This window comes from Polypterus senegalus, chromosome 6, assembly GCF_016835505.1.
Source record: "Polypterus senegalus isolate Bchr_013 chromosome 6, ASM1683550v1, whole genome shotgun sequence".
In the NCBI taxonomy this organism is placed as follows: Eukaryota; Metazoa; Chordata; class Cladistia; order Polypteriformes; family Polypteridae; genus Polypterus; species Polypterus senegalus.
Genome location: NC_053159.1, coordinates 172,965,926 through 173,025,728, shown reverse-complemented (window position 1 = coordinate 173,025,728; position 59,803 = coordinate 172,965,926). Strand labels below are relative to the sequence as shown.

The window sequence follows — 59,803 nt, the reverse complement described above, 5'->3', positions numbered from 1 at the left end:
GATGGGCCTCCTCAATGTTGTCTCTGTCCATTGACAGCAATGAAGGGAGTGAGACTTGCCCACTGAACACAGAAATGTTCTCAGCACACCACTTCTCTGCCTCAGTAAAATGCTGAAGGATTCCATGTTGCTGTAATACGTTTTAAAAAAAAAAAAAGAAAATTCTTTAAATGGTCATCATAAAGCTTATAGGCTTCTCCTCCACATTTACAAGGAATGTAAGGAAAGTAAAAAAAATAATGTACAGTATATTTAATTTGTTATACATTATTAACATTACTGCTTTCAATCACAGATTCTACAAGTCTTCAATGTTTCTTACAATACACTATTATTAATATAACACACAATGCATTTCAAATGTCTTAAGGCCTTTAAGAGTTGTACTAGTATTCCAGTTTGTCAGAAGATGTAAAACAGGCTTTTAGTCTTTTGGGCTTTGACTCCTACTGGTTAACGATTAACAGTCGGCATCTGAGACAAGCATTAAATCTTTTTATACATTTTATTCACTATACCATAGGCATTGTAAGCCAGCATCAACAAAATGTAATTCATCTTTCTTAAGGAAGTTTATAAAATGATGTGTCTGTACCTGCTCATCGGTGCCCTGTGCTGGATGTTGGAGAAGGGTGGCTGACGTTTCTTCTAAAAGAAAAGATCTGAAACCTGCAGAACGCAGTGCTATGGAACAGAATAGCAAGACATTTTTTTTTCATTTCAGATGTAGTGCCAAGTCTTTACTCTGTCTTCTCATTAATGGCTCAATAAAGTCTAAACCTGAAAACAGAGAAAATAATATTTACCTAAGGAAATGTTAAAAAAGAACCAAAAGAATAAAGACAATAAATGACCCTTTCCTGGCTGGCCATTATTTCTGTACCTTCTAATTTTTTCTTTGGTTCTTGGCCTTCATTTAGAAGGGCGTTTGCTCGCTCAGTCCGATGTGAGCAGTTACTTCAGTGATTTCAAAACGAAGCACTAAGTTTATAATGGTAAACATTTGGACTATTTGTCTTTGATTTATAATATGGCTAAGTATATTTGCCACATTACCGCAGAAGTGAATAAAAGTTATTAAAGGAAATTTAAATTTCATTTACCCCTTGGAGTTCTCAAGTAACATTCTACACCAGCACTTCCTCAAAGCTGGCATGTCATTCTAAAGAGGACTGAGCAGAGTCATGTTGTTAAAAGGAATTTAATGTTACAAAAATAATTATGCAAACCATTATAAACATATATTTAAAATATCTTGATTTTGAAAGGTAGGCGTTTCTGGAGCTTCAAAACCACTATGGACAGTATGCTGAAATTAAAGAAAAATATATAATAAAATAAATTAAACATAACACCAATATCCAACACAAATTGTAGAAGGTGACAAAAATTGGAATCCAGCAACAAGATATAATCCTCCTTCTACAAATACTACAATGAAAGAAGAGAGGACAAAATTTGAGACACACCTCATTAAAACTGAAGGGGGCCTCGAGGATGAAATACAGAGACACCATAAAATGGTCCTTTGGAAACCTGGACACAACATTAAATACAGACATACAAAAAAAAAAAGATAGTTACAATATGAAATGGTCATACCATCAACATGGAAATTCCACAGTCACGGCTATTCATCTGACTTGGAAGTCCCTAATACAGCCATCCATTATCCAACCTGCTATATCCTAACTACGTCTGCTGGAGCCAATCCCAGCCAACACAGGGCACAAGGCAGGAAACAAACCCCGGGCAGGGTGCCAGCCCACCGCAGGGCACACAAACACACACACCCGCACAGCAAGCACACACTAGGGAGGCCCTAATACAAGGAGTAAAAAAAATTAATCAAAGAAAAATATTAAATACTGACATACAGTAAAATGTTGACAATGACTTTTAAACAAAAACAGCAGTTCAGAAATCTAAACGTCAGTATTGTTTGCAAGCACACACTCCTGGCATACATACACTACCTACATACTTAACAATGTGGTCTTCATGACTCTGAGGGCAGGCAGCAGGATGCTGTAGTCTCTTTGCTTTTTACAAAGAGGGCACTTGGATTCATTTGGATATTTAATCGATGTAATCAAAGTTGTTTTTATATTCTCTGCCTTTATGGAGAAACGTGACTGTGGAAATCAAGACAATAATAATATGTAATACTAATTTGGCAGAAAGCGCTAACGTGCTTTTATAAATAGCTAACTTAACTACAAAAAAATTAAGTTAAATAAGATATTTAACATACATTAATGACGACGATAAAGATAAATACTTTTCATATTGTACACTAACATTGCAGATTCTCTACATAACATCTCATACATAAGTGAAAAAGTTAATATAGATGAAATAATATGGCAAATATTAAAAAGAAATAATACAAGAGGTAAAAAATAATTAAAACAATATGCTTAAAAATAGGATATGTCAGTAATGACGATAAGCAGAGAACACTTGGATTCGCTATACAGTACATACTCGTACATCTCATTAGTTTTGTTTAATGGATATAAAGTTTCTTTGAATATACTGAGCTTTTTAGTCTGTGAGTCCATACCTGGTTCTGTTGTGCCATTGTTCCGTGTCGGAAAACGTTTTCAGCTTCTTTTCTTTTTCGAATTGGAAAAACTGTACAGCAGCTCTTCTCCTTCTCTTTCTACAGATGCGGTCGGGGGGCGGACTGTGGAAGACAGGAGGCGTGGACGGCGGGGCGTGGTTTTGATGTCACTACACTGGTTACCTGTGTCATTCAGGATTGACTTTAAAATTCTGCTTATGGTTTATAAAGCCTTAAATAATCTCGCCCCATCTTATATATCGGAATGTCTGACACCTTATATTCCAAATCGTAACCTCAGATTCTCAAATGAGTGTCTCCTTAGAATTCCAAGAACAAAACTTAAAAGAAGTGGTGAGGCAGGCGGCCTTCTGCTGTTATGCACCTAAAATCTGGAATAGCCTGCCAATAGGAATTCACCAGGCTGATACAGTAGAGCACTTTAAAACACTGCTGAAAACACATTACTTTAACATGGCCTTTCTATAACTTCAATTTAATTTAATTTAACTTAATCCTGATACTCTGTATGTTCAATTTCCTCATAATAACTACTCATGGTGGCTCTAAAATCCGTACTGACCCCTACTCTCTCTTCTGTTTCTTTTTCCGGCCTGCGCCACCTCCACCTACTCAAAGCTTCATGATGCTCCAACAACGATGGATGGATTTAAAGGCAGAAGTCTACGTGACCATCATCATCATCAAGTCCTTCCGTGAGAACCCTAAATCCAAAGAGGACTGTTTCATTTATGTTAGGTAGAATGACCAGAGGGGACTGGGCAGTCTAATGGTCTGGAATCCCTACAGATTTTATTTTTTTCTCCAGCCGTCTGGAGTTTTTTTTGTTTTTTCTGTCCCCCCTGGCCATTGAACCTTACTCTTATTTCGATGTTAATTAATGTTGATTTATTTTGTTTTTCTTATTGTGTCTTTTATTTTTCTATTCTTTATTATGTAAAGCACTTTGGGCTACATTTTGTATGAAAATGTGCTATATAAATAAATGTTGTTGTTGGAAGGCCGAGTCTACGACCTGCAGCCGGACCTTCTCACAGATTCAGCGATCCAAGACTCGTAAGATTACGCCCCTTGTTAGCGACATCTCTTTGACTCCTCCCACTTTCTAGGAGACACTCCCCTGTTTCGCCGGTGTACTGATGTCTTACATTACATACCCTGCATGTCGATTTAAATTCCTCTTGGTTTCTGCTCTCAGACCTGTGGACTCGGCAGTTGTGAGCCCCGTGATTTAAGAATGTATTAAACGTGTAAACGATCGAGCTCTCCCAGTTCTGCATCCGAAGCAAAACCACAGAATGGATGTGTCTTTTCTTATTGGTTACCCAGCAATGCAAGGCAAGCCTCCGGCTCGTGTGAGCACGACTCTGTTCCGTGACACTTTTTATCTCGTTTTTAGTATTCCGTGGAGTGTGCAGGCACATCAGTATTCTGTAATGAAAGCCGCGCGAGCCTCTGTTCCGTGCCACTGTCCCCAGCATTCGTGCCACTGACCAGTAAAACATAACAGTCCAGTACACTCAATGCTCTAACGCCCTCTTCTCTCTCTTTTTCAACCTTCTCGATTCAAACATGCATCCTATGGTACATTACTCCTAAAATACCATACAATTGTGGAAAGATGCCATTTAAAATAAAGTCTTGTTCTATACAAGGTCATTAGTTTAAGACTGCGGATTCAAATTTCTCATTAATAATTAATTTGATGAAAACCTTAAAAATGCTGTAAAGCCCATGCTTGCCACTAGATGGCAGTATATTTCAAGGTTTTGTTTTGGCCTTCAGGTTTATGTTTTTTGTACGAAAATGTTTTACGAAGTAACAGGCGTTTAGCTCTGTGGCCATTATTTTCTGTTCGTCATTCATTCTTTTTCTGAGCTAGGGTGGGCAGCAAAGGAAACAAAGCAGAAACAAGACCTTCATCGAGTTTACAAAGTTTTTTTTTTACAAATTACAAGGTCTCTACTGAAGACTGAAACAAGCCTTGGACAGGACGCTGATTCATTCCATGGCCATCATACACAACCTCATAGTCACTTTTTACAGGGTCTTCAAAGGCCAGGTTCTGGCCAGCTTTTGAACCCAGTTCCTCAGAGTTGTTAGACTGATGATAAGAATGATCATAATCTTAAGTATGTTCACAAGGTGGAAGTACATCTATAATTAGTACAGTATATACAATATAATACAATACAATTGTATTAACAAAGTGAAGGTATTAAGTGTTTTACATATAGATTTATATATATTGTAAAATAAACAGCTCAAAGACACACTTTGAAAACACATCAAATCTCAAAATAAAAAAAATCCTGCTGGCTATCTTTACCGATCTGGACTGGGTAATGTGTGAGGAATGAAAGGATGGCACATCGTCTGATGGAAATGAAAATTATCATCCTACAGAGGGCTGAATCCAAAGTGAAAAAATGATGCAGCAGGCAGGCTAGTCCATTTTGACAAAATTTCATGGCAGCAACTCCAAATCGCACTACGTAGTTTGTATGTCACCCACTTGCTTGTATTCATGCCTGACAAAATCAGGGTGGGGGCATGCTCCTAATGAGATGATGGATGGTGACCTGGGAGATCATCTCCCAGATCTGCACCAGGGCATCACTGAGATCCAGGACTATCTGAGGTGCAACTTGGTGGTGTTGGATGGACCCGAAACATAATGTCCCACCCAGAGGTGTTCTATTGGATTGAGGTCAGGTGAGTGAGCATGGGGACCAGTCAATGGTATCAATTCCTTCATCCTCCAGGAACTGCCTGCATACTCTTGCCACATAAGGCAGGGCATTGTCGTGCACCAGGAGGAACCGAGGACCCACAGCACCAGCATAAGGTCTGACAGTGGGTCCAAGGATTTCATCTCGATACCTAATTGCGGTCAAGGTGCTGTTGTCTAGCCTGTAGAGGTCTGTGCATCCCTCCAAGGATATGCCTCCTCAGACTGACCCCCCACCAAACCACTCATGCTGAACGATATTACAGGCAGCATAACGTTCTCCACGGCATCTTCAAACCCTTTCACGTCTGTCACATGTGCTCAGGGTGAACCTGCTCTCATCTGTGAAAAGCACAGGGCGCCAGTGGTGGGCCTGCCAATTCTGGTATTCTATGGCAAATGCCAATCAAGCTCTACGGTGCCGGGCAGAGGGCACAGGGCCCATTAAAGGACATCAGGCCCTCAGGCCACCCTCATGAAGTCTGTTTCTGATTGTTTGGTCAGAGACATTCACACCAGTGTCCTGCTGCAGGTCATTTTGTAGGGCTCTGGCCATGCTCTTCCTGTTCCTTGTTGCTCAAAGGAGCAGATACTGGTGGGTCCTGCTGATGGGTTAAGGACATTCTATGAGGGGCCCTGTCCAGCTCTCCTAGAGTAACTATCTGTCTCCTGGAATCTCCTCCATGTCCTTGAGAATGTGCTGGAAGACACAGCAAACCTTCTGCAATGGCACGTATTGATGTGCCATCCTGGAGGAGTTGAACTACCAGTGCCACCAAACTCTGTAGGGTCCAGGTATGGCCTCATGCTACCAGTAGTGACACTGACCATAGCCAAATGCAAAACTAGTGAAAAAACAGATGAGAAAGGAAAAATGTCAGTGGCCTTCACCTGTTATGCCATTCCTGTTTTGGGGGTCGTTTCATTGTTGCCCCTCTAGTGTCCCTGTTGTTATTTTCATGAACACCAAAGAAGCTGAAACTGATTAACAACCCCCTCTGCCACTTAACCGACCAGATCAATAGCCCAGATGCCTCATTGACTTGATGCTTTACTCTCATTAAAAAGTGTTCCTTTAACTTTTTTGAGCATTATATATACTGTGTTATATATTGTTGTGGTAGAATAAACGTCACAAATACAAAAATAAAGTTTTTGGGGACCGTCCCCATATATTGTCGTACAGACAATATGAGAAAAATGCAGTGATTCAAAGTCTTGAAAGTACAATGAATGAATTTACTAATACAAAATGGTGGTTATATAGCACAACAAAACATGTGACAGGAAATGGTTGGCATTGCAGCAGGAACAGGAAACAGTGTCATTCTGATGAGTCAGAAGTGAGGTGGTTTGTGGGTGCCGGAAGTGATGTCATAAAGGTTGGCCCGAAGTGGCGTCATTGCGGCTATTTTGGGACCCAGAAATTGCTGGATTATTTCTCTTCTTGTTTTCTGTTGATGAAAGAGTTCAGGTAAGCACCACGTGACAACCCCTTATCTTGCGATGTTTTACTCACCTTTAGGCTCTTTGACTGCCTCCTAATCACACGTGTGACACTGTATGTGTATATATATATATATATATATATATATATATATATATATATTGTGTGGGCAGCTGGGGGTGGTACCCAGCTGGAACACCCAGGAGGACAGGAGGAGGGCTTGCGCCTCCTCCAGACCACGAGGGGGCGACCGCCCTGGTTGTGTTGGGGGCACGGATAGAGGGCTTGGAAGCCCAACCCTGTAGGGACCCGTGGTCACTGCCAGAGGGCGCCCCGGTGCCTGAAGAGCCCTGATCCTCAGTACTTCCGCCACACCAGGAAGTGCAGGGAGGAAGAAGACTGGGGACACTTGGAGGGCTTCCGGGAGTGCAGCCAGCACTTCTGCCAAACAGGGGCTTGTTCGCGGAGGAGTGTCGGGGAGCAGCTGGAGCCCATCCAGGCTTCTATAAAAGTCAAGAGTCGGATGGAAGAGGACGAGAGACGAGAGAGAGAGAGGAGTGGAGGCGGCCAAAGGGAAGGCACTGGGAAGAGAGGCCTGGACTTTGGGGGATCGGTGCTGGAGGCACTGGGTTTGTGCACGGACTTATAAACTATTGTAAATATTGTACAGAATAAACATGTGTGTGTTGGGTGATAAACCGTTGTCTGTCTGTCTGTCTGTGTCCGGGCCACGTTCCACAGTGGCGTACCCGGCAGGATGCTCTGCCTGGTTCTAGGCAGGGACCTGCAGTTCAAAATCAGTCTGTGGACAGCCCTACGCAGCAGCGGAACCCACACACACCCCGCGAGAGAGGTTCTCCCCATGGACCGCCGCCGGTCCACAGAAAGGCCATGTTCCCCATGTTCCAGCGTTGCTGGAGTGCAGCGGGCTCCGAGTGTCGCACTGTCGTAACAGACGGCCAGGCTAGCATTGCAACAAAGAAGGCCACACCGAGGCAGGCGGCTCGGAGTGACGGGATCCGAGAGGTAAGTGCCCTGCCCCACGGCGGTTGGCCCATTGGGGTCGGACTAACCTTTTGTTCTTCAGGCAGGGACTGCCCGGTTCCGCGTCTGTGGCAGGAGCATGCCGGTCCACGCTCCGTCGGCAGTGCAGAGGCGGCAGCAGGAGACACTGTGGAAACGGATCCGCTGCAGCCCGAGAGACCGCAGCAGGAGGAGACAAGATGTACACGGACCGTAGGTCCCGCCTTGCGACAGGCACGCGATTGGATGGTGTGTCTTGCAGGCCCGCTGATGATTGGATGGAGGCGGGACGAAGGAATGTCCATCGCGTGCCAAAGAGAGACCCTATTGGGCCAGAGGGAAAGGCCCACAGGAGGCAGTCGATGTTTGTGGCTGATGGACAGGTAAGCCCACCGTCGGCTGTCTTCCTGTCCTTGCTGGTGGCTCTGCACAAGCTGGAGGAGTGCCTTCGACCTGTAGAGCCGCCTTTGTCACAGGTGCTGAGTGCTCTCCGTGCGGAGCTGCAGAAGCTGAAGGGGAAGGCGGTCACGTTATCAGCGACACCGTGTGCTGCAGAGGAACGGCACGACGCTGGAGCCTTTGGCCGGAGGAGTACGGCGGGGAAGTTGAATATAGCCGTCCTCGTACAGCATAAAGGAGAATCCGCCGAAATTGCCCGTGATGTAAACGATCGGTATCGAGTAAGCGGTTCCCCGACAACAAACGCGGCGGTGCAGGCTGTGCGCGTGGTGAGGAGAGCGAGATCGCAGGGGCTGGCAGGACAAGGGCTGATGAGTGCCCTGGGTCCTAGTGCCCTGCAATCTAAGCCCGCGGCAGTCTCATGTCACTCTGTAGGGACGCAGACAGGATTGGATTTGAGCATTCGCCATGCTCAGACCCAGACCATCAATGCATCCAAGAGGAAAAGGAAAGCTGCTAGGTGCATACGTCCAGTGAAGGGCCACCCTCTGCGGGCGCAGAGGGAAACCCAACAACCGGCTGAGGTGACGGGGGCATGTGCGGCCCCGTCCAGGGTCCCAGCACGGGGGGGCACGGATGTCTTGGAGGGAAGGCCGAGGTTGCAGGCACCGGGGTGCCAGTCAGAGGGGGGAGCGTTGCCCCTATTCAAGGCAGAGTGGCGGCGTCAGGGCAATGTCTCCGGCCCTTGTTCTGTTTTTTATTCTGCAGGACAGGGCCCTGGACTGAAGCGTGTCGGCTTTTCGCCGAGGAGGACATGCCCTCGTGGGACAGGCTGTTAGCCCCTAGGGGTCTTAACTTGTGGTGGGGAACTGTGGCGGGCGGCTGGGGGTGGTCCCCAGCCGTGACGCCCAGGAGGACCGGAGGAGGGCTTGCGCCTCCTCCAGACCACGAGGGGGTCGACCGCTCTGGTTGTTTTGGGAACCACGGATAGTGGGCTTGGAAGCCCAACCCTGTAGGGGCCCGTGGCCACTGCCAGGGGGCGCCCCGGTGCCTGAAGAGCCCTGGACCTCAGCGCTTCCACCACACCAGGAAGTACTAGGGGGAAAAAACTGGGGACACCTGGAGGGCTTCCGGGTGCGCAGCCGGCACTTCCGCCACACAGGGGAGTGTCCGCAGATGAGTGTTGGGGAGCAGCTGGATCCCATCAAGGTTGCTATAAAAGGGGCCGCCTCCCTTCATTTGGAGTCAAGAGTCGGGTGGAAGTGGACGAGAGACGAGAGAGAGAGGAGCGGAGGCAGCTGGAAGGAAGGCACTGGGAAGAGAGGCCTGGACTTTGGGGGATCGTTGCTGGAGGCACTGGGTTTGTGCACGGACTTATAAACTTTTGTAAATATTATACAGAATAAACATGTGTGTGTTGGGTGATAAACCGTTGTCCGTCTGTCTGTGTCCGAGCCACGTTCCACAATATATATATATATATATATATATATATATATATATTGTGGAACGTGGCCGACACAGACAGACGGACAACGGTATATATATATATATATATATATATATATATACACACACAGAGACATAATTTCAAAACTCAGGGAGGTCTAAAACTCTCGAAATCGAATTTTTAGATGATTATAATACTTTCCCTACGAGAAAGTAAATAGGACTCAGGGATGTCTAAAATGTCCAGATTCATCAAAATCTCAAGGTCGAATTCCTGGACATTACAATAAAGGGTAAATAACAGAGTATTAGAAGAACAAATACGAAAAATCTACTTCTACAGAAGAGCAAAGAAGGAGTGCATTGTCTCCTCAAACTGCAAAGTATCTGTTCGGATGCATTGTGCAGGAGTTATAACCTTAATATTTAATTGTGCCTGCAAACTTTACAAAGTCTGAGGAAGTTACCAAGAAGTGTGAAAAATGGTATTTATTGCATAACAATTTATCAGAACTACGTCTCTGTTTTCAGCTGTTACACATTTGCAGAAAACTTAGCAGATCATCAGTCCCAGTGGAGAGGCCCAGGTCCCAGAATGCTGCTGTAGCCTGAATTCAATACACAGACTTGGCTGGTCTGACCATGGTCTGGCTGAATACGTAGTCGATAATGACAGTTGGCATGTAGGAAAGTGGAATCCAAAAAAATTTGGCATCCCATCCAGGTGCATAGCGAGTCCAAGGATGTTCAGCTGAAACAGCATGCTCCATGCAGCTCACCACTTTCATCAGGTCCGGGTCTGCATAACTGTTTATCTGCTTTCCCACATTTTTCACAACTGTGGGTATGATAAAAAAATGTAAGAATTACAAGCAAAGAAAGACATGCAAAACATTGTTAACAAATTGATAGGTTTCAGATTTAGAGGCAGAATTCAAGATGTGTCATGACATAGCATACAATGGTGAGTGGTTGACAACAGAACCAGAGGTCTAATTTCATCCATCCATCCCCTTACTGACTGATGTCTGTTCTGACTGCAGCAAAGTAAGCCAATCTGGAGGTGACACCAGTCTATCACAGGGGACGCTCCTGACAGTGCACAGACACACACACACATTCACTCCAAACCTATGTGAACACTGCATATCCATCACCTGATTTCACCTATGATTCTCCAGGGCTTTTTAGGGTCTAAAGTAGCCCTCACGGAGCAGTAGCACTTGGAGTCATGTCACCCAGACTAAGGATGATGAAGAATTAAGTAGAATCGGGTAGGGGTTGAATTCTGTTTCGTTAGATTTTGGCCCCTTTTTTTGTTCCTGATTTCTATTTTCGAAAAATTCGACTTGATTGTAAGCTAATGTTATTTTCTTCAAATAAAATAAGGGGAAAAAAGAATTAAGAATTAACTGATTTTATACGGTTAATCTTAACTTTTTGTAGACTTTTTTATGGCATTGCAGTCATGTTTCTCAATGTGATTTATCCTTGGGGTCACAAAAATGAAATACTATCTCTTGGAAAAGACTTCATTTCTGTAGTTTTGTCTCCCCATTACTATATCAAGACTTCTCGGGTGAAATCCCTTTTGTTTGTAGGAATTTTCTGTTACTCTTGCAGAAACATTTTAAATTCATATCTCTCCTTAATTTTGTTGAAAATGGAGTCACTAATTAACTATTAGAAGTGAACTATAACAAGAAAGTTGATATTCAGTTTGAAACAATTGAATTTAGTAGAGTCTCTACATCAAGGGCAGATTGGGGCACTGCCACCCCCCTCCCCATTCCCAGCAGAGGGCACTATTTTGTAAGTGGTTTACAGGTAAGGTTTCTGTAATTGCAGGGGTTACGCGCCAACACCACACGTGAAAATGGACATCCGTGAATGTTATGGCTCTCACTAAAATGTGTAACTTTTAATGAGATATACAAGATCATATAATGTAAAAGAGATTTAGATCCATAATTACCATATATACTCATGTATAAGTTGAGTATTGAAACCCGAAAAATCAATCATAAAAATCAGACCCCAACTTATACGCCTATTCAAAAATACGACACAAATTTTTTTTTTTTTACATCTTCTTGTTTCCTCCAATCTCATACCAGTTTCTCAGACACATCGAATTTTGGTGCAGGAGCGCAGTTACCAATTTCTATCGTTACTTCAATGACATTTAATTTAAAACCAGCTTCATATTTTCTCCTGATCAAACGTTCCATCTTAGATAAGGGATGCTCTTACGATAAAGGTGTATGAGGGTGTGAGATATAAAAAACAATAAAACAGTGCAAACGTCACTTCGGAATAGTTCAGGTTTTACCATGTGGTCACGTAGGCACAATACGTAGAAAAGAAGGCAGTGTGGTTACTCTCTCAGGTGGGCGTTAGCATATCATAATCTCTTGGACCAATAGCGTGAGTTTTCTGCATTCGACTTTTACGACCGACATTATAAAATGCTGGAAATTATACAGTAAAATCAAGCCCCGACTTATCCAGTGGAGAACATAAACGCGGGTATATATGGTAATAATTTAAAAATAATTTTAATAGTTTTATTACTTTACATACTTGTATTCATTTCACTAAGGAAAAAAATGCAACTTAACGCTCCTAATATTTATACATACAGAACTGAAATGATATACCACATGAGCGTAATTGCTGCTGTATCAGTTTCTTTTCCTGTATATGAGGAAGGATCAGTCAAGGCTGACATTTTTGGGTGTAGGATGGGCGTATTTTTACGTTGCAGAAACATCATGAGAGGAAGTTGACTTCTGTTTTTTTATTCACTGTTTTCGAGTGACTGTTGTTTGAATTTTCCTAGCCACAATCTAAGGGTTTCATGAACTTGTGCATTTCATTGAATTGGAAACAGAGGGAGAAACTTTGTCTGAGCCACCATAACAAGAAGAAACATCTTCACCTTGATGATTCAGTAAGTGAAACCCGGTTCTTGGGAAGAAGGAAAAAAAGTTGCTAATGTGTTTAGAAAGTGGCCAGTAGGGAGAATAGTTTCCTCATTGTTTTTTTTAGTTTATGCTGAAAAAAGTTATATCTAATGCTTCATTTCAAATGAAATATTATTCTGCAGCTTGGTGTGTGCACCCTGCGGTGGGCTGGCACCCTGCCCTGAGTTTGTTTCCTGCCTTGTGCCCTGTGTTGGCTGGGATTGGCTCCAGCGGATCCCCGTGACCCTGTAGTTGGGATATAGTGGGTTGGATAATGGATGGATGGATATTATTTTGCAGTTTAAGAAGAGATGTACTTTTCTACAGGTCTCATCAAGCTTGAATCACAGTGTTAGCTGCATGAGACACAGTAAGGTGAGCCCAGGTTTCCAAGGAAATCACAGGTACAGGTACTTTATTACTTTACTAGCAAATCGTGCTTATGAAAATTACTCAAGAATAAAAGCGTTAATGAAATGAGGATGACGGAGAGAAGAACATCACACGTTACAGTAAGAAAGGAGATTATTTTAATAAGTAGTGAATTTGTAAGAGGACACAATATTAGAATAGTCACATGACTAGTATGGAATGTTATTATAGTCACTTAAAACAGCATGAATATTTAAAATATTTAATATTTAATAAATATTTTTTTATTTTTCAATGTGTAACATGAACAGGTTAATAGAACATATTCGATAAGAAGGGAAATGCAGGCACATGAAAGTCAGTATGTGTGAAGGGTGGCCGTCAGGTAATGTAGCATACCAGGGGTGTCGAACTCCGGTCCTGGAGGGCTGCAGGTTTTCATTCTATCTTCTTCATTACTGGCCACTTTTTTGCTGCTAATAAACTTCTTTTGCCTTAATTTTAACTAACTTGACTCAGGCCCCCTAGTTGTCTTAACCTTCACCTATTCGGTTTCTGTTCTCGATACTCAAATGTGGCACTTGGTGCCACGGCCCACCTGCCAAGTTGTTTTGCCTGCCTAACATAAAGTCATCACTGATGGAGGATCGCAGGAATCGTGGTAAATAGGGGTCCTTTCATCGGATTGGCTGGCCCAGTACTGATTCAGCCTTGGAATGGCCAAACGTGAGAGGCAGCTTGATGGATGAGGTCTCCAGGACTCTAAACAAATCCAAATCATATTATGTGATATCATCTACTGTTAAATTCTGCTCCGTACTTCTAAAATCTTTATTATTATGCTGTATTAAAGATTTGTTCTGTTCTGTGTATTGTATTGTATTGACCCCCTTCTTTTTGACACCCACTGCACGCCCAACCTACCTGGAAAGGGGTCTCTCTTTGAACTGCCTTTCCCGACATTTCTTCCATTTTCCCTACTGGGTTTTTTTTGGGAGTGTTTTCTTGTCTTCTTAGAGAGTCAAGGCTGGGGGGCTGTCAAGAGGCAGGGCCTGTTAAAGCCCATTGCGGCACTCCTTGTGTGATTTTGGGCTATACAAAAATAAATTGTATAGTATTATATTGTATCTTTTTCGTTAATTAGCAGCCAAACAATAATGAGACACAAAACAAGCCGCCAAATAACCAGCTCACCTGTGCCCATCACACAACATCTGAAAATAAAGAAAGGTGAAGGTCTTGGTAAGGTTGATTTCTCAGGTCATCAAAACATTTAGATGGTGTTCTTAGAAAAAACAGAAAAATCAACAGTTTTGGAAATGTCTGCTGTGGCAAAATGAGACAAGCCATGGAATTAAATAATGAGGTAAATTATCAGCCAGAATCAACCCCTCATTAAGAGATTGGTTAGAGTGAAATTGGCTGGAGTTTGAAGCCCCAATTTAGCTGGTTATCCGTTGTCTCGTTTCACATCTAATTTCTGTTTGGCTATCATTTAATGAAGAAAAGAATCAATTCAGAAGACTGAATCCTTAAAAACAGGGCTATGAAAATGAAGGGAAAAGGAGTTAATTATGAGTGAAAACTGGGCACTGATTAGGAAAAGGGTTAGAATAAAAACCTACAGCCACAGCAGCACTCCAGGCCTGGAGTTCAACACCGCTGTTATACCAACGTCTATAATAATTGTCGAAAATGCAATTTGTTGCATAAATGTTATTGTCATTGAAAATATTCCCGTGTGTAACCTGCAAGTACCTGTATTTTTAACCTGGGTTTCGATGCAACTCTGGAAAATGGAGTGTACAACTGGCCATGGGTAAAAACAGGGCCTGGCAAATAAACTCAAGACGTTATTAAACGTTTGTCAATGTGACTTGGTGATAGTCATACAATACGCTAAACGAACGGGGAATTGCCTACGCCGTAATATAATGGGAATATCTTATTTTGAGTTGTCAGTGTTATGGAATCCCTGTAGTTTTTCTGTCGTAATGTTTTTTGTTGTATGGCAGTTTGTGGATTGTCTTCATTTTTCGTTCACAGTCTAGGTGCAAGACTTGCTGCCACCGATCTTTAGATAATGTCGCTCTGTGGTTTGTCATACATTATCTTTGTTGTTCTTAAGGCATCTTGCCTGTGCTGGTTGGTCTGGCGTGATGTTGATGTCTCTGCTTCTGTGCATTGGAGTCAATATGTAGGCGGCAAGACAGTTTCTGTTGGTTGCAGCTAGGCTGTATGTGCCTTTTTATTTTATCGGGAGGCTTACATTGAAGTGAAAGAAAAAGGAGGTGTAAAATGGTAGTGTGATAATGCAGTTTCAGTGAGTAAGAAAGGCAGGAGGCTTACCTTGAAGTGAAGGAAATTGGAGTTGTAAAATGGTAGCTTCAGTTTCGGTTAGTAACAAAGTATGCACCGAATAAACAGTCAAATACCACAGTCGATAATTCGTCACTTTGAGGAATTAAAGACTTGAAGATAAGCCTGACCAAAACACTGCCAGGAACATGCATTGCTCACTATTGTTGTGGAGGGATATAGTGGTGGCAACCATTGTTTATATCAAGCACGGACAGACACAATCAAAATAATATAAGGATAGAGAAGGCAGGTCCAGTCTCAAGACTTCTTTCAAAATAGGAGCTGGAACATCAGCAGGCTTCCTGGTGATTTTCAGTCATGTAAATTGACACGACGAGATCAGCAACTGCCATCCACAAATCTGACATACCTAACAACTAGAAGTTGCGTAATGGTACACACGCATTCCCACATTTCTCATCCCATACACAGAAGGGTCCATAGATCTGATCCTCAATCAAATTAAAAAAGTTGGCCCTTCCAAGTTTTTAACACCATTCCATACATTGTTGCCATTCTCTTCAAGATGTGAACTACAGTTAACAATTATCACAGTGCCTACCTTTTTCTAAATAATCTCTCCCATATTCTTCCTTCAGTTCTTCGGTTTGTCTCTCCCAAAGCTGCTCAGAGGTACTTTTGAACAACTCTGAAGTTATAATGCTTGTTTTGAAGAACCCAGGCTCAATGCATGAAACTTTAACGCCAAAATAGGCCATGTTCTTCCTGAAAAAGAGAGAAAAAAACATTTATGCATTTCCTCTAGTTTTGGAAAATAATGCCAATAAGAAATAAACAATTCATTTTTACCAGTGGCCCTGGGTCATTCTTTGGATAAATAAAAACACGCGAAGACAGTATGACGGAATTCTCATAAAAACAACGTACTCGTGGTGTGTATCATTTCTGTGATTAAAAATAATGTGCCTGGGTCATTCTTTAGAAATGGTGAGGCGGTGGCTGTGTCCTGTATTTGAATCCCACACTCAGTTGCCATCAATGTTGATTTTCCACATTCTCCCTGACAGGGGCATAAATGAGGGGTGTGCAGAGTATGCATTACATAGGGGTCCTCGACCACTAGGGTGCCCCTAAGAGATCTGTACGCATAGGTTTCATCTATGTGGGATCAAAGGGGCAGCCTCCCATGCTGACTGCTGATATGATGACTTCAAATTGTTTGCAGTGCTGAATGTCTGCGACTTTGCCAGCTCACAAGTGCACAAGGATGCTTTGAGTAGGATCACCATTGCCATGCATGTACTTTGAAACCTGAGGACACAAGAAATGAGCCAGAACTGGTGGTAACAAGATGTGGTTTAAAACAAAACAGCAATATAGCAATTTCCTGTACTTATGGGGTGTATTGATAAAGGGGATGAGACAGAGGAGAGGAGTCAGGTGGAAAGTTTCATTTCTTGGTGCAAAGAGAATTGTCTACCACTTTCCTCAGCAAAACCAAAGAACTGGTTATTGACTTTCACCACACCAAACAGCCTCAATATCCTGTCACTAATCAGGGAGTGGATGTAGAGGCGGTGTACTGCTTCAAGTACTTTTGAGTTCCCATTAATTACAGTTTGGACTGGTCTCAGAACACATAGGAACAATATAAGGAAGGAGAGAGCAGACTCTTTTTTCCTTAGGAGACTGTGCTTCTTTAACATGTGAATTGACATCCTGCATATCTTCTACAACATTGTGATGGTCAGTGAGATTTTATTCCCTGTGGTGTGCTGGGTTGGTAACAACAATTCAAGAGAGGCCCACCGATTCAACAAGCTAATTAAAATAGCAGGCTCAGTTATAGGATGCACATTTGACCCCATGGGTATCATAGAGAAGAAGAGAACTAAAAAAAACTGAGTGGCATTATGAACAATGCTGCACATCCTCTCTCTGATGCGCTAACACTGAGGACATTCGGCCAATGAATCATTCAGCAGAAGTGGGTCAAGAAATGCTATGGGGGCTCCTTTATACCAATGGCAATACACCTGCATAATGCCTCACTGTGACTGTGACGGCCAAGTCAGAACTTTTCAATTATTTGAATTTTCTTGCTTTATAGTCATTCTGGTGTGTATTCAGACCAAAGTGTATGTGTATAATTATTCATTGAGCTTCTGTTAAAAGCCAAATGTCCTTCTGATGATAGAACTTTATTTATCTATCTAATTTTAGAATGTTGAGAGGGACGTTTAATTATGGCGTCTGACTGCAAGACTCACTTAGAAATATACACACTTGAGGATATACGTTTCTGTGCACTGGGCTGTACGGCAGGCTCTATTTCATTTTATCTGTTTTTTTTTTTGCATGGATTGTTCAGTGACTATTACTGCTGCCTGCTCTTTCCAAGTGTTATTTAATATTTTTATGTATTTGCAAAAGTCTGCAGCCTCTCAGTCTGCCAAGAAGAAAAGATACGAGATTTCAAACATATATTGTTTTCAAAAAGCATATCGTAGCTGGTGTCATGGAATATTGCCACTGGTTCCGGCTGTAACACATTATACAGCTTAATTAGAATAAAAAAGCAAGCACCAGTAAGCCGGTGCATTTGACAGTTCTGTTGTGCTCCCCAATCACCTCTGCATCAGGCTCCCACAAGTACGGCGGTGCATTTGACGCCTCACATATCCCTGTCACTTCCCCAAAAAGAATTCGAGATGGATCATTACAACCAGGCCCGGTTCTAGAGGTAAAGCCACCATCGTGCCATTTAATTTCAGCCACCCCCTCACCCTATAATACCTTCACTCGTTTTCTAAACCTGTGTATTTAAAATTAAAAATTTTCACAATTTCCTTAATGTCAAAAAATATTAAAGAAAATTTCTTCATAGGTAAAAGAAAACTTGACTTACACCTTTAATGAATCGGCGACAAGTTTAATTAATTCATCAGTAAAATTCCGATTAACACTACAAAAACTTTTGATTGATGTGCTGCGTACTTGAGCTCACACAATTCACGTGTTGTGACATGCCCGTTTTTCTTTGAAGCAAGTTACCGACGTTCAACGGGAAAAGACGAGCCCTGTGCCAAGTCAATGTTTGCGGCCACCATCTACTGTATGTTCGGCCGCCTTCGTGCATGCACCCTTTGCACGACCGGCAGAACCGGGCCTGATTACAACCGCAAGGGATGCTCCTGCTTAATTGAACTCCAGGCTAATTTTCTGCATAGTGTGCCATTTTGCAAAGGTTGAAAGCCGACATATGTGCCATAGTGAGAAAAATACGTATTATGAAGAGCAAATGTAATTCATTCACATAATTAATGTAAAACAGCTGTAGCACCATTGTGTCCATCTTGCTCTGCCCTGCTTGTATTTTGAACTTTTTCTCAATTCAGAAGCACCAATAAATAACAGCAGGTGAGATTTGCAACTGCGTTGTCTGCTGCATGCTGTATGTGTAAGTGAGTATGTTGTGGATCTTTCACAATATAAACCTTCCTGCTTACTTTGGTTAATCTGACTGATTTCCTCTGAAGACAAAGTGTTATCAGATTGGCTGATTTCTTCTTAGCCAATCATTTGCTCATCTGTGTTTTGCCGTTTTAAACGAGGATATTGTCATACTTTGTCACAACGCAAAGCAATTAACAGTGAGGACACCCTGTGGCCAAATTGAAAACTATAGGAACTTCAATAAAAGCAAGTTTGGCCTTTTTCTGTTAAAATGGTGGTTCAGTCTCAAAACCGACAGGTCCCCTAACCTCAAAACACTGTACAACAATATCTATAAATGATGTTTAAAGGGGATGATGATGATTGCACTATGGGTACCCTAGCTAGTTGCCTGGAGTTATAGAATACTAAAATTATGGGGGAAGCGTTAAACTACAGTAGCACTCAGTCCTGACAGTGTGGTAAAAGTATGAGATTTCGGGCATTCTGTTAAGGTCTACATAATAAAGGAAAAACTGGGTCACCCTAGGACCCCACCACAACAAAACACACAACCCATAAAACGAAGCAGGAAATCTGGTGTGAAGTCAGAGATCGGTAAAGTCTGAACATAAACGTTTGGTTGATTTTGGCTAAGTTCCCACTATCTTTCAGTGTTTCATGTATTCTCTGCCACCTTTCTGATCACTTCCACAATAAAACGGATTGCAGAATTAGCTCCGTTAGCCCGAGTAATTCTGCTCAAACAAGTGCAGGTCTCACCTAAGGCTGTCGGTGAAACTTTCCACAGCACTTTTGGTTGCACAGTATGGTGCCGCAGGAAGGCTTATTCTTGCTATCACACTTGACACATTCACGATTCTTCCTTTGGCCATCTTTATGAGGGGAACAAAGCCCAGGGTGACGTCGACCAATCCAAAGAAGTTGACATCAAACATGCTTCTGAATTCCTGCACATTGAGCCAGTCACAGGGACCAAAGGGGGTTCCAACTGCAGCATTATTGACCAGTCCCCAAAGACCTGATACAGAGACATTAAAAGAATGGAAAACACAAATCATTAAACATGAAATACAAAACGACAGAGACAAAAACGGACTTTCACCCAAACTGCAGTGATTGATATCTTACAGGTTAGACTTTGAACTTGTTTCTTCCTATATAATTGATCTGCTAAAAACTTTCTTTTAGAATTTAAATTTCTGTTGCACCTCCTGTTGTGATCCTTCCACAAAAGTGTACTATGCCATGTGGCTTTCTGCTAAACTGGTGAGCTATAAACCCACATCATTGCTCTCCCTTTATGACTCTCACTTCCTGCCAGTAATACCGGCGTTGAAATTTGGCAACAGCAACATTTATTTCTAGAGCATGTTTTCATACATATGATGTAGCTCAAAGTGCTTTACAAGATGAAGAAAGAAAAAAATTAAAATAAAATTAGATAATACTAAGAATAAAGTAAGGTCCGAAGGCCAGGGAGGATAGAAAAAGCAAAAAAATATATATATATAAATAAATAAATACTCCAGAGGGCTGGAGAAAAATAAAAAAAAATCTGCAGGGGTTCCGAGGCCACAAGACCACCCAGTTCCCACTAGGCATTATACCTAACATAAAAACAAGCACACCATGTACTTGCAGTGAAACACAGAAGGAGTGATCAAGAGGTTTTAAGCCAGACCTACTAAGGGAGTGTTCTGACCAGCTGCATCACTGTCTGGTGTGGCAACTGCAACGTATCTGACCACAAGCACATGCCAAGGATAGTGAAGACAGCAGAGACCATCATTGGGGTGCCTCTCCCTTCACTACAGGACATATTTTACAAATGCAGTGTCCGCAAAGCCTGCAGCATTGTGCAGGACCCCTTACACCCCTCACATGGACTTTTCACACTTCTGCCATCCAAGAGAAGATACTGTAGCATCACAGCCAGATCTGCCAGGCTGCTGGAGAGTTTTTACCCCCAAGCTGTCAGACTCCTTAACACCATGCTGCCCCTGAGATCTTCCACACCGCCTCAACCACCTCTAAAAACAGAACTTTTATACATGCCAGCCACTTTCCTGCAAAAACGAGTGTGTATGTAGAAAAGAACTGAAAATCTCATACTGACCTTTAAGTATTTTGACATTCTTGATATCCTTCTGTTCTGAAACATTCTGACCTGTCATTGTTTACACATGTCTTAAACAACTATTATCATACGCTGATAATTTCTGATAATGTATCTATATATATTATTTATTAAATTACATATTTATTGACTATATTTATGTATCTAGATTGCATAATCCCATACATTGCATCAATGTTCATATTGCTTACTAAACGTCGATATTGCTGATACTTCTTTGTCATGTTTTTGCACAGTGTCTTGTCTTGTTTGTGTTTTAATTTTAAATTTTAATTTTTTATTTGCACTTCATGTAGTTACACTGTGGACCCTGAGCTTAGTAATTTTTTTTATCTCTATACTTGTATATATGGTTGAGATGACAGTGAAACCGAACATAACCAACATGAACACTTATATTTATAACATTCACAAGGCTTTTCTATATTGCTCAACTAAAATATTATGCAGCCACTCTTCTCTAGCTGACATCTTCATCATTGGCATAGCTCATCCCACACAGGGTTAGAGATAGGGCTGGACCTGGAAAGCAGGCCAGATATGGCATTTTATTGATTTAACAATTTCACACAGCTTTCATGATAAGGAGAGATGAACATAATGAAAAGGGTGTGAGGCCTCATAAAGTCACCTAAGCAGGACAGGATCCTCAATGGCCCGTCCTAAACAGCTTCACCCTAAACCAGCCAACCGCCAACTGAAAGCTTTAGGCTTAGTCCTGACTAGGCCTAAAATGGGGAAAATATCTTTTAAAGTTCAACATGTACTTTAAGATTTCTAAAAATTTAAAAATGTCCCTCAAGGGTGAAAACACTCTGGCTTATAGAGACACTCTGAAACAAAAGAATCAATATACTGTAAGTGAAAATATTGATTTAAATCAATAAATATAACCAACATGCTCGAAACAGCCAAAAGGAGTTGCCTAAAAGAAATCCAAGAGAAACAAGCCCCACAACACAATCCAAGAGTAGAAGAAATACAATAAACAGACAAAAATATCAGACAAATCAGTAGATTGAAACTTTTGAAAAGGGACCACGTCATTATTTTCCGTATTACTACGTTTTGTTAAATGGTTTTGCGATTCTGTGATGCCTTATAGTTTAATTTGGATTCCATTAAAAGTAAATGAAATGTGTTTTGCATGGTCTACCATCTTTTCTTTAAAGTATGATACACATCTTACAAATTCTGCCAGGGTACGTAAACTTATGAGCACAACTGTATATACATAAATAAAATAAGACAAAATTCATCATAATTTATACTGTACATAAATAAAATAAGACAAAAAAATCATAATTAAGAAACACTACAATGTTAAATAAATAACATACAGAAATAATTAAAACAAATTCATGACAATAACATAAAAATATATAGATATGTAACATATATACACATTTTATACTCGTATGCAAAAATCTATAAAAGAAATGTAATATGCATTAATAGCACAACTCAGGGTGGTATTCAGGATAAAACGTTGTGGACACCAGGGGGCGCTCCAGCTCCTCAAACACCAGACACAAAGGCTCGAGCACTAGGAGTCTTTATTGTGTGAAGTTCCTTAAAGGTCCACGATTTCCCACAACACAGCCACAAGCACAACACAGTACTAAGCACAACTCTTGTCTTCTCTCTCTTGCAAGCTTTGTCCACCTTCCTCCTGACTCTGGCTTGCCTGGATGAGGTTGAGAAGCTTCTTTTATCCCAGACACAGGAGCACTTCCAGTGTGATTCCATTCCTTTCTGTATCAAATGGAAGTCCCACAAAGTAGGGATGAGAAAATCCCTGCAGCACCCCCTGGTGGCCCTAGAGAACTCAACAAGGCTGTTCTAAGGAATTACAATACTCAGAGTGCCTTGCGGATATCCATAAAGATAACATTGACCAAGAAAGTTGTCTCTTGTTGTCTCGGAGAGCCTGTAGTCCTGCCAGATTGTCTCCTTCTGTCCTTATATTATATTGTCCTACCAGTTGGGTATTGTTCCTGGGTCCCACCCAGCCAGGATGCCAGTGTACCCACTCTGTCAATGGCAACGGCAAATTCTGCATGTCTTCTGGGTGAGGTAGGATGATCTTCACCCAGTTTCTTGTGTTGACATAGGGTTTGCCTCCTGTCCGCTGAAGGAACCATACTCCTTCCCAGCCGGGATGCCTGCCCATATGTGTTGTCAATCACAAAGGATACAACAGCAGATGAAAGAAGTTGGTTTGGGTCTGCATCTTATTTTAATACTATAATGTAAAAGCTTAATTTCATTACAGTTTCAGGTGCAAACATCTAACCAAATCGATTACAATAGTTGAAATAAGAACAAATAGCAAAGGAAATCACTTGCACTTACCAGCCTGTCCCACCTGAGACTTAACCAGTTCTATGGCTCTCTGGATGCTTTCCGACTTGGTCACATCCAAATGAACGGTTACAAGTTTATCAGACGTTGTCTTCTTCAGCTCATCCTCACCCTTCTCAGTGAAACAGGCAGCGAACACTCGAAAGCCTAACTGGTCCAGGCGTTTGGCTAGTAAGTTTCCAAAACCAGAATCGCAGCCGGTGATGAACACGTATTTATTAGATATTCCAGAGACTCGCTTTCTCGCTCTCAGCCAGCGACACAAAAATAAAATGGTGATCAAAGAGACCAGACACAGAAGCATTTCTGAGAAAAACAAATGAAAATATTTCAATAATCCACAACTACTTACTGATTTCACATTAATAATTAAGCAGGGCCTGTTTTTGTAGAATCATAGAAGAAACTGCTGAATTTGCACATGAAAATGGAATTTACCTATAAAAGTGGAATCACACAGACGTTTTCTCTTATTCCACCATAATAAATCATCAAACCATTTATCACATATCTAAGAAAAATAAAAAAAAATATGTGCTAAATTGATGTGGCTAAATGCATCAAACAATGTTGCGTAAGAGAGTAGTTTTGATAGTTACGAGTATCAAATCATATTTCGAGAAATGAGTGCACACAAAGCAAACAGCAGGTTTGTAAAGCGTCACACAACTAAAATGTCTAAGCTGCCAAAAAAACATTAAATGAATAAAAAATATAATAAAAGAGAGACATTTGACGCTGCCAAAGTTATGGCCTAGCAGTACTCTGGTGAGCATTATGAATCAGATGATCAGTTATTCTGCAAAGCCTGCCCAAAACATCACTGACTGCACCGTAACGCTCACACATCTCAGAAACAAAGAAAGGAGACAGGGTCAGGGGAATTCTGAAGCTCATCAAACCACAGTCACAAGTGAATTAAGAGCTTGTGATTTCAGACGCGAGTTTGTGAGAAATTGTACTTCTCTTTGTGCTGAATCCAAAACTTCACTTGTAAAAATAAAGAAACCCCTGTCTTTGGCATGGCCAGTAACAGTAGTCGCTCTCATGTCTTCAAGAGCCCTGTTCCTTGGGAGTCTTTTTATGCTGATTGAGTGTTGTTAGGAAGCCGGTTGGAGGGCCTACATGCAGGGCTGGATGCAGATTAACGTTATACTCAGGACGGAGCAAACTGCAGGTTAAGGGACCAACGGAGTAGAGTCACATTTTGGATTTGAACCGGCAACCTTGCGATTACCAGTGCAGATGCCTAGCCTCAGAGCCACCACTCCACCTGCCATCAGAGAGGACAAGATGTCCTTTAAAATGTACAGAAAACGCTTGACTTTGGAACACAATTTCATGCGACAAATGTATATTTGTGAAGAAATAACTGTAACTTGAAAAATTCCAACCCTATCCTTTAATGAATTTGAAAAATCCTTTAATGAATGTAAAAAAATATACAATGACAGAAAGCAATCAGTACTGATCTATACCTTCCAAAATTGGGTTAGTAAAAACAGAATAAACCTGCTGTTTGGTTATATTCGTAAACTAAAAATTAAGCTGGGTGTTTTTTAATTGCACAAAGAAAAAACTCCTTTGTATGACAATCCCCTGCTAAGTACTGCCCAGTGGTCACTGATCTCCATGTACTTTGCATGTATGTTAAATTGTATGCATGCTGTTGTTTTAATGTTTTGCCTCTTTTGCTATTATTGTATGACTGTCACTATTCTGTGGAGTAATAATTTCACTATACCAAGTATACTTGGACATAAACCTGAACTTGTGCTTTCTAAGCTTTTCCAAAGAATGGTTGCTTAGGCCCTGGTCTTTGTGATTATTTGCGCTGATCCTCTGAGTGAATTACTGTACACATTTGGATACCCATGCCATGTTGAGTTTGAACCATGGCAACAAATACCGCATTCAGCACATGTACCAGCGGCCAAATTTTTTTAATAGGTGTTGTAAGTACCATGGAGGACAGTGGGACATGCCAGCTGGATGAAGAAACAGCTTCTTGCCTGGCTGGAGGCATATAAAGGGGGGGAGCAGAAAAAGGCGGCGACCAAGGGCACTTAAAACAGGCGACAGTGGTCCTCCTAAGGTGTCCCAGTTTGGACACCTGAAGGGGTACATGGGAACTGGAGTCCAGGAGGTCAGCCCTGACGGGGTCCTTGGGTGCCATTAGAGGGTTGATGTCAGGGGAGGACCTCCCTGGTTTCCACATGATTCAGGAGTGCTTCCAAGAGGGCACACCATGGCACCAGAATCTTTCCCAGGGTCCAGCTCAAAAGGAACCCGCTGCCTCATCTGGATGAGTCAGAGACAGGAGCCAGTGGGTGACACTCGACAAGAGGAATGGAAGGAGAGAATGAACATTCACTTGCTTTGCTTTCACTTGGTTTGGTTTTTTGTGCATGTTTGGGGATTCAGTTTATGAAATAAAATGCATTATTTGAAACAAGGACTGTGTCGGGTACTATTGTGTCTAAGGTTTGGGGTTCAGTGGCAGCCCCTTGTTGTCACAATGTAAAATGACAAATATACAGTAATTACATATTTACAGCCTTGGCTCCATATGTAAAGGTATCTGCAGGTTGTTAACAGGACATGGCCCAACACTAGTGTTGTAGTAAAATTTTGACTTTGTCCCCGATACCAGTTTTCACACTTTAGTAATGGTACCAAAACAATACTGAAGCGAATAATGGATAATTCCCACTCTTCTAGCTACCAGCTGCTTCATACCCCTAGCCTGCACCCCACTCACCATACCATCAACTGGTAACCCAGCTGCCAAACTATTACCCGGTTTTTCCACGACCTGTCCTAGACTCATAACTGTCTAACTGAGCTTCACCCTAAATCAGTACAATAGAGTCCAGCTGCAGCCAGGACAGTTTTAGGCCTCGGACAGATTCAATGACCTGAGACACAGCTGACAGGGGCATCATTTTACGGGCCTCAGAGTATCTCTCTTGACCCCACCCACTTATAAGATGTTTGAGGTACACTTTTGTACTATTATAGTAATGGTGGCAAACTGAACGTCTGTGCAAAAAATATTTATTGGAAATATTAAAAACTGTCACCAGGATAAACTGTCATGCTAATGTAATTAACGTCTCTTCATACCTGCGGCGAGGTCGCGAGCCATCATCCCCAATGGGTACGCAAAGCTGCTCGGCTAATGGAGAAGGTCTTAGCTGCTGCTCAAATGACTACTTTATACCTCTTTGTGCTTCTGAGGGCGAGTGCATCATTCCTATAGAGCATAAACTCCACCACAATTAATACATCGTCAATATAAACATTACAATTTTGTACCCCAGTAATAATACAGTAGTAATGATATAACACAAAGAGAACCACAAAGACAGTACTCTAAAGAACTCCTAGACGTCCGGCGCGTAGTATTGAATATTTTGACTGTTTACACAAACTATATGATTTATTCGATTCAGAGTCTATAAGAATATGTTAATCGTAGATGAGTGCAGAATATAATTTATTCTTCATCGTCTTCTTCCTTAGCATTTCTCATTTATCTATGGGGTCATCCTTCTGATTACCAGTATGGATCCTTAGCCACACAGCCAGTACTCCATTGAGTGTAGCATATAACTAACACATTAAAAAGTGCAGTCTCATGATTGAGGCATGGCACATGCAGATATAAAACGTATACTATAAAATAAAAAATGTTAAGATTTATTGTTCAATTTGTTTGAAATATATGACACCAAAACAACTGCTTCGGATGCAGAACTGAAAGACCTCGATAGTTTGGAAGTTTAAGAAATGCTGAGTACACTTTGGAGTGCAGGAATCAAAGGGAATTGAAATAGTCATGAGGGGAGTGTAATACAGATGTCAGTTCACTAACGAAACAGGGAAGGGGGCGTCAAGTTATGGACCTCGGAGTGCCTGAAGTGCTTCGATCTGTCCCAGGTGTAAAAGTGTCCTGACTGCAGCTGGACACTTCTCTATCAGTGCTTCTTCTCCATCGATATACACATAATACAACATGGAGTGTTTGTGGTTCAAGTGCACTAAAATACAACCTTTGCATCAAAGACTGGGGGGTGATGTACAAATACAAAATGCCAATACTGAATTTAGCATATTGTTGGCATAGCTCTGCCTTATTAGCTTGGTATTTCAGTGCTTTTTTCACAAAGGATAATCTGTGCAACACTACACCACACTGATGTAACTTGTGCCAGCTTCATTAGGGTTACTAGTCAGGCAGCTTTGTTAAGAAGTTTTGAACACCAGCGTGTTTGAATTTACAGCTATTTCAGTTACAAATTCTCTGGTCTAATCTGGAGTGTTATTATTGCAATGTTTCTATTTACCATGTTACTGTTTTGTCTTTGTCACTAGTTAGGCCACTCTGGTAATGTCTTAAATTGGGTCTTACTTAAGAGGTAGAAAATTCTTTGTTAGTTGTGGTAATTATACTTCCAAGACACATGATATTCTACATGGTGTTCCACAAGGATCTATCCTGGGTCTCCTGCTCTTTTTGATCTCCATGCTTCCATTAGGAGAGATTATCTCAAGGCATAACTTGAGCTACCACAGCTATGCTGATGACACACCACTTTACTTATCAATAGCGCCCGATGACCTCGATTCTCTTGTCTCACCGACACAATGTCTTGCTTGTGTTTCTGAATGGATGAGTAGTAATTTTCTCAAACTAAATATGGAGAAAACAGAAATCTAAGTGATTTGCCAAAATGGATATAATGAGGGTACTAGAAATAAACTTGATCCATTAGGCTTAAAAATCAACACATTTAGGGGTAATTATTGACTCTGAAGTAAATTTTAAAATCACATGTTAACCAGGTTACCATGACAGCATTATTTTTACTTAAAGAATATAGCAAAAATTCAGATCCCTTATAACATTGCAAGGTGCTGAGAAATTTATTTCACGCTTTTGTTTTTACTTGACTAGATTACTGTAACGCACTCCTCTCAGGACCACCCAAAAACGACATCAATCGATTACAATGAGTGCAAAATGCAGCTGCTAGAATCTTAACTAGGAAAAGAAAATCCAAGCACATCTCTCCAGTTTTGAAGTCACTATATTGCTTACCTGTGTCATTTAGAATTCACTTTAAAATCCTGCTTATGGTTTATAAAGCCTTAAATCATCTCGCTCCATCCTATATTTCAGAACGTCTTTCACCTTACACTCCAAATCATAATCTTAGATCTTCAAATAAGGGTCTGCTTATAATTCAAAGAGCTAAACTTAGAAGAAGTGGTGAGGTAGCCTTCTGCTGTTATGCACCTAAAATCTGGAATAGCTTACCGATAGAAAATCGCCAGGCTAATACAGTGGAGCACTTTAAAAAAACTGCTAAAAATCCATTACGTTAACATGGTTTTCTCATAGCTACATTATAGTGTATTCCTGCTAAGCTATATGTGCATTGAATTACCATTTTCATCAAGGCACCACAATCCATACTAACCCCTGCTTTCTCTGCTGTTCTTTTTCTTGGTTTTCTGTAGTGGCGTTCTGCCCCACCACCACCTGATCAGAGCACCGTGCAGTCCTTACATTGATAGATTGAAGGCCAGAGGTGCACATGACCATCAAAGTTCAAATGGTAGGAGCAAACGTAACCTACAACTCAAGGAAAAAAAACTCTGTGGCTTTGGACGTCACTGGTGATCAGCGAAATACACTGAATTCACATCACCTTGAGGTTGCTGAAAACAGAGGAATGGATAGGAATTTTGTCGAACTCGGCAATAGAGTCCAGCTGCAAGCAAGACATTCTGAAGCCTCGGACAGATTCAGCGATCGGAGACCTGTAAGATTACACCCTTGTCAGCAACATCTCTTTGACTCCACCCAGTTTCCAAGAGCCACTCCCCTGTTTCGACCGGTGTACTGACGGCTTATATTACACATCCCACATGTCGATTTCAATTCCTAATGGTTCCTGCTCTCAAACATGTGGACTCTGCAGTTCTGAGTCCCATGTATACAGCATTTATTAAACGTCTAAACCACGGGTGTCGAACTCCAGTCCTGGAGGGCTGCAATGGCTGCAGGTTTTCATTCTAACCATCTTCTTAATTTGTGACCAGTTTTACTGCTAATTCCTTTCTTTTGCCTTAATTTTAAGTACCTTGACTCAGGCCCCTTAGTTGTTTCCTTTTTCTTAATTAGCAGCCAAACAATAATGAGACACAAAACAAGAATCCATATGACCAGCTCACCTGTGCCCATCACAAAATATGTGAAAATAAAGAAAGGTGGAGGTCTCAGTAAGGCTAATCTCTCAGCTCACCAAAACATTCTGACGGTGGCCTTAGAAAAAACAGAAAAATCAACAGTTCTGGAAATGTCTGCTGTGGCAGAATGAGACAAGCCATGGAATTAAATAATGAGGTAAATTATCAGCCAGAATCAACCCCTCATTAAGAGATTGGTTAGAGTGAAATTGGTTGGAGTTTGAAGCCCCAATTTAGCTGGTTATCCGTTGTCTCATTTCACATCTAATTTCTGTTTGGCTGTCATTTAATGAAGAAAAGAATCAATTCAGAAGACTGAATCCTTAAAAACAGGGCTATGAAAATGAAGGGAAAAAGAGTTAATTATGAGTGAAAACTGGGCACTGATTAGGAAAAGGGTTAGAATGAAAACCTGCTGCCACTGCGGCCCTCCAGGCCCAGAGTTTGACACCCCTGGTCTAAACAATCGAGGTCTCTCAGTTTTGCATTCCGAAGCATAACCACAGAATGGATGTCTTTTGTTATTGGTTACGAGAGAGAGAGAGTTTTAATTTTTTTGCGTGAAATAATAAATCTATTTTCTAGGTAACGCAACTCATCACATTAAAAGTGTCTACTGAATCCAGTTAGTAAATTATTTAATTGAACAGTTATACAAGATTTAAAAAATAAACGCCTTTGTGTTTCTTACCTGAATACAAACAGGCTTTAAGGCCTCATAATGTCTGAGGTGCTTAGATCTGTCAGAGGCCTAAAACTGTCCTGACTGCAGCTGGATACTTCTCAAACTCTGCAAAATGTAATGAAGTCAATGGGGAAGGAGAAATCAAAACTAGTTTTGAGTGTATTATAATGGTGCGATAGTCTTTTAAGCGTCCCTGGGGGCTAGGAAAGCACCTATCAACTATGTTGGACTGATTATTGTGGTCAAAAATGTGACCTGAGTGTTGAGGAAGCAGACATAACCACTGTGTCACCGTGCCTCACCAAGACAAGATGATACTCTGTGTCAAGAATACTCCAAATCCTTTATGTCTCACTCTGTGTTTCCAGAGATCCTATCACTATGACTAACTAACACCCGCAGATCATGCGATGCTGAAGATCAGTGTTATATACTTGGGAGGGGTTTGTCCCTGTCACTACTTGATCTGTGCTATATAGTGACGAGCATAACATGCTTAATCCAGCACTGAAGACACAGATGGGTGGCACCTACTCAATGCCCAATCTTCATATATGCTTACCTCAGATACAGCCAGAAATTAAGTTCAGGGGAGGAAGAGTAATTCATGAGTCATAATTTGGGGCATGATCGATAAGTTGGAACTGTCATAAAGAATATATCTATCCATCCATCATCCAACCCGCTATATCCTTACAGGGTCACGGGGGTCCGCTGGAGCCAATCCCAGCCAACACAGGGCGCAAGGCAGGAAACAAACCTCAGGCAGGGCGCACACACGTACACACACACACCCACACACCAAGCGCACACTAGGGACAATTTAGAATCGCCAATGCACCTAACCTGCATGTCTTTGGACTGTGGGAGGAAACCCACACAGACACGGGGAGAACATGCAAACTCTACACAGGGAGGACCCGGGAAGCGAATCCAAGTCTCCTTACTGCGAGGCAGCAGCGCTACCACTGCGCCACCATGCCGCCCATAAAGAATATAGTCATGTGAAAATGTAATTACAAGTTTCTTTTTTTAAATATATGGACATATGAACATGTGATCTTTGCTTAAATAGTATCTGTAGATGATGGTCATATAATAAAACAAACATCTGGCCACATTTACAATTTGTAGTCCACTCAATAAACATAGATGCACATTTTTCATGTGGAATGAATGCATTTGCACATCTATTATTACCTCAGCTACCTGAAAAAAGAGTCAGGTACACCACATCAGGTGCAAATGATTAGATTATTGGAGAGGATCTTGTTTGAATCAATCTTATGTAAACCTCAGACATTTAGTTTGGTCTGGCTTTTGTTGTTAAGCTGTGTGTTATCACCATGACTGGATCAAAAGAGCCCCCTGAGCCCTTCAGAAAGAATGGCTCTTGTTCAGAAAGTGGACCCCAATTGGTTGTTTCACACGGACATCACTTGGTTGCTTCACAATAATTAAGATTAGGTATATAAGTAGGTTTCACATTTCTGTTATCATCCATCCATCCATTATTCAGCCCACTACATCCTAACTACAGGGTCACGGGAGTCTGCTGGGGCCAATCCCTGCCAACACAGGGCGCAAGGCAGGAAACAAACTCCAGGCAGGGTGCCAGCCCACCACAGAGTGCGCACACACACACACACACACACACACACACTAGGGACAAATTAGAATCGCCAATGCACCTAACCTGCATGTCTTTGGACTGTGGGAGGAAACCCACACATACACAGGCAGAACATGCAAACTCCACGCAGGGAGGACGCGGGAAGCGAACCCGGGTCTCCTAACTGCGAGGCAGCAATGCTACCCACTGCGCCACCGTGCCGCCTTCTGTTATCATTTTAGCCCTAAAATAGTGACTTAACATCAGGGACCTATTTTATTGTCCTTAAGGTTACTGCTTGGGCGAGGGCAAGGGCATCTCAAGTGGCGTTCGCTTTCTGAACAAGACCCGAAAGAAGATTATAGAAACCTACGAGTCTGGGGAGGAATTTAAACAGACCTCCAAAACACTGGATATCAACCATTCCACCGTCCAGAAGATTTCAAACACCTGCCGATTTCACATGCTAGCAAGTTCGGCCCAGGAGATGAATGCAGGTTGCTGAAACGAATCTCTAAGGAACTAGAATTTCATTACAAGACCTACCGCTACCTCCTGCCACTGCTGATGTCAAAGTGCATGAGTCTACCATTAGAAAGAGGCTGAGCAATTTAGATTTACATAAATAATAATAATTCTTTACATTTATATAGTGCTTTTGTCATCTACTCAAAGCGCCTTTCATAGTGAGTGGTGGGCCACTTCAACTACCACCACTGTGAAGTATTCATCAGGATGACGCGATGAGAGACATTTTGCATCAGTACACTCACCCTGCATTAGCTGTTAGGTGGTAAAGTGGTGAGAGAGAGAGATACTTAGCCAATTAGAGACAGGGGATAATTAGGGGGCCAGAATGACTAGGCTATGGTGGACAATTTAGTTTAGACATCGAGATACATCCTACTTTTTAGAAAGGATGCTGAGGGATCCTTAATGACCACAGAGAGTTAGGACCTCAGTTTAATGTCTCATCTGAAGGATGGCACCATTTTTACAGCACAGGGTCCCCGTCACTGCACTGGGACATCCTCATTCAGACCACAGGGTAAGCACCCCCTGCTGGCCTCACCAACACCTCTTCCAGCAGCAAACCAAGCTTTTTGTAGATGGTCTCCCATCCAAGTATTGGCCTGGCCCAACTATGCTTTGCTTCAGGTGGCCGACCTCTACTGCGGTGCATGTGGTATGGCTACATGGGAGGAGTGCAAGCAGGAAACCAATGCAGTCCAGAAAGAAACTCTGAGTGAGACTAAAATCTACCATGAACACCTAGGCAAAGTCCATGATTTCTAGAACAATGTGCCCTGCAGAGGCAAGGCAAAGAGAAGAGTTAAGAGTCTCCACACCCGAACACAGGTTTAGTGATAAAACAAAGCCAGCATTTCACCAGAGGAAACTGACAGCAAATGTAAAGCATGGTGATGGAAATGTTACGGTTTGAGGCTGCATCATGGCCTGTTCAGCTCACCAAATGAATACTTCATTGTACCAGAGGGTGCTTGAGGATAATACGAGACCCTTTGTCAGAAGATTGAAGCTCAACTGAAAGTGGACCTTGCAACATGACAATGACTCTAAACATACCAGTAAATCCACCATTTAGCAATGGAAGGTTTTGAAATAGACGGTTAAAGCTCAGATTTAACTCCCATCGAGGAGCTGTGGAGGGATTTGAAATGGGCTGTGCACACAAAACACCCCTCAAACATCGCACAGCTAAAAGAACTCTGCGTGTGGGAGTCAATGTCAGAAACTGCCAGACAGTTATAGGAAATGCTGACTTGAGGCTGCTGGGGGGAAAGGATGGACTTACTTTTTCTACAGATGCAAATAGAATATCTGTTAATTTTTTATTGGAATAAACAATTAGCTAAACTCCCTAACCCCGGTCCATTACATCAACTTTATCTACAGATACTGTATAGCTGGAGATCACATTTTATTTTTGTCCACATATGTTAAAAAAGTCAAGTCATTTTGTGGGGTGTACTTATTTTTTCACATTCCAAACCCTAAATCTCTACGCCTACCCCAAAGACACCTATGGTTCAACTGTGGCAAAACAATTCAGAAACTGTACTTAATAAAATATCCACATTCCTAAATATTAATATATGTGATTGCAATAAACATATTACATCTGACACATACACGAGAATTTCGTACAAGTTGCAAATGTTTCTCAAAATGTGCAAAATCAACTTGAAAAGGAAAAGGGCTGACTTAATTAAATGAATGTAATTAACTCTTTGAGGGCTAAATATTTTTTCCAAAAAAACTGAGTTTTCTGGAAAGCACACAAAGCAATGGTCTCACACACAAGTCAACATAAAATGTCAGTTGCTATGTGCTGTGGCTGCTGTTGGCGTATGTTCAGCATCTCTGGCGACAGTGGCTGCTTGGGGGCACCTCGTTGGTCAACAGAAATGCACGGTTGGCCAGCTGCCTGGCTGCCTTCGCACAGCAGGTGGGTGGTGGCGGCATTCACAGTGTGACGCAATATGGTTTGTACCTCTTGTCATCATAAGTGGTGGTCCTCCCAGGCAAACACTGCTGTAGGTGCCTCAGCTACACAAAAATGTTCAGCACCAGGATCAGCTGGGGACTGATCGAGATGATATTGGTCCCTCACTTTCGTTTTTTATATACATCTCCAGATCACTTGCACCAAACTCAGAGTCCTATTCAACAAAATTACGTAAAACGTCCATGGAGTATTTTGCTTTGCACATTCGCTTTGGTCTCTCATAGTGATGGGAACTCCGGCTCTTTTGGATCGGCTCCCTTTAAAGAGCCGGCTCTTACGGCTCCCAAATGGCTCTTTGTTTAGTATCACTTGGATGCTTATATTTTGGCCTAATTAAGCAATTTCTTATTCATTGTTTTCAAACATTACGTATTTTTATGCATTTTTTCCTTTACAAAAAATACACAGTTACTATTGTTTAACATTTTAATAAAAGCTTTAAATGAACAACTTAACACAAAACCTCAGCAAACAAATAAAGGCCAATCTCAACAACAACACAACACTATGACTCTTTGAATAAAAGTTTTTAGGCCAGGAACATACATGGGGTTTAAGGCCTGTACAAAAGTTGTAAATCCAATGTCCTCCACAATGGAAAATGGTTGCTATCATTTTAGCCAGCTCCTCATCGGCACTTATTTATTTGTCTGGCATCATTTGTTTTGGAATAAATGTGCTTATTTTGATTTGAACTGAAGACCGTGTTATACCTGCAGTTTTCGGTAAGACAGTGGATGCTGCAGCAGAAGTACTTGTCTCTTTTCCAGGGTCAGTGGATGGCAGGAGAGAGGGCACGCTCTCCTCCAGTTGCACGGATGGGTGGGTGGATCTTATAGCCCAGTGATTCCCAATTAGTGTGCCGTGAGAGATCATCAAGTGTACCGTGGAAAATTATTCAATTTCACTTAATTGGTATGAAAATGATTATTTATTTACTGCAAATAATTTGTCTTTGTTCGTCTATGGGACAGTGATAGGCAGAACAATTAAATACTCTTAATCTGTGTATCTACCTGTTGCCATTCAAACAGTAGAATTAGTGATGCTTCGGCTGTGACATTTTTGTTTGGTGGTGTGCCGTGGGATTTTTCTAATGTAAAATATGTGCCATGGCTCAAAAAAGGTTGGGAAACACTGTTATAGCCTATGTCTGTGCAGGTTTGTTGTTGACCTTGCTCTAACGGATATTTTCATATTACAAATTCTGCACTTAGCTTTGCAGTCTCCAATATCACTTAAATGCAGCCAGATGCTGCTTCTTTTTCGGCTTTCACTCATTTCATTACTCTTCATTTTTTTTCTTCACGATGTGCTTGCATTTAAATCTGGCTCCTCGTCTATCGCATCGACAGTGTCGCTCTGTGTACCTGGCCTGTACCAACACTCGCTGTCTTCGGAGTATCTGCCCCCCTTCCTTCTTTCACATATGGTGGTACTAAAAAAAGGACCAGGTACCAGGTACTGTTCCCAGTGGAAAGCCCCGCAAAAGTGAGCTGTACTGAACCGTGTCGTGCCGTACTATGCAGTGGAAAAGCGGCTGTGGTACGATCCTAGTCCGATGTGTCGTTTGTGAACGAGCCAGCAATATGAGCAAATGTTCTGTGTGCCCATATGAATAAAGTCCCGTCCCTGCCGAATGGATTTTCAGCAAAGCTGAGCAGGAGCTGCTGAAGATTCGGCTCTGCTCGACGGGCATCGGCTCCTCTCGTTCGCTTCAAAGCATCGGCTCTTAGAGCCGGTTCGTTCGCGAACGACACATCACTAGTCTCTCGCCAGATGGTGGTGCCATTTTTAAGGTTGAATACTCTTCGCTACTCATGCACGCGTAGGGAAACGAGATTCAATCAACAAGGCTATGTAATTTTCCTTCTAGCAAAGAGAGTCAAACTAAAACATAAGGGTGAGTTCTGTTGCAATTTATAGCTGATTATCGTCCTCTATTCCTGAATTTTGACATTATGAAAACCAGTAGGCACAGCGCTGCTGCAATACCAAAACTGGAAAAGAACAACGAACCCAAAAAATGCACTCGAGTCTCAGTATCAGTAATAACAAAAAAGGCGCAGCCATCCTATTAAGAGAGGCAACAGTAGACGCGCTAACTACCAGCTCGTGCTCGCCTGCAAGTCGATATTTGACGGCATCACGGGTGACATTCAAAAGGCACGCGCACTTAAAGCCATACCTGAAGTTTCTTTAAAAACTCAAATCAGTCTCCACGTCCGGTTGTAAGTCAACAGAAGTATTAAAAGAGGGTGCGCAGTGGGCGTGCTCGGCAATATAAGGCGGAAGTGTGGCAGCTCCCCAATGGAGATCTGGCAGGTTTGAAACGTTAGGAAGGCGTTATTTTCTTACAAAGGGTCACACGGAGTGAAGCCGTCTAATGTTTGACACTTGCTGCAAATTAAGGAGCAATGTATAGACAGACAGCCGGGAGGGCAAAAGATAGGTTTAGAGGTGACCCATTGCTTCGTAGCTGCAGGCGAGACAGCCTGAACTTTAGCTTAGGCCAGATTCCAATTTTTATCCGGCTGCAGGTCGCAGACTCGGCTTTCCACGCCCCCTGCCTTCCGCGCCTCCTGCCTTCCACACCACGCCCCCAGCATTCGCGTCCGTCCTCTGTCACTTCGCTTTCGTTGAATAACTAGTAACGTAGATTTACCATGTAACCTTAAAAGACGATATTAATATGACTTCCTGCAATCACGAGACAAGGATCCGAGTTTCTGTTTATGGTATTACGCTCGTATTTAACTTTAGAAACAAAAAACAGTTTTATAATTTATGAGTCAGGATTCGATATAGTTAAAAGAAAGAGGACATAACATTTTTAGATTAAGGAAACACCATACTAAATATGAATGTGGTTGCTCTAACTGCTATTATAGTGAATTCTATCATTCAAAATATTTGAAATTATTTTTATGGTACTTTTGTACTGAATGACATGTCTGACATTATTTCTGGAACGTCGTTCAATAAAGGAAAATTCCGTTAATGACGTTAATGTATTATGTTACAAAATAAATAATGATCAGTAACACAACAAAGCAATCAACAGGCATGAAAATGAAAGTCTAAACTTTCGAGCTCTCAGTAAAAGAAACTTTTAAAATTGTTTATACTGAACAATTTTTAAAAGATCCAGCTTACTATACAGTTCATACCTTCATTTCCATTGTCTGTCTTGAATTGTGTTTTCTTAATTTTGATCTACGCTGCTGCTATAATGTTGATACATGTCAAGTGGAGTTATTAAACTTTCAAACGTTTACCTGGTTTTTAATTTTAATGCGTAATTGTTCACCCTGGGACCCTAACTTATAAGTATGTACTTATCAAAAAAAGTGAAGCAAATCTCTTAAATTGCTTAATAGATATTATATCGTTTATTTTTCTAAAAAAATGTAAAAATTTGCATTATTGAAAGTTGCACTTCCATAAACCGTCTTTTTTGTTTATTTTGGAACTGAACTAACAGATTTTAACCTTAACTTTTAAAATGTTTTGTTTGGGTCGATGCAATAATTACAAATACATTTTTTAGTGATTTTGAATCCTTTAATCGCCATATATCATTTTTTGTATTAGGAATTTGTCATTTGTCGTATACCCCAACTTACCCTCCAAACGGAGATATACTTTTTTGTAAATAAGATTACCGTTATTAGGTCATCGGTTTCACTGCTTGCTAAGGATTCATCTCTTCCCATAGTGTGTTCAGCTGTCTTTGACCACTTTGTGCCTGTGTGTGTCATCATCTCTGTTGTCTGATTTGGTGCAACGCCTGAATCCTACAAATTGCCCCTGAACTGTGTCCCCTCTTGATTAGTTAAGGGGTTTCTTTCATTCTGTCAGACCAAGTATTGTTACCTTAATAAATGCTAGCTTGATTTCTGGTTGTGTTTCTGCCGCCTTGAAACACGCTGTGGTGCAGAAACGTATGATAAAAAACAAAAAAAGGACCCTCTAATGTGTCAAGTTTCAGGCCAATTTCTAAACTGCCTATTTTATCTAAAGTCTTAGAAAAAGTTGTCCTAACTCAAACATTTCTAGATGAAAATAGTATTTTGGAAAAATTCCAATCCAGATACAGATGTTCTTGCAGCACTGAAACATCCTTGTTAAAGGTTAACAGTGACCTCTTCCCAATTACTAATTCTGGAGATTCTGCCATTCTTGTACTGCTAGATCTTACCTCAGCTTTTGATGCCGTGGATCTTAAGATATCTCGCCTTGAACATTATGTAGGCATTCAATGTAATGCCCTGAAAAGGTTTAAATCTTATCTAAGAAATAGGAGCGTTCCTATTCATTTGGGTGAGTTCTCATCCTCTGTAGCTCCTCTTACTTGTGGGGTTCCACAGGGTTCCATCGTTGGACCAACTATCTTTTTGATAGGCATGTTACCTTTAGGCTTCATTGTTATCAAGTATGGCTTCTCTATACTGGTGACACTTAAATATATACTTAAATATACTATTTTTGCCACTAAAATCAAAGCGAGAAAATACAGACACTCCATGCGTGCTTGAATGATATTTAAACCTGGATGGCAATGCATCTTCTTAAACTAAATGATAATAAAACTGTGATCATGGTGTCCAAATGTTAAGAAAGTTGCAGTGTCTCTGATGTTGCTCTTGGACCCCTTGCCATATACATATCATAAAGCTTCAGTTAGCCCAGCAACCAGATATAATCCTCTCTCTAGAAATACTACAATGAAAGAAGAGAAGACAAAAGTTGAGACACACCTCATTAAAATTGAAGGGGGCCTCGAGGATGAAATACAGAGACACAACAAATTGGTCCTTTGGAAACCTGGGCACAACATTAAATACAGACATACAAAAAAAGATAGTTACAATATGAAATGGTCATACCATCCAGTGGCGGTTTTTGATATGGGCGACATGGGCTGCTGCCCAGGGTAGCATCGTGGTGGGGGTGGCATCTTGGGCTTTGGCAAAAATTTTTTTTTATTATTTTTGCGCGTGCCCATGCTGCCCCGACATCATGCCAGTGCATTTTTGGAATTGCATGGGTACCGATCAGTTTTCTATTGCCCATTTGCGGGGATTAAGGGAGCCCTCCATTTGCGAGGTGCGCTTGCTGCTTGCAGAAAAGGGAGGAGAGGGGCGGGGATTCTCTGGCTGGATGGCGCAACATCTAATAACCAGTTCGCAAAATAAAACAAAATAAAAACAAACAAACACAAAAGCACCAGACATTATGATATAGATCAGTGGTTCTCAACCTGTGGGGTGGGCCCCCCTGGGGGGGTGCGAAGATGTGAAAAAAAGAAAACAAGAATCAAAAATATGAAAAAAACATCTGTTGAAACCAAAACAAATTAACTTAAACTACATAAAGAAAATTTGAGCTAAGAACAAACCGATCCCCACCCCTAAGAGAGAGAGCAAGCCAAACAGCATGAAATTTAAGACCTATAAACATACCTAAATTAATAGATTCTCTGTGCTTTATGAGATTATTTTAAAATATTACTGATTAGATCCTGCCATGTTTTGAAAAAAGTCTGTATGGATCCTATAACTGAGTATTTGATTTTTTCCAATTTTAAATAATATAACTCATCGGTTTCCCACTGACTTAAAAGAGGAGAGTTTGGGTTCTTCCAGTTTATCAGAATGAGTTTGCGTGCCAACAGTGTAGTGAATGCAATCACAGTTTGTTTGTCTTTCTCCACTTTAAGCCCCTCTGGAAGAACCCCAAACACAGCTGTTAATTGTTTAGGAGGGATTGTGAATCCAAGGCTGTCTGAAAGGTAATTAAAAATGTTTGTCCAGAATGATGTTAATTTGGTGCAGGCCCAGAACATGTGACCCAGGTTTATGTAGTTGTTAGTGACTTGGTGAAATGATGACTGGAGATGGTACTAAAGTGAAAATTCTTTACACTATAATGAAATATTTTGGTGCTGTATAAATGTAAAATTTGATTTTGTCTCTGTTAGACATTACATTTCCAATAGTTTGTTTTATTGCACTGTATTTTTTCATTGTTTATTAGAACGCTGGGTGGGGCGCAAGAGGGAGTGTTCGCCCAGGGCACCAAACAGACTGGGACCGCCCCTGATACCATCAACATGGAAATTCCACAGTCATGGCTATTCATCTGACTTGGAAGGCCCTAATCCATCCCTCCATTATCCAACCTGCTATATCCTAACTACAGGGTCACGGGGATCTGCTGGAGCCAATCCCAGCCAACACAGGGCGCAAGGCAGGAAATAAACCCCGGGCAGGGTGCCAACCCACCGCAGGGCGCACACACACACACACACCCGCACACCAAGCACACACTAGGGAGGCCCTAATACAAGGGGTAAATAAAATTTATCAAAGAAAAATATTAAATACTGACATACAGTAAAATGTTGACAATGACTTTTAAACAAAAACAGCAGTTCAGAAATCTAAACGTCAGTATTGTTTGCAAGCACACACTCCTGGCATACATACACTACCTACATACTTAACAATGTGGTCTTCATGACTCTGAGGGCAGGCAGCAGGATGCTGTAGTCTCTTTGCTTTTTACAAAGAGGGCACTTGGATTCATTTGGATATTTAATCAATGTAATCAAAGTTGTTTTTATATTCTCTGCCTTTATGGAGAAATGTGACTGTGGAAATCAAGACAATAATAATATGTAATACTAATTTGGCAGAAAGCGCTAACGTGCTTTTATAAATAGCTAACTTAACTACAGAAAAATCAAGTATGTTCACAAGGTGGAAGTACATCTATAATTAGTACAGTATATACTATATAATACAATACCAACGGGTTGGAAAATGGATGGATGGAAGGTATTAAGTGTTTTACATATAGATTTATATATATTGTAAAATAAACAGCTCAAAGGCACACTTTGAAAACACATCAGTTCTCAATATGAAAAAAAATCCTGCTGGCTATCTCTACCGATCTGGACTGGGTAAAGTGTTAGGAATGAAAGGATGGCACATCGTCTTATGGAAATGAAAATTATCATCCTGCAGAGGACTGAATTCACAGAGTCCCCGAAAATCAAAAGGAAAAAATGATGCAGCCATTTTGACAAAATTTTATTGCAGCAAATCCAAATCATACTACGTAGTTTGTATGTCACTCACTTGCTTGTATGCATGCCTGACAACATCAGGGTGGGGGGCATGCTCCTAATGAGATGATGGATGGTGACTGGACAGATCTGGACCAGGGCATCACTGAGATCCTGGACAGTCTGAGGTGCAACCTGGTGGCGTTGGATGGACCCGAAACATAATGTCCCACCCAGAGGTGTTCTATTGGTTTGAGGTCAGGCAAGTGATTGTGGGGGCCAGTCAATTGTATCAATTCCTTCATCCTCCAGAAACTGCCTGCATACTTTTGCCACATGAGGCCGGGCATTTTTGTGCACCAGGAGGAACCCAGGACCCACTGCACCAGCATAGGGTCTGACAATGGGTCCAAGGATTTCATCTCGATACCTAATGGCAGTCAATGTGCTGTTGTCTAGCCTGTTGAGGTCTGTGCGTCCCTCCATGGATATGCCTCCTCAGACAGTCACTGACCCCATCACCAAACCACTCATGCTGAATGATATTACAGGCAGCATAATGTTCTCTACGGCATCTCCAGACTCTTTCACGTCTGTCACATGTGCTCAGGGTGAACCTGCTCTCATCTGTGAAAAGCACAGGGCGCCAGTGGTGGGCCTGCCAACTCTGGTATTCTATGGCAAATTCCAATCAAGCTCTACAGTGCCGGGCAGTGAGCACAGGGCCCACTAAAGGACATCGGGCTCTCAGGCCACCCTCATGAAGTCTGTTTCTGATTGTTTGGTCAGAGACATTCAAACCAGTGTTCTGCTGGAGGTCATTTTGTAGGCTCTGGCCATGCTCTTCCTGTTCCTCCTTGCCCAAAGGAGCAGATACTGGTGGGTCCTGCTGATGGGTTAAGGACCTTCTACGAGGGGCCCTGTCCAGCTCTCCTAGAGTAACTGCCTGTCTCCTGGAATCTCCTCCATGTCCTTGAGAATGTGCTGGAAGACACAGCAAACCTTCTGCAATGGCATGTATTGATGTGCCATCCTGGAGGAGTTGAACTACCTGTGCCACCAAACTCTGTAAGGTCCAGGTATGGCTTCATGCTACCAGTAGTGACACTGACCGTAGCCAAATGCAAAACTAGTGAAAAAACAGATGAGAAAGGAAAAATGTCAGTGGCCTTCACCTGTTATGCCATTCCTGTTTTGGGGGTTGTCTCATTGTTGCCCCTCTAGTGCACCTGTTGTTAATTTCATGAACATCAAAGAAGCTGAAACTGATTAACAATGTCCTCTGCCACTTAACCGACCAGATCAATAGCCCAGAAGTTTCATTTGCTTGATGCTATACTGTCATTAAAAAGTGTTCCTTTAACTTTTTTGGGTATTATATACTGTGTTATATACTGTATATATACAGTATATACAGAGAGAGACAGAGACAGAGAGAGATAGAGATTTTTGAGGGGCCAAGTCAGATAAAAAACCTTTTAATATGTTTTTTAGCTTAAAAAGGAAAAAACTGAAACAAAAGCAAGTGGCAGTTGCATTAATACGTAACAAAGTCAGTGTCGGGGTACTCTGTCTCCTCTGTTTCTTCGGTTTTATCCGGTTGAATGATGCCAATCTTGATGGAGTGTCTGTCTAAATGTGCCCAAGCTCAGAAATGGTGAGACTTATTTTGCTCAAGGTGGCTAAGCTAGGCCTGTTCTCCTGGAGACAATACAATGCTGTTGAAAAAGTAGGAGATATTTTTGCCGACAGCACCGTTCCTGCCTCAGTGTGACATCGACATGCTTACTTGAGTCTTTTGGTGGTTTCTATTCACACATGCAACTTAGGTGTGTGTTGTCCACCTGTTTTGTCTTGCTATCAGAATGCCTGTGATTTGCACCTAACACAAAACTTACCAACTAACCTCTTGGGTCCTTTTCTTAATTTGGGATATTAAGAAAGGTCAACACCAGCTTTACAGCTGTTACCTGTGATCTCCTACCCGTCTCACTGTCCGTATTGTGCTCTGTGTATTAATAATAATATTAAATAATAATAATAATAATAATAATAATACATTTTATTTATATAGTGCCTTTCCCATGCTCAAGGCACTTACAGAATATAAGAAAGAATGGCAGGGTATACAGCATATAGCATAGTACAAACCAAATAAATAAATAAAGAAGATTAAGACAGTAAATTCAGAGAAAGCCTAACAAACAAAAGAAATGATGGTCTAACACAATCCCAGCTATCTCTAATGGCAGGCTGCTCGCTGACTGAGTCTGTCTTTCACTTTGTCTTTCACTCCTGTACCACCAATAAGAGGAGTTCATACTCTCATACCCTTAAGGTGTCGCAGCTAGACTAGGACTGATCAATCTTAGCTCTTGGTTTTCTAGTAATCAATCAGTCTGGTTTCAAGCTTTTACTTAAAAATTATATATCTTTGCATCCAAACCAAGAGCAGCAAATTTAAGCAATACAAAGCATTATGCAGCCTTGGGTGGGTTCACTCATCCCCAGATGACATTTTCGCAGTTCCTTAGGGGCTGATTATTAGGGCTGCCAACCGTCCTCATTTTCCAGGACATGTCCTCATTTTTAACGTGCCATGGACTGTCCATAATTTGGGCCCTAAACTTTGAAACTCTCCATATCCTTATCATTGATATAAATTGAAAGCCATACACCAATCAGGATTTGCGGAAGTAGTGCGCACACTTTTTTCCAGGAATCATCACTTCCATTCCGGCAGTACACAACACAGATATTGACGAGAATAGTCGATATCTGTCCAACTTGGCTTTTTCACTTAATCTTTTGAATTCAGCTTTATCTTCTTGGCGAGTGGACAGTTCATTATAAATGTTCCTCTTCTTAATTATTTGTAATCCTAATTCACTGTAACTAAGTGAATCTATTCAAAATTAAAATTGATGCAAGATGTACAATCTTATTTTCGATTCTTCTTTCAGCAGCTTGCTTAAACAAGAAATTTCATACAGCCAGGTACAGTCCGTCGTATTTAAGTGAAAGTAAGTACTGCTTTGTAATATTTTAGTGGAAAATGTTGTTATTACCATCTGTTGTTCCAAAATGGATTTTTTAATTGTAAAAAAAATAGACAACTATTAAAGCTTCAGTTAATTAAAAAAAAAAATCACACATTTAGTTCTCCCCGTGTCTGCGTGAGTTTCCCCCTGGTGCTCCAGTTTCCTCCCACAGTCCAAAGGCATGCAGGTTAGGTGCATTGGTGATTCTAAATTGTCCCTAGTGTGTGCTTGGTGTGTGCTTGGTGTGTGTGTGTGTGTGTGTGTGCGCCTTGCGGTGGGCTGGCGCCCTGCCACAGGTTTGTTTCCTGCCTTGTGCCCTGTGTTGGCTGGGATTGGCTCCGGCAGACCCCTATGACCCTGTAGTTAGGATATAGCGGGTTGGATAATGGATGGATGGATCACACATTTATTCTGTCATATAAATGCAATATTGTTTTAGTTATCAGTTGATCAATTAATAAATCACTTCTTCTAGTAATCTAAAAATACTTTCTTAATTCTTTCATTTACACAAATTCAGGAATACCTGTTATGTCAAAAAGAAAGTGCAAGTTCACAGACTACTTGAACAGCAAATATGCAGGGCAGAACAGATTCAATTGAGGGGCTAATGCTCCCAAGATTCAATTTCAGTAGTGTGCTATGCAAAGATTTCTATTCATATTCATCCAAGAACCCAGATTTAGCTTCAGTGGAAAAACATAAAAGAACATAGATAAATGAAAATAAACTAAATTGGAAAGAGTGATTTTTTTTATTATTTTACTAGAAGTGAATTTACCATATGTATCATTTTTTACAGGTTTATGACAGTTAAGCTATCCAAATAAGCATGGAAGGAATTAAGTCTGTTAACTTAAAGACGCTTGACATAGTCAAAATATTTAGGGGGTTATTAGCTCTGGCACAGCAATGGATTGTGCAGATTGCTCTTTCTGGAACCTTCATATGGATGGGTCTTTAGGGAACCAAAACTGTTCCAAAACTCTGTGGCATCGCTCTGAAGTGCCAGTCTGGTACCTTTATCTTTGAGTGTACTGTGTGTATGTGTGTGTTTGCTTTATGATGGACTGGCACCCTGCCTTGGTGTTGTTCCTCCGTTGCTCCCTGTGATTGCTAAGATAGGCTCCAGCTGCCCTTCAATCCTGCCCTGGGTAAGCTGGTTAGGAAGATGGATGGACGGACAATCACCTTTCCCCATTATGGTGAATAATATCATTGGCTCCATGACATAACAAATAGTTGTTAATTCCACAGTTAATACCATCACAGCGTTCCTTATACTGTAGGTACAGGACAGATATGATATTTATACAGTGTGAGGCCTCATGTATTAAGTGGTCAGCACTGGCTCACATGACTCAGGTTGGATGACCTTGTGATTTTATATAGCCCCTTTCATTGTGACTCACAGTGTTTTATTGTTACAGTAGAGAACTCAAATTTCTACTGTACAAATATACAAACAGGAAATGTGTTTTGTGTAGTATAACAATGGGAGTCAGCTGTTAGGATTCAATGCAATGTCATTTACTTTATATAGTGTTCTTCACTGAGGACAGATTCAGATATAATAAAATAACCGTAAAATATATGACTATGTGCCATTTACATGTTTAAACATACTTATCTAGTTACATAAACAGCAATAAAAAGCTACATAAACATTGGTTAAATTGTATTTGACTCCATGCTAACAAAATATTCTGCCATCAAACGTTATTGGAGAGTTAATAGAGAATTGAATAGGAAAACAGCAACTCCAGTTAACAGACCTCTTGGGGTCTGCAGTCCATTGGGACAAGCAAAGTCAGAGTTCAGGATGTTCTTCAATATCATACAGAGGTAAACAACTGCATGGTAATACAGGGTGGCCCATGAAAAAGTGGTCCATCTCCACCGAGAAGACTGCATTACGTGGTGAAGAGAAAAAATGATCAAATTTGGTACTCATATTTACAGAAGATATTAAAAGTGATCTCCTTGTGCGTCAATAAATCTCTGTGCCTGTTTCAACATGTTCATGTACACTCTCAGCAGCAGACAAGACGGGAGTCGTCTCAGTGGAGGTGGGCCACTTTTTCTTGGGCCACCCTGTATAATGGCGTGGTGTTATGTTGGGATTGCTTGGTGCCTACAGTCCCTGTTCATGCTAACATCTATCCATCCATCCATCCATTTTCTAACCCGCTGAATCCGAATACAGGGTCACGGGGGTCTGCTGGAGCCAATCCCAGCCAACACAGGGCACAAGGCAGGAACCAATTCTGGGCAGGGTGCCAACCCACCGCAGGACACACACAAACACACCCACACACCAAGCACACACTAGGGCCAATTTAGAATCTCCAATCCACCTAACCTGCATGTCTTTGGACTGTGGGAGGAAACCGGAGCGCCCGGAGGAAACCCACGCAGACACGGGAGAACATGCAAACTCCACGCAGGGAGGACCCGGGAAGCGAACCCGGGTCTCCTAACTGCGAGGCAGCAGCGCTACCACTGCGCCACCGTGCCGCCCTGCTAACATCTAATAACATCTAATAACATCTAATTCTTTGGCCAGGAGAACTGGACCATTAATCTAGTGAATTTGCAACTTTGGAATCTGATGAAGTTTCTTCTCCATATCTGGGTGCTTTAGAGGTAGATTTCATGTGCCACGTTTCTACAGTGTGGGTAGCAGCACGCTCAGAGACTTGCAGATGATCACATTATGATTTGGTGATGATAACTGAACAGATTTGATTTTATATAGAATTTGTTATAGATTGATGACATGGTAGCACATCCTGAGTTGGCTGTTTTGCCCAGCTATTATCTTTGTGGAGTATGAATTTTTATTTTTTCCCAATTTCTGTGTGATCTTAATGCCCGTATACCAAAGACATCGTAGGTTAGGTAGTCAATTCTAAATTGGACCTATTTGTAAGGCCAGCACTGCCATTTAGGCAAGTTAGGCAAAGCTGTAAATGGTGTCCCCGACCTCCCCCACTTCCCAAACCAATTATATGACCCTTTCTGTGACGTAAGATTATTATAAAGGTAGGATTATTGCTATTTTCCTCCTTGATATAGTATTACCTATATAACATTTTGTTGGTTATCTGGTAGCTTAAATGGACTATGAATTGATTTGTATATCTTCACGTTCATGTATGCATTTTCTGCTATCTATTATGGACAATGAACACCACCCACTATACACCACCACAATTAAGCAGAGGAGTTTGTTTAGTGGTATTCTGCTATCACAGAACTGCAATATGCACAGGTACAAAAGATCTTTTGTCCCGAGGGCCATTCAACTCTTTCCCAAACATGGGATGGGGTGGTGGGGTATGTGGTTTGGTTTAGTTCAGGACCTGATGCTCATTCTCTGCTTATAAGCTATATTAGCTATGCACTACAGCTGATATTTCACTATTTGGTCACTGCTGTATAACCTTTTTCATAATGTGTCACCTCAAACATTCTATCAGCATAAGCCATGTCACTATATTTTATATTTACTTTAATATTATGTCAGTTTAGTAACTATAACTTTATTATTATGTGCCATCAGTCACTTTGGTAGTAATGTTATCTGCACAATTCCCATTTCACTGGAATTACTTTTTGCTCCATCTAAATTACCCGTATTGGACTGAAAGATTATAACTGCGGTGTACTTACTTAATGTTATTTGTATAATGTGTACTTAAATGTTTGTATTTCATTTTTGTATAATCCTTGGCTACTGGAAGTTAAATTTGACTCTGGATCAATAAAGAATCTATCTATCTATCTATCTATCTATCTATCTATCTATCTATCTATCTATCTATCTATCTATCTATTATATAGTGCCTTATCTATCTATCTATCTATCTATCTATCTATCTATCTATCTATCTATCTATCTATCTATCTATCTATCTATCTATCTATCTATCTATCTATTATATAGTGCCTTATCTATCTATCTATCTATCTATCTATCTATCTATCTATCTATCTATCTATCTATCTATCAGCACTTTTTTACTCAAGTCCTATCAACTATGACTCATTTTGACTTGTTTGTGATCTTTATAACTTGAGACTTGACTATTTAATGTGAACTAAAGGTATATATTTGTTTTAATGAAGTTTAAAATTCTTGGTAAATAATGCCAAAGTTAACTATCACTTTAATACAGAAATTAAGTAAATGAACATGAATTTGAATTAATATTTTAGAACTGAGTGCACTGTACAGTAATTAGGCAATCTCAATATAAAAATAAATCCACACATACATACATAATTGCTTGATAGAAGATTCATTTAATAAAAATGGAGAATTCAGTTTTAACAAATAAAAGTAAATAATAATAATAATAATAATAATAATAATAATATGTGTAATTAAAATGATAAAAAAATAAAAATACAAATCATTGAAATTTCAATTTTAGAAATTTTGAATCTATTTCTTTTAAATCCATTGATGAGACTAGCTCACTCTACATGAGGTGACTGAAAGTTATATGAATCATCAAAACATATATAATTGTAATTCCTTGCATGTCCTGCAGATATCCTTATGGGTGTCCCACCAGTGGGATGCTACCACTATGTTTATGGGGGGAGAACACAACCTTGTGAAACAGACACCCTTTGTTTTCCACTGTGGCCTCCATTCGTGGCCAGAAACCAACTTAATCCTTGTTAGGATGAGCGTCCATCTAACACTGCATTCACACTGGAAATGTGTCATTTCCTTGTCCAATAGCTAAGATGGGAGATGAAAAGGAGGACACCTAGCCCCACCCACAATTCCCTGAGATGGCCCCACCTCCTTTAGCCCAAATGCTATAAAAGAAGATGGAGCCGCATTCAGACCAAGCAGTCATTGTGGACAGAGCTCCTGTTGATGCAGCATATTCTATTTAAAACCAGGATACCCATATATATACTGCTCAAAAGAATTAAAGGAACACTTTTTAATGAGAGTATAGCATAAAGTCAATGAAACTTATGGGATATTAATCTGGTCAGTTAAGTAGCAGAGGGGGTTGTTAATCAGTTTCAGCTGCTGTGGTGTTAATGAAATTAACAACAGATGCACTAGAGGGGCAACAATGAGATGACCCCCAAAACAGGAATGGTTTAACAGGTGGAGGCCACTGACATTTTTCCCTCCTCATCTTTTCTGACTGTTTCTTCACTAGTTTTGCATTTGACTACAATCAGTGTCACTACTGGTAGCATGAGGCGATACCTGGACCCTACAGAGGTTGCACAGGTAGTCCAACTTCTCCAGGATGGCACATCAATACGTGTCATTGCCAGAAGGTTTGCTGTGTCTCCCTGCACAGTCTCAAGGGCATGGAGGAGATTCTAGGAGACAAGCAGTTACTCTAGGAGAGCTGGAGAGGGCCATAGAAGGTCCATAACCCATCAGCAGGACCAGTATCTGCTCCTTTGGGCAAGGAGGAACAGGATGAGCATTGCCAGAGCCCTACAAAATGACCTCCAGCAGGCCACTGGTGTGAATGTCTCTGACCAAACAACCAGAAAGACTTCATGAGGGTGACCCAAGGGCCCCATGTCCTCTAATGGGCCCTGAGCTCACTGCCCAGCAGCATGCAGCTCGATTGGCATTCGCCATAGAATACCAGAATTGGCAGATGCACCACTGGTGCCCTGTGCTTTTTACAGATGAGAGCAGGTTCACCCTGAGCACGTGACAGAAGTGAAAGGGTCTGGAGAAGCCATGGAGAACATTATGCTGCCTGTAACATCATTCAGCATGAGCAGTTTGGTGGTGGGTTAATGATTGTCTGGGGAGGCATATCCATGGAGGGTCACACAGACCGCTACAGGCTTGACAAAGGCACCTTGGCTGCCATTAGGTATCAGGATGAAATCCTTGGACCCATTGTCAGACCCTATGCTGGTACAGTGGCTCCTGGTGCACGACAATTCCTGGCCTCATGTGGTGAGAGTATGCAGGCAGTTCCTGGAGGATGAAGGAATTGATACCATTGACTGGCCACCACACTTTCCTGACCTAAATCCAATAGAACACCTCTGGGACATTATGTTTTGGTCCATCCAATGCCACCAGGTTGCACCTCAGACTGTCCAGGAGCTCAGTGATGCCCTGGTCCAGATCTGGGAGGAGATCCCCCACAACACCATCTGTCATCTCATTAGAAGCATGCACCGATGTTGTCAGGCATGTATACAAGAACACAGGGGCCATACAAAGTGCTGCGTACAATTTGGAGTTGCTGCAATTAAATTTTGGCAAAATGGACTAGCCTGCCACATCATTTTTTCACTCTGATTTTTGGGGCGTCTTTGAATTCAGGGCTCTGTAGGCTGATCATTTTCATTTCCATCAAATGATGTGGCATCCTTTCGTTCCTAACACATTACCCAGTCTATATCAGTATAGATATCCAGGAGAATTTCTTTTTCCCATTGAGATCTGATGTGTTTTCAAAGTGTTCCTTTAATTTTTTTGAGCAGTTTATATATATGTATATATATTTTTTTTTGAAGAACAATTTTCTATTCCTTGAATATCGCTTTGTAGAAAGAAGGAGGAAAGATTTGTTTTTTCTCTGTAAATATTTTTCATAATAGTTTATTTTTTTCTTAATAGGCGTGCCATTGCAATTTGAACAGTGTTAAATATTTCAGTGATACTGGACTTGGCTGTTTGTTCTTGGCACTTGCAAATAATGGACCACTGTTTTTACACATTATTTTTGCCAGTCTGATCCACTGATTCCAGTAGGTTGCAATTCCAGATGTCCAGGAACTAGGTATGTATAAGAGTTCAAAGTCATGGAGCATCAAAACCAAACAATCAGGTTAATTTCAAAAACCCTTACGTTTAAATTTCTGCCAAGTAAAACTCACATTTTTTCCATTGTTTAGCTTGATGAAGTTACTACTCATCCAATCTGAAATGCAAGTAAAATATTGGATCAGAGAGCTGAGCATGTCAGGGTCATCAGATGCTAAGTAAAGTTGTACATTATCTTCATAACTCTGGTAGATTATCTTGTGTTTTGATATATCGTGTCCTAATAAACGTGTGTAGATTGAGAATAATAGTGGACCAGAGGATGGATCCTTGAGGTACACCACATTAAATGTTATGAACCTCCGAGCTAGAATCACAACAACTAAAAAATAATTTTTTACCTGTTATATAAGACAGAAATTAGCCTACGTTACTGCCAGAGACACCCGTTTGGGGTGCTAAGCCCATTAATGAAAACACTCTGGTCTTTGATGTCAAGAGCCTGTGTTAAAGCCTTAAGAGAACAAGAACAGAATGTGCTGTTAGTGTCAGCCTTTACCTGCAAATAACTAACTAACCAATGGAGTTGATTTGGTGTAATAACTGACTGAAAGTAGAATTTGTATTCATATAATCATTTAACTGCTGAATAACTGCTTTTTTTCTAGAATTTAACTTAAAAAGGTGGGTTAGAAATAGTTCTAAAATTGTCAAAGATCAAGAAGTCAAAATTATTTTTCTTGAGCAGGGTATAACGATTGTAGTCTTCAATGAATCCTGGGAGACACGAGTATCTAATGAAGAGTTAACTATGTCAAGTGCACTGCCACTTAGCACTTCAGAAACTTCTTAGAAAAAGTCTTTCGCACTGGACGCTTGTGAAAAGTTTGGTCATTCATCCACAGAACAATGGACTGACACATCGTCAGCATGGTGGCTTCCTGTCGTTTGCTCAATACCCTTAGCCGTGACCTCAACAAAATAAAATAAAAACAAAAAGTACAGAAAATGGACGAACAGATAAGAAATGAATGTGCTACTTGTGAGATTAGATTAATCATTTATGGTAGCAGTATTAGTGCACTGACAAGTAGCTGATAAGGCCTGAGTTACCACCCTGCTGGTCATTGACCCTACAAAACAATGCACTCTTTTACAACTTGCTACATTAAGATTAATATTATTTGTTTATATTGGAAATAATTTTCATGAATTGACTCTGCAAAAGTCTAAAGCTATGTTTGCCTGCTATGGTACATTTCATATGATACTTTTTATTTATCATGCTGCTCCAGTTGTGTTTCAAAGATGGTGTGTCCCCATATCTACTCCTGTTTTATTTTTGTAATTAAACACCTGCCTAGGAAACCACTTTATACTCCATAATATAAGGAGGCTTATAGTATCTAATATGTTGGGGTAATTTCAAAAAGGCACACAAGGCAGAAAACAAAGTACAAATAAACAGGCAAAAACAACAAGCTAGTTATTACACTTCTCTAACAAGTGGCGTAGCTTACACATTCCCAAAGCACATTCCTTTTACTTTGACGGCTCTCACTTTTTGTATCTCTCATGCTTGACTTTGTTTTCTTATTAGCCAATGCTTCACCCCATCTCTTCTCCCAACTCCAGACTCTGTGGCACCTCTGGGCTTGAGGCAGCTTGAAATCCTCCTCTGAGGTTAATATGGCCAATGCACAGAATTAATTCCATGTAATTGGTTTGTTATGAACACCATGAGAGATTAGAATGACAAAGAGACAAACAGGAGCAAATAGGAGAAGGTAAAATCTAAGTCATTAACATATACGTTTCATACGTTTTCAAGGTGAAGTTATTTTTTCACAATCGTCGTATACATTAATTTTCAATGGGAAACTGTGACCTAAAGTGAAATATTTTTTATAAAGTTAAAAGGGATGATGCCTGAGTTTACATTTTAAAATGGGGTCCAAAGAGCACAAATCCAAAAATAAAACATCTTCACCCTGCCAAATAAGTGAACCAGCCAATGTGGTACAGCGTCTTAGGCTTTACCTATGTCTGAGGTTCGATCCCTGTAAGGGGATGCAAAAGTGTGTCCACTAGATGAGCTCCAATAAGGATGAAACATGTGTTGTGTACTTTTTAGCAGATACCATATCATATATATATGGTATATATATAGTGATAAGTCAACCACTATAGACAACGTAAAAGTTCGGGGCAGCCACAAAACTTTAAATATTTCAACAAAGGTGTTCACAAGATTGAGTCCAAATGAGAACTGGAGGTAAGCTGGCGGCTTTAAAGGCCCGTAGAGGAAGTGACGTCATCGGGGCTGGAACTGGAAGTGATGTCATCTCTGGTGCCGGAAGAAGGTGGGATTTCCTGGGACTGACCTGCAAGGAACTGAGAAAGACAGTCAGTACACCCTGCTGCCCCCTGGTCTGGTGTAGTATTAGCATTACTCAAGCTTTTTAGCTGCCATCTATTCGCACACGTGTGTGACAATATATATATATATATATATATATATATATATATACATTTTATTTATAGTACTATTTATAAAAGTCCCACACACAACCCAGTGCCCCGGCGGCCTCTTTTATGCCCACCCGGACGTGCTCCAGGTGCCTCCTGATGAGCTTCCTGGTGTCCCTGGTAATACTTCCGCCAGCACCTCCAGGTGTGGTGGAAGTGCTGACATCCAGGGCTTCACAGCCTTCTGGGCGCCCCCTGGTGGTGACCACGGGCCCCTATAGGGTTGTGCTCCCATGCTCAGTTCCCGTGGCCCCCATACAAACCTGAGTGGCTGCCCTCTCGTGGTCCGGGGGAGGAATATTCCCTCTCCCGATCCTTCTAGGCATCCCGACTGGGCACAGCTCCCAGCCGCCTGCCACACTATTGTGGACTATGGCCGGTAACTTATCCCAGCCAATACCCCCAAGCTGCCAGATGGAGCCCTCCCTGCGATGTGGAGATGCCCCGAATTCCAGCAGGGCCTCATGGTCTTTGGAGATTTAATGAACAGCCCTCCTGGATAACGTCGGGGCCGCTAGGGGATGCTGTAGGGAGACCCAGAGACTTATATTTTCCATACAGCCCGGAAGTACATCCCAGTCACGGGGACAGAAGAAATAACGTACTTCTAGGTTGAAGAAAAAGGAGTTTTCAGCTGACCCGGAAGTGTTACAAAGTCACATGGACAGAGGGAGAGAAACACTTCTGGGTCAAGGACTATAAAAGAACTGTGGGAGATCCCAGCAGTGGGCCGAGTTGGGAGGAAGGGTGACTGAGCTGCTGGGAGGTGTGGAGGATTAATTATTGTTATTGATTTATTGAGAATTGTATTGATTATTATATAGTGTATAGTGGAGGTGGAGGTGCTTGTGCACATTATTATTAATAATAAAGTAATTATTTGGACTTTTATCTGGTGTCTGGCGTCTGGTCTGAGGGTTCAAGGGGACGACAGCTCCCCGATTTGTCACACTATATATATATATATATATATATATATATAGTTACACATATGCACATAAGGGACAGCTGATGTGCTCTTCTGAATGCAATTCTATCACTGTTTCAGGGGTTGGCTCTGTGTTTTAATGCCTTTTTTATTTCCTCCATCTGCATATCAGTTGATTGACAGCTAGAACACATTTCATGTCACTTCCAGTGCCCATCCACCTGGACCCACCTCTTTCTGTTAGACAGGCCCAAAAGCTCTGCCATCTTGGGACAGTTTTGTTTTGAATTCATATCTTCAGAGACAACTCTGCAGTAATAGCATGTTTATTTATTTTTCAAAAAACTTTGCTGCAAACAGTTATATGGAGTGGCCAGCTTGGCACCCCAACTCTTTATTGTTGTCCTCTCTTTCTGTTACTATATATATATATATATATATATATATATATATATATATATATATATATATATATATATATATATATATATATATATACAGTACAGGCCAAAAGTTTGGACACACCTCCTCATTCAATGTGTTTTCTTTATTTTCATGACCATTTACTTTGGTAGATTCTCACTGAAGGCATCAAAACTATGAATGAACACATGTGGAGTTATGTACTTAACAAAAAAAGGTGAAATAACTGAAAACATGTTTTATATTCTAGTTTCTTCAAAATAGCCACCCTTTGCTCTGATTACTGCTTTGCACACTCTTGGCATTCTCTCGATGAGCTTCAACAGGTAGTCACCTGAAATGGTTTTCACTTCACAGGTGTGCCTTATCAGGGTTATTTAGTGGAATTTCTTGCTTTATCAATGGGGTTGGGACCAGCAGTTGTGTTGTGCAGAAGTCAGGTTAGTTGGACGATCATTTATTTTCAACAGGACAATGACCCCAAACACACCTCCAGGCTGTGTAAGGGCTATTTGACCAAGAAGGAGAGTGATGGAGTGCTGTAAATGGTCATGAAAATTAAGAAAACACATTGAATGAGGAGGTGTGTTTGGGGTCATTGGCCTGTACTGTATATATATATATATATATATTTTATATATATATATAATATATATATATATATATATATATATATATATATATATATATATATATATATATATATATATATATATATATATATATAGTTAAGTCCATAAATATTTGGACAGAGACAACTTTTTTCTAATTTTGGTTCTGTACATTACCACAATGAATTTTAAATGAAACAACTCAGATGCAGTTGAAGTGCAGACATTCAGCTTTAATTCAGTGGGTTGAACAAAATGATTGCATAAAAATGTGGGGCAACTAAAGCATTTTTTTAACACAATCCCTTCATTTCAGGGGCTCAAAAGTTATTGGACAATTGACTCAAAGGCTATTTCATGGGCAGGTGTGTTCAAGTCCGTCATTATGTCTTATCAATTAAGCAGATAAAAGGCCTGGAGTTGATTTGAGGTGTGGTGCTTGCATGTGGAAGATTTTGCTGTGAACAGACAACATGCGGTCAAAGGAGCTCTCCATGTAGGTGAAAGAAGCCATCCTTAAGCTGCGAAAACAGAAAAAAAATCTGAGAAATTGCTACAATATTATGAATGGCAAAATCTACAGTTTGGTACATCCTGAGAAAGAAAGCAAGCACTGGTGAACTCAGCAACGCAAAAAGACCTGAACGTCCACGGAAGACAACAGTGGTGGATGATTGCAGAATCATTTCCATGGTGAAGAGAAACCTTTCACAACAGCCAACCAAGTGAACAACACTCTCCAGGGGGTTGGCGTATCGATATCCAAGTCTACCATAAAGAGGAGACTGCATGAAAGTAAATACAGAGAATGCACTGCAAGGTGCAAGCCACTCATAAGCCTCAAGAATAGAAAGGCTAGATTGGACTTTGCTAAAGAACATCTAAAAAAGCCAGCACAGTTCTCGAAAAACATCTTTTGGACAGATGAAACCAAGATCAACCTCTACCAGAATGATGGCAACAAAAAAGGATGGAGAAGGCATGGAACAGCTCATTATCCAAAGCATACTATATCATCTGTAAAACACATTGGAGTCAGGCAGTGTGATGGCTTGAGTATGCATGGCTGCCAGTGGCACTGGGACACTAGTGTTTATTGATGATGTGACACAGGACCATTGTGGTAATGTACAGAACCAAAATTAGAAAAAAGTTCTCTCTGTCCAAATATTTATGGACTGAACTATATATATATATATATATATATGTATTGTAAAAGAATGCACAAAACAATGTAAGAGGTTTTGAGATCCACCCCGTATACTTGAAATAAAGTTGGTGTAGAGTAGGTCTTTACAGACATGAGCTCAAAACAGAATTGAGGACAAAAAGAACATGGGTAGCATATGTAGCAGGTAGACAGGAAGTGATGTAACAGGTTGGTGGAATTCTGGGACCGGAAATTACATCAGATGGAAGTGGGATCTGGAGGACCGGAAGAGGAAGTGACATTGGCTGTCTTCTGAGGAGGGGAAGTGACTTTAGGCTAAGGGTTCATCGGCTGATCTGCAGGGAAAGATGAGAATGTCTCACTTGCAGGTCTCCACAGAATTTTGCACAGAAATGAAATACCCAATAAGACATACCCAAACTAATGGCATTCATAGAATGCAACATATTCAGGATATACAATTATATACAATTTGCACACTATACTATATTTGTTCTTATGTCTAACTGTTTAGTAGCCTCACAGTTAGGGGTAGAAACTGCCTCTGAAATTACTTATGCAAGTTTAATTGGTCCAATTGCATTTGTCAGAAGTGAAAGTGAGAAAAGTGACTGTGTAGGATAATAATAATGATCAACAATCCAAAAAATCCAACAAAGAAAACACAGTACTTACTATGAGCTAGTAATTCCTGCCCTGAGCCGTCTCAGCTTACTTAAATAGACAGAAGGCGGGACCAGGATTGGTGATGTCAGGGCCCCCATCTCCTGGGACTCCACCCACAAAGAACAAGGAACAGTTGGACATTTAAAGAGAGAGAACATAATTATACACATAATAGAAAATACACAACCATAACTCAAAAATAACAAAATAATAAAATACATAAACACATATAACTTCTTAACATTAATGATATCTGTCACCATTGATCTTACAGCTGTGAGCTAAGCAGGTATCATATGCCAAAAATATGTACACCCAACCCAAACATAAATGCAAACAGCCCAAAAATTAAACAGATCCCATCCCAGGATGTCAAAACCCACATCATTACAGGGTGTCCTTCTGCTATTGCTACATCCTTGATCCAAAATGTGCCACAAAAGTAAATACCTTTTAGTGCTGACACCCCTCTTATTTCGTGCCTGTCACCTCCTAGTTTGTGCACAACACTTGTTTTAATATTTTGCCACATTTTAATTCTGATACTGCTCGTATGTTATTGCGTGTCACCGCTTTTATTTTGTGCATGTCACCTCATTTTTGTGTGCATCATTTGCTTTAATTTTCTGTGCCACCCTAATAGTTAGAATGTTAATGGGCTGTACCTGGAGACACAGATCACACTTGGCTCCTCGAGTATTGTCAGCTGGCTCCTTTTATATGGCACCCAGAAGTGGTCCAAGTGCTCCATGACCTTCATCTGACAGAACTTCCAGGTGTGGAGGAAGTGGTGTCACAAATGGTTCAGCTGTACCTGCAGCACCCCCTGGAGTCATCCACAGAACTCAACAGGGCTGCTACAAACTCCAACTCCCAGCATGCCCTGGGGGGGCTGCCCTCTAGTGTTCCAGGGAAGATAATGCCCCCTCTATCCTTCCACCCAGCTGGTGTCCGGGCCGGGTAATGGCCCTGCCCATCCATCACAATGTATATGAAGTTACTGGTGACTGTAGTTCAATGGCTAAATTCTGCATATTAAGAGTAAGATGACGTGATGCATTAGATAAGGTAATGCTAAGAGAAAAGTATGAAAGGGCATGAGTTGTATTAATAATTGCTCACTCCATGGACATTTGTGCATATCTATGTGCAAATAAAGAACTTTCTGCATTTTCATCTGGTCTCTATGAATGACTTCTTTGAAAACAGATGAAAGTTTTTTCAACAACACCATCTGCAAGATCGGTAGGTCAAAAATCATGAACACAACAGCAACATCTTTAAGATTTGTTTGTCATTTTGAAACTGATAAGGACTGTTACACTTGCTAGAGTGCTGGCCCCAAATACAGTAACTGATGTGTCACTTTTTCAACTAATGTACCACTTCAGCCAGTCTCATCAACAGTGTGTAACAACACCTCCTCCTTCACTGCAGCCAGAAGCCATAGAAAGATGATTGAAACTGGAATTTGCTACAGTCATTGTTTAACATAATATGTGTCGTACATGTTTTCATTTCATATGAACCCAGGCTTCATTTTGAAAAATGCCCAAGTCCAGATAAATGGGGAGAGTTGGCATCAGGAAAGACATCCAGCAGTAAAAATCACATTGAAGCCTATAAAAAAATCGACCCCACATAGAAGTGAAAAGAAGAAGAAGAAGAAGATAAAGAAGTGTTATGTTATACTTTGTGTCTGTGTTTATTTTATGCTTTTCTGGGCTTTGTTTTGCTGTAGTATATATTTGAAATTTCCCTTGGGAATTAATATATAGTATTAGTTAAAATATAGTATATATAATCTAATACTAATGACATTCATTATTTCTAAATACTTTTGCTTAGTAGAGATGATCGTGGGACAGAGAATGTGGCTTTAGCAGATCTTAATGCAGTCTACGACTTCAAAGAAGAACAGGAGCCAGTTAGCATTTTAACACAAATGCAAATGCAGTACTCGATTTCAGAGGAACGACTACCCTAATATTATGGGCTGTAAATAAACTGACTCTCCCTCATTGTTCAAAGCGAAAATACTGGCAGTCCCCACATCCAACTCCCTTTTTATTCTGCTGTTTAGTCATAGAAGGGTGATAGTAGAGCCATACATGTGCACAAATAAGCAATCACTTCTGGTTGATCCTAATTTTATGCAAGTGCAATGCAGAAATGATAAGGGATTGCTAAAATATTTTGTTAATTTATAAATATGAGACTAGATTGTGTATCTG

General features: G+C 40.9%; 1 protein-coding gene across 1 annotated transcript; it reads right to left on the bottom strand.

Moving 5' to 3' along the window:
• Positions 1-10,107: 10,107 nt before the first annotated feature.
• Positions 10,108-36,825, bottom strand: LOC120531803 (retinol dehydrogenase 16-like). The gene is made up of 5 exons (XM_039757554.1): positions 36,530-36,825; positions 23,248-23,562; positions 19,515-19,773; positions 15,898-16,061; positions 10,108-10,474 (listed from the first exon to the last, which is right to left on the bottom strand). The coding sequence occupies exons 2-5, from the start codon at positions 23,558-23,560 to the stop codon at positions 10,251-10,253; spliced, it is 960 nt and encodes a 319-aa protein (XP_039613488.1). The 5' UTR covers positions 23,561-23,562; positions 36,530-36,825; the 3' UTR covers positions 10,108-10,250.
• Between the last annotated feature and the right edge of the window lie 22,978 nt (positions 36,826-59,803).

Coding starts and splice junctions, on each gene's coding strand:
- LOC120531803 (XM_039757554.1), bottom strand. CDS start 23,560: ATGCTTCTGTGTCTGGTCTCTTTGATCACCATTTTATTTTTGTGTCGC. Junction 16,062..19,514: donor AGTTTCACCGACAGCCTTAG/GTGAGACCTGCA, acceptor TCTCTTTTTCAG/GAAGAACATGGCCTATTTTG. Junction 10,475..15,897: donor GAGAGATTATTTAGAAAAAG/GTAGGCACTGTG, acceptor TCATACCCACAG/TTGTGAAAAATGTGGGAAAG.